Source organism: Rattus norvegicus, chromosome 3 (genome assembly GCF_036323735.1).
Source record: "Rattus norvegicus strain BN/NHsdMcwi chromosome 3, GRCr8, whole genome shotgun sequence".
NCBI lineage: Eukaryota > Metazoa > Chordata > Mammalia > Rodentia > Muridae > Rattus > Rattus norvegicus.
Genome location: NC_086021.1, coordinates 42,830,962 through 42,900,988, shown reverse-complemented (window position 1 = coordinate 42,900,988; position 70,027 = coordinate 42,830,962). Strand labels below are relative to the sequence as shown.

The 70,027-nt window shown below is 51.7% G+C and overlaps 2 protein-coding genes and 2 pseudogenes across 5 annotated transcripts; 1 reads left to right on the top strand and 3 right to left on the bottom strand.

The window, feature by feature from the left end:
- Positions 1-4,879: 4,879 nt before the first annotated feature.
- Nr5a1 (nuclear receptor subfamily 5, group A, member 1) lies at positions 4,880-26,484 on the top strand. Of its 4 annotated transcripts, none has more exons than XM_063284685.1 (7): positions 4,880-5,071; positions 8,597-8,713; positions 8,818-9,067; positions 10,819-11,447; positions 17,100-17,219; positions 18,877-19,024; positions 24,872-26,484. In XM_063284685.1, the coding sequence occupies exons 2-7, from the start codon at positions 8,612-8,614 to the stop codon at positions 25,117-25,119; spliced, it is 1,497 nt and encodes a 498-aa protein (XP_063140755.1). In that variant the 5' UTR covers positions 4,880-5,071; positions 8,597-8,611; the 3' UTR covers positions 25,120-26,484.
- Positions 26,485-30,871: 4,387 nt separating this feature from the next.
- On the bottom strand, positions 30,872-56,656 carry Adgrd2 (adhesion G protein-coupled receptor D2). The gene is given in 30 exon segments (XM_063285142.1): positions 30,872-30,964; positions 35,269-35,389; positions 36,147-36,262; positions 36,347-36,480; positions 36,866-36,931; positions 36,934-36,991; positions 37,248-37,350; positions 37,563-37,671; positions 38,432-38,512; positions 38,515-38,552; positions 39,305-39,360; positions 42,040-42,117; positions 42,119-42,170; positions 42,530-42,579; positions 42,581-42,635; positions 43,079-43,141; positions 43,143-43,188; positions 43,862-43,973; positions 44,947-45,228; positions 45,452-45,537; positions 45,859-45,957; positions 46,282-46,368; positions 46,371-46,450; positions 46,452-46,774; positions 46,851-46,984; positions 47,383-47,566; positions 48,724-48,933; positions 51,296-51,416; positions 56,384-56,489; positions 56,560-56,656. Coding segments are annotated over 30 exon segments (3,240 nt in total).
- On the bottom strand, positions 60,491-61,009 carry Rps20-ps10 (ribosomal protein S20, pseudogene 10; annotated as a pseudogene).
- Positions 61,322-69,290, bottom strand: Alg11-ps3 (ALG11, alpha-1,2-mannosyltransferase, pseudogene 3; annotated as a pseudogene).
- Positions 69,291-70,027: the final 737 nt, after the last annotated feature.

The window sequence follows — 70,027 nt, the reverse complement described above, 5'->3', positions numbered from 1 at the left end:
CACCCAGCACCTGCCTCTGCCTGGAGGGGCTCTACCGGGCTTCATTCTAGAAGGCTCTGAGTCCCTCTGACCCTGCCTTCCTTGGAAGTCATGTAGCTTCTAAGTGCATCTGTTGGAACAGCACCAGCCACCAAGAGGCACTCACCTGGCAGCTCCAGGTCTGGCTGCAGTCTTGGCTCAGGTTTGGAGGGTGGGAAGGGGATGAACAACACTAAGGGTTCTTGCAGAGCGGTAATGCTGGCAGGTTGGGATGCAGAGAGATATTGAGGCAGGCAGTTCAGAATGAACCCCAAATTGTCCCCCATGTGATTATTCTGTTCTCTCTCTCTCTCTCTTCCTCTCTCTCTCTCTCTCTATCTCTATCTCTATCTCCCCCCCTCCGTGTGTATGTGTGCGTGTGTGTGTCTACACACACTTCCTCCACACCTCCACTGTTGGAGCAGGGGTGCAGTGATGTATATATCTACAGTCGCCAGTCCCCAGACACTCCCTCCATAAGTTTCTGGCTCTCAGTCTTGAGAGGTAGCCACTGGAAGTGCTTGGTCTCTCCCACCCCTCTCCAGGTGGTCCAGCCTGTTGAGCCACTGGAGGAGGAAAAGCCAGCAGGTCTAATGAAGCCCCCCCCCACTCCCCACCACCCTCCTCATGATGCAGCTGAGGCTCCCGCTGGCCACGGCCTTGACCCAGCACTATGGACTTCTCTGACATTGGCATCGGATCTGAACATCTGGCAGCAGGCTGATAAGGGGTGCAGCGGAAACAGCCTCTGCTGCTGCCAGCAGGCCCGCCCCCTACACTGCCCAGAGCAGGGTCTCCACAGCTAGTTCCTTCTGTCTCCAGCTCCCTGGGCCCCTTGGCCTTTAGTTCATTTTCTGCCTCCATCTCTCTATATCTCTCCCCCCTCCCTTCCTCTCTCTCCTTCCTGCACAATTCTTTCTCTATCCCTCTTGAAGTTCTCTCATTCTTCCCCTCCACCATCTATGGGTCTTCTTTACCATTAGCAGGTCTCTGTCCCTCTCCTCCTCTCTCCCTAGCTTCTTTTTCTAGCTGTTTCTCCCCACTGTCCCCAAGTCACAACTGTCCCGCCCCCTCCCCTTCCTCTCAGTGTCTAGATCTCTGCTTCTTTTGTCTTTTTTTTTTTTTTCTACCTCCAGGAAACAAGCCTGGCACTTTGGGAAAATCCCTCCTCAGGAGTGAGCTTTGTTTGCCTTGAGGAGGCAGTGCTGAATCAGGGCTGTGACTGCCTCCTTGCAATAGGTCCCCTAGCTGGACGCCCAGCATTGGAGTTGAGCTCACACAGGAACGTGGGCTGCCCAGGACACAGTGGATAGAGTGTAGGCTATGCCTCAGCTCTCTGCTTTCCCACTGCTAAGACTTTAGAGAGATACCTGACATTGCTCACAGCAGGTGAGACAAAGATACTCTACCTACCCCATTCCCAGGATGGTAGCAAGGGTTTGAGACTAAACCTAGTTATGTTATGATTCACAGGGACATAGTGCTTACTCCCATGCTCACAACCTCAGCTCCTTCCTGCTCTGTCTAATCAATGGTGGAGCACTCCTGTGAGTTGAGACCAATGAGTCCAGATAGGGGGTAGCCCCGAAGAAGTGGGTATATCATCTCCAAGGTTGGCTAGAAAAAGGAGCATCTTGCCTAAGCGTTACTGACACCTAACACCTAGAGGAGACAACACAAGAAGCATCAGAGTCTAAGCCCTTCAGACATGCATTCAAACAGTGTTGAGGGCCCAGAGATAAATAAAGAATTCCCCCTAGCTGAGGTGACCACCACCTCTCATACAGCCCTTTTATAAAGGGAGAACACGAGATGTAAACAGGCCACAGAGACAGAAATGGGCCAAGTTGGAATGGAACCCAGTCTCTGCCAGCAACTCTCAAATCTCAAGGACTTATGAGGACACCACAGCTAAGCTGGCTGGTTATTTCCAAAGCACCACGGTACTGAAAGATCCCATTTAACCTTTTTAAAAAGTCAGGTGCTGCCAGGCAGTGGTGGTACACACCTGCAATCCTAGTACTGAGAAGGCAGAGGCATGTAGATCATTGTATGTTCCAGGAAAGTCTGGTCTACACAGTAAGACCTGGTCTTAAAAATAATAAATATGGGGGAGGGGGGCAGTAAGGGGGCTGTATGGGGGAAATACTTGTATTGGTGGGGAAGAGGAAGAGAGCTTATGGACAGGAAACTGGGAAGGGGAATAACATTTGAAATGTAAGTAAAGAAATATATCTAATAAAAAATTTAAAATAATAATAATAAATATATAAAAATAATATTTTTTTTAAAAAAAGAAGGCAGCCTTGGCATTTCTGAAGCCCGAGGTTTGAACCTCAGTAACACCACACACACACACACACACACACACACACACACACACACACACACACACCACACACCAGGAGATATTGAACTTACTTCATGAATTCTCCTACCAAAAGGGGTGCAAAGAATCAGGATTTTGTGGAACTGTATGCAACAGGGTAAAATGGCACTTTCTCCCCTATTTCTTTACTAGACTCAGAGGATGAAGCGCATGCATCCCAAAGTGAGAACGTGCACATGGCAGTCAGAGAATAGTCAGGCATGGCAACTTGTTTGTAGTGGATTTTTTTTTTTTTTCGGAGCTGGGGACCAAACCCAGAGCCTTGCGCTTGCTAGGCAAGCGTTCTACCACTGAGCTAAATCCCCAACCCCAGGCATGGCAACTTGTATCTGCAGTTCCAGCACTCGGGGCTGATGCAGGAGAATCGCTGGCAGTTGGAGGCTAGCCTGGACTACAGAGTGGTAGCTTATCTCGAACAAAAATTAAATCAGACTCAGAAAAACAAAATGTTTAAATGAAACAAAAATAATGAAAAGAAATGAAATGGGGAACTGGGAAATAATAAAAACAAAACAAAAGGGGGTCTGGCTAAGTCCTAGCTCTGTACAAGAAGAATATGACTTTCTAGATTAAAGAGGCATGGCTGAAGCCAGAGAGTTGAGGAAAGTTGCACGTAATGGTATAGACAGAATTCAAATGAGTACATTGAACTTACTCAAATGTTATGTTGGACAGTCGTCAGATCACTGTTGAACTCACTATTGTTTTATTTTTTATTAAAGCTCCCCTCCTACATCTTACATAACCCCTCCTCAACCTCCCCTTCTTCTCCAAGAAGGGGGACCTCCCTCCCCTGTACCCACTCAGCCTGGCCCATCAAGTCACTGCAGGACTGGGTACATCCTCTCCCACTGAGGCCATATAAGGCAGTCCAGTTAGGGGAACAGTATCCACTGACCGGCAACAGAGTCAGGGACAGCTGCAATTCCAGTTGTTGGGGGACCCCATTAAGGGCCAGCTGCACATTTGCTACATATGTTGGGGAGGCCTAGGTCCAGCCAATGCTTGTTCTTTGGTTGGTGGTTCAGTCTTTGAGAGCCCCAGGGGTCCAGGTTACTTGACTCTGTTGGTCTTCCTATGGAGTTCCTATCCACTTCAGGGCCCTCAATCCTTCCCCCACTACAAGACTTCCTGGGCTCCCTCCAATGTTTGACTGTAGGTCTCTGTGTCATTTTCAGCCAGATGCTGGGTGGAACCTCTTAAGGGATGGTTATGCTAGGTGCCTGTCTGCAAGCATAGCAGAGTATCGTTAATAGGAACTCAGTATTTTTTTTTTTAATTTGAAGCAGGCCACAGTGGCTCTTGCTTATGATCCCAGCCCTCACAAGGGAGTAGCTGGAAAGTTAGAGACCAGCCTAAGCTACATAATGAGACACTGTCTCAAACCTAAACAACAGAAACCTAAGTGGTAACATGAGGAGAAGACACTCTGAACTCAAATCTAAATTGGCTCACTTATCCAGAAAAGGCTCTATCATTCAGAGCTACATAAATGAGAAGCTTTGCTTGACTTGCCTGTCTTTCCAAGTGAAGTGGGAGTTCTCAACAGGGTCCCTACTTGGTGGCCTCAGGCCCCTGAACTGTGCCTCAGAACAAATGGTTGCAAAGTCTCTCATGACAGAGGCTCCCAGGTCCTCAGCATGGTGTCCCCTAGTGCCTAGAACTGTGCTTGGCTCACAGAGTTCACAGTCTATAGGAGATGTAGACGGAATGAACAGATGGGTTACTCCAGAGGTGTGGGATGGAGGGCCATGAAGGGCTCAGCGATCAGGATCCAATCCGTCTAGGCCAGTTCAGGAACTGGCTAAGCAGGGATGCCTGGCCTTCTAGGAAAATAAAAAACAAAAACAAACAAACAAACAAACAAAAACTCCTTCCCTACCTGGGTCTACCCACATAGTCCTACCTGAAGTCCCTGTAGCCACACCCTTAGCCCAGCAGTGTTGGCACAGCCTCGGTTTCCCCAAGGAAATGGAGACCATCTCTACAGCTCCCAATGCACAGTAATATTCAGAGAAGCCACCAAAAAGGGCCCAAGAACCCCACCTGATGGAGACACTAGCCATTCTGACTCCTCACTCAGGTCTGGGACAAGCTGGACCACGCAGCCCAGGCCAGAACCCAGGGAGGAAGCCATTCAAGGGGAGAAACTCCCAGCCTGGTGAGGGAGCAGCCCATAAATCAGGTCCCACTCCCACCCAGTCACTAACAAGCCGCTGCCTATCTGCCTACATGGGGTCCCTGCCTCAGGCTCCCACAGCAGCAGCCTGCACAACCAGCTGGCCCAGGCCTCCCCAGTGCCTTGGCCTCTGCCCCCACCCAGGGCCCCCATAAAGATAGGAATATTTTTTTTCTTTTAGAAGAGTGAAAAAAGATATAGACCCAAATGAAGAGAAACACCAATAAAGGAGGAGAAAGGCCTGCAGAGTCACGTGGGGGCAGAGACCAATTGGGCCTCCGGTGGCCCCCCCCACCCATGAGGGGAGGAGGAGAGGACGATCGGACAGGGCCAGTTTGCAGTCCGCCGCTGCCTGCCCGCTGCTGGGGGAAGAAGTTCCTGACAGCCCGATAGCCACTGCCCTACCTGGGGCCTGGGAACCTCCCCACCAGGACCCTGGTGCCCAGTGTCCACCCTTATCCGGCTGAGAATTCTCCTTCCGTTCAGTAAGTGAAGGCCGGGGCCCAGGCCTCTACTGGCCAGCCTCCCTCCTCAGTGCCTTGCTCCGGCCTAGACTGGCCATTGCCTGCTCTACAGAATGACCAGTTCCTACCACTCTGGGCAGGGAAAAGGCCAGGGGTCTCCCCAGGTCCATTTCCCCATTACAACACCCCTCATCTCTTCCTATGGTGTGCTACAGAGGAGTTAGGCCTATGGCGACAGACCCTAGGGTTTGAGGGTGGTTGGTGGTGTCTTAGAGGTGGCCGGGGGTTCCTGAGAGTATGGTGTTCCGTGTCTGTCCTGAGGGTCTTCTGGATTTGGAGTCTTGCTGCCTGAGTGTCTGGCTTGCCTCTGTGTAGGTATCTGAGCCTCCATGTGTGTATGTCTGTGTTTCTACTGTCAGTCAGGGTCAGAGTCTTACTTTGCTTCCCTGGGTAGATGGATGAAAGGGTGTGAGTCACTGTAAGGGTATACAGGGAGAGGGGGCATTCAGTGGAACCCTGGAAGAAAGGGCTGAGATACAGGCAGAAAGAGAGAGAGCAGCTTGGTGCCCATCCCCCATCCCACCAGGGATTTAGCCCAGAGCCCACATCATCCCAGATGCCCCTGGTGGGCTACTCTAGAGATGCCAGTCAGGAGCCCAGCCCCCATTTCTTCGTCCCCGCTGCCTACTGGCCTCTGTGCCTAGGTTCATCTGGGGACTTTTGTTTTGGTTTTGTTTGTGTTTTTGCGACTAGAAATGAAATGGCAGAGCCTCACACTGGGCGTGGTCTGCCATTGAACCCCATTCCCTCCCCAGTTTCACTTTCTGAGGGTTCCTATCTGAAGGGGATTTGTGCAAAAGCCTATATAGCCCCTATCCCTGAGGTGTAAGTGCTCAGTGTGGGGAGAGGGCCTGACACGCCTCTGGCTCTGGCTCTGTCCTTCTACGATTCACCCACGCAATTTCACTCAACACAGCTCTGTAGGACAGGAAGGCAGTGACTTGCCTGAGCTAGGACAGCCAAGTCCGTCAGATTCTGTGGTGCTTCCCTCCATGAATGTCTTGAGAGGCTCGCTGTGCTGGGTCTTCAGCTTTATGCAAGCACCCTAGTCCGGCACTCACAGAAACCCGAGCTACGGGGTGGGATCCATACCGAGTTTTGGATGGGTGGTTCTCGGCCAAGGCATAACTGCTGTACTTCCCCACTGAGGCTTTCTGGAATCCATTTCCAGCCTCCCGAACTGCCTTCCACCCCCTGGTGGCTAAGGGGACTGGGCTGGGTTGAGTAGGCCTCTTCAAAGATCTCTCAACCACAGTTACTTAACTTGAAAAGCTGTGTGGTCTGGTGGACGTTTGCAGCCCAGAACAACTGCTTTGCCACCTCACCCGCAGGACCAGTATTCCAGAGGCTCCCGTTCTCTCCCCCTCCCCCTATGCCCAAGCTAGAGGATAGCTCACAGGGGCGCGTGGGTACAGCTCCACAGCTTAGCTTTTGGGTCTCTGAGCCCATGGAGCTCAGGCTGCTTACCAGACCTTGGGATGTCGCAGAGTGGGATAACCATGCTTCCCATTTCCACACGAGCACCCTGAGGGAGACTCCTGGAAATGGGGTTCGCCCCGAACTCTTGCTGTCCACTCCACCGCATCCATTTTCAGCCACCCTCTGGAAGAGCTGGCTTCGGCAGCCTGAGTAGGCAAATGTGGCAGTGCTAACTCAAAAGTCTAGTTTCTTCCTTGCTTGTGCCTTGCCCACCACCCCACTCATGCCCTTAACCAATTTCACACGGCAAAACGACCAGCGTTCAGGCCTTGGCACCCCTAAACTGGACTAGCAAACCGGAGCTCGCCTCCTCCCTGCGCAGGCGGAGGCCCGAAGCTTCCCCGCGCACGGCACCTGACCGTATTCTGGGGTGCTCAGGGTCCCCAATTCTCTTAGAACTCGCGGGCTTCGGAGGATCGAGCTGGGACTGGAGGGCCAGGAGGTGAGGGTGAAGGCCGAGAGGGGCTGTAGAGAGGGTAGGACACAGGCCGGGTTGTGGGGAGGACAAGGACCGCGCCTCCGCCCCCGGATACCGCACGCGCGCATATAGAGCGGCCACCCCGGCCCCGCGCGGCGGGTTCGCGAAGCGCGCAGTGCGGCGGAGGGGCCCGGGTCCCAGGTGCGCCTCGAGCAGCCCCGCAGGCGGCGGGCGCGGGGAGGCGGGGGCAGAGCGGGACGGTCTCCCCGCCCCCGGCCCGAGTGGCCGTCATTGCGGGCGGGCGGGCGGGCGGGCGGCGCTGAGCCCGGGTGCGGCTTCATCGCGGGCGGCGGCGCGGCCAAAAGGTGCGGGGCTCGGTGCGGGCCGAACGCGGGGTGCTGCTCGCGGGAGCGGCCTGTGTGGGCGCCGCCGTCGTACCGGCCCTCACATTCCCGGCCACGGCTCTCGGGATCTGGACTCCCCGTCTGAGGTCTACCGGAGCCTGTATCCCCTTCTCTGTACCCCGTCTCCGCCGGAGGTCTCCGCCCCGCGCCCTCGACCCCGCTGCGCCCTCCACGCCCGCTCTCGGCCCGACGTCTCGGCTCGCCGGTGGGTGCCGTCGCTGCGTGGCTTTGTCTGCGGACCCAGCGGCCCGGCTCCAGGGTTCTCTGCTTCTCAGGGTCGGCCCCTGTCCCTCCACGGGGCCACGCCTTGGAGCTCTCTGCCCGCGTGTCTCCCCATCTCCGACCCTCTCGCTGGGCACCTTCATCTCTCCAGGTTTTCCGTTTGTGTTTCTGTCACTCTCGCTGCCTCGGTCTTCCCGGGGTGTCTCTCCTTGCTCGGTGTCTCTCACTGTGTCTCTGACTCTGTGTCTCCTTGGTTTTCTCGTTGGGCCTGTCACTCCTAGCCTCTGATTCTGTCTTTTTCGTTGCCCATCATCACTGGTCTTTCATCTTTTTACTACGTACTGTGTATCGATCTTTAGATCATCTATCAGTCACCGTTCATCATCTGTCCATCATGACCTCACCTATCATTTATCTATCTACATAATCTATCAATATCTACCTACCTACCTACCTACCTACCTACCTACCTACCTAACAATCAACCATCTACGAATCTCTCCCAATGTCTTTGACACAGCATTCCTGTCCCCGTCACCCAGGATCCCCTCTCCGTTGAGCAGTGCTGGCTGGGGTCTCTCTGTGTCTCTTCTAGACTCGTCTCTGCCTTAGGTCTCTGTCGGGCCCCCAGACCACTCCAGCTGTGTGCCCTACTTCGCCCTGGTTCCCTGGCGTCTGTCTTCCCCGCGCCTGAGCCTATCTGATTTTCTCAGAATCGGGGTTTTGTTCTCAGACAAACGAATCGGGATGGAAATGCATCGAATCCGAGGGTCCCGAATCGGGCGCGGCAGAGGCGGCAAGGAAGCATCCCTGGAGCGCGGCGGGTGGCTGAGCTGCAGCGCCGGGACGCGGCCCGCAAACCCCCGCACCCGGCCGGTGCTGGGGACCGCCCGGTGTACACAGACCAGGGCAACCCCAGGCCAGTCGCCGTTGGCCCGCGCTGACTCGATCCTCCTTTCACAGGCGGACGCCGCGGGCATGGACTATTCGTACGACGAGGACCTGGACGAGCTGTGTCCAGTGTGTGGTGACAAGGTGTCGGGCTACCACTACGGGCTGCTCACGTGCGAGAGCTGCAAGGTGAGCGCGAAGCGGGAGCAGGGAGGGTGTAGGCTGCGGGTGGCAAGGGTGCGGGCGGCGAACGAAGGTCGAGACCTGGCGCTCATTCCCTTCCTCTGGAGCAGGGCTTCTTCAAGCGCACAGTCCAGAACAACAAGCATTACACGTGCACCGAGAGTCAGAGCTGCAAAATCGACAAGACGCAGCGTAAGCGCTGTCCCTTCTGCCGCTTCCAGAAGTGCCTGACGGTGGGCATGCGCCTGGAAGGTGCGCGTCCTGCACGCCCGGGACCCCTGACTGCTGGCCGCCCCCAGGGAGCCGCGGGCGGGCCTGGGAGAGGGGCTGAGGGGAAAGCCGAGCAGTTTCTGGATCCAGGTGATTGGCCCCTCGGCGTGACGTTGGGGCCCCAGCTCTGCAGGGAACAGAGGCAACTAAGGGAGTCTAGCGCCAGAAGAGTCCGTGCGTGTAGGGCCTGCCTGGGCTCAGTCCCAAAATATCAAAAGTAAGACTTCCGGCATGGTGGTCCATCCCTGCAATCCCAGGACTCGGGAGACTAAGACAAGGCCAGTCATGAGTTGCGTATTGAGATCCAGTATCCCGTCCCTCGAGGGGGTTAAGTCTTTCTCCAGGACAGAGCTGACCCCCAATGACTCACTGTGTGAGAAGCTCCCAGACACCCCCATAGATTCCCCACACCAGCCAAAGCCTCAGCTCTCAATAACTTGACCATGTTCAAATTCCAGCTGTATCACTTGTAGGCTAGGGACTTCGCTGAGCTGCAGATGCCCCCATTTGAATAACGAAGTAAAAAAGTAATGCTTGTCTTGTGTTAGTGGGAGGCCTGGGGGTGGGGTGGGGGCGGCAAGCAAAAGCGGGAGTTGCCTGCTGTGAGGGGAAAGACTCAGTAGAATAGCTGGAACTGTCATTATTATCACCCTTTCTGCTGCTGTTTGTCCATCGCTGTTCAGACTGTGCATCTATCTGTCTGTCCAGGCATCTAAGTTTCACAGGAATTGAGGTTCCTTCCCATGCATTCTGAGTCCAGCCCTGACTCAGGGTTGGGGTGAAGGGAACAATGGCCTATGGCTACCTCTCCCCTCCTGTTCTGGTCCAGAGAAGACAGCAACAGTCCATTAGGTCCAGACTCAGAAAGTGGACAGTCATAGCTTCTACCCTCCTGGCCTCAGTCGGGCTGAGCGCCCAGCCGGCAGCTGTTGGCTAAAGTTTTTGCAGAGAAGGTCCCAGAGGCTGGGGAAAGCTGTGGCCATAGCCTGCTACCTAGAGAGGGACTCGGATTGAAGGAGGTACCCTGTCCTGTGTGGGGAGCCCCCCTAGGTCCAGGTCCTGAGCAGGCGGAGAGCTGGCTATTGTGGGTGGCAGCAGCCTGTGCCGGCAGCCTGAGGGAGCGCAGAATGCTGTTCACCTCCAGGCAAGAAGATCTATGTCGGGCAGGCTCCCAAGTTCTGTGGAACACCACCCCTCTCTCCCTTTTCTTCGAGCTTGGGTGGGGTCCTGTCTGAGCAAGGGCTGGAACCACACTGGAGCTGCAGAAATGCACCTGTTGAGTCTGGCGGGTGACACATTCTTGGCCAGGAGAAAAACATCTGGTCAGCAGAATAAATCCCCTCCTCCAGCACAAATCCAGGCTCACAGCAGAGGGCAGTTGGGGAAGCTTTGTAGAGTCGAGAAGGCACCCCACTGTGAGCAAAGCAGGGCTCCTTTGCTTTCACCATCTCCCTGTCAGACCAAGGTCCAGGCACCCAGGAGCTCTCAGCCTGAGGTATTCATATGGGGTAGGACAGGAAATTCTGCCTGGGGGAATCCGGAGACTTCCTGGAGGTGGCAACGTTGGACTGGGTGTTAAGAAATTGCAAGGGAAAGAAAGGGGTTTCAGGCAGAGGGGAGGGTAGGTGAGTGGGCAGAGGGGAAGTAGATCCGCTCATGAGAATGTGGAGGAAGGCCTGGGATGCCAAGCCAAGGCTGTTGCTCTCACCTGTGGGCAGAGAAGGCCACTGAATACGGCTGGGGGGGGGTGTTATATGCGTGTGTGAGACATACCTTTTTGGGAAGGATCTGTGGCAGACAGTTGGGGAAGGTGAAACCTGACAGACTGCTCCTGCCCACAGCTGTGCGTGCTGATCGAATGCGGGGCGGCCGGAACAAGTTTGGGCCCATGTACAAGAGAGACCGGGCCTTGAAGCAGCAGAAGAAAGCACAGATTCGGGCCAATGGCTTCAAACTGGAGACCGGACCACCGATGGGGGTTCCCCCGCCACCCCCTCCCCCACCGGACTACATGTTACCCCCTAGCCTGCATGCACCGGAGCCCAAGGCCCTGGTCTCTGGCCCACCCAGTGGGCCGCTGGGTGACTTTGGAGCCCCATCTCTGCCCATGGCCGTGCCTGGTCCCCACGGGCCTCTGGCTGGCTACCTCTATCCTGCCTTCTCTAACCGCACCATCAAGTCTGAGTATCCAGAGCCCTACGCCAGCCCCCCTCAACAGCCAGGGCCACCCTACAGCTATCCGGAGCCCTTCTCAGGAGGGCCCAATGTACCAGAGCTCATATTGCAGCTGCTGCAACTAGAGCCAGAGGAGGACCAGGTGCGTGCTCGCATCGTGGGCTGCCTGCAGGAGCCAGCCAAAAGCCGCCCTGACCAGCCAGCGCCCTTCAGCCTCCTCTGCAGGATGGCGGACCAGACCTTTATCTCCATTGTCGACTGGGCACGAAGGTGCATGGTATTTAAGGAGCTGGAGGTGGGTACCTCCTTACAGACCCCCAACCCCTGGCTCTAGCTACTAATCTTGGCTGCCTGGCATCACCCTTTGATGGACAGCCCTGCCCAGTGGCTTCAGGCAGTGTCTGGGGAAGCACAGCTGCATGGAAGGAGGGCATTTCTGAGCTATTGCAGCTTCCTGGTGCCTGCTGCCCCCCTGTCCATCCCTCTCCCTATCTCTTCAGTCTGTCTCTCTTGGCCTTTTCCTCTCTCTGTCCCCTCCCTGGCTTGTGGTCTCTCAGCACCTCCGTGTTCTGCTAGCCTTTGCTTCTCTCCCAGTTGGCATTTCTACAGGCAGCTCCCTCTTTCTTTGAGACCCTGGGTTCTCTCCAACACGTGTCTTGGCCCCCAAATCCCCAGCCTATGTCAGAAGTAGGACCTGCCATCCTATCCTCCCATCTCTTCAGAAAGAACACCAACCCTACCATCCTCAGCTGTCATAGATGTGGCTCTGGGTGTATGACTTTGTGTGTTTGTGAACCTAGTTACTACCTGGCTAATGTGATCTACTACCCTGTGATGGTGATGGTGATGGTGATGGTGATGGTGATGGTGGTGGTGATGGTGATGGTGATGGTGATGGTGATGGTGGTGGTGATGGTGATGGTGATGCTGCTGCTGCCCTCCCTTATCTCAGTGCCCTCTTTCTCCCAGGGTTAGTGCACATGAAGGTAAAGAAAGCATGATCAGAGCAGGAGGGACTGAGGCTAGCAACAGGAAGAACTTTCCAGTCAGTCATTTCATCTATCGGTGTGAAGCCCTGAGATCTGAGAGCTGACTCTGTAGTGCCCTACCTAGCTCCTTGTGTGCACCACCCCCAAGACTCCAGAATCCTGACCAAGACTCACTGCTGCCTGGCATGGATACAACCCAACCTGACCCTCCTAGGTCAAGCCCCCCTGGTTGTTCTGAGGCTAGCTATAAACAGCAGGCCGCTGCCCTCCCTGCGGGAAGCCCTGCAGCCTTGAGCGGCTGTCAGTGCTGACGCCACTCTGCCTGGGCTTCCTTTGGGCATATGGCCAGATGGGCTGGGGGCACTGCCTGCCTGCCTGCCTGGCATCGAGGCGAATAAGGTGTAGCAGGAGCAGCCCGAGCCCCATGGGGGCACCTCAAGCTTTGACCCAGGGCACTCTGAGAGTTAGGGTCTGATGACTGACCGTGACTCTTCATTTCCACTGTGTAAAGCCTGCCGTGACCAAGGACATGCCGTGTCTCTGTCTTGGGTGACTTCTCTCGCTGGCCCTTTCTAGGCCATCTGATATAGGAGGTGAATGTTAGTCAGATGGCGGAGCCTCCCACCTGCCCTGTACTAGGTGCTCAGTACGCTGGAAGATACCCCAGCCCCCACCTCAAGACTGCAAACATCCCCCGAAGTCCCTGAACAGAGAGTAGAAGAAGCTAAGCTTGGATCCAGGGGCAGGGCACTTCCTCTGGCTGCCTTCCTGGTTGGGGAGGTGGGGGGTCACGCAGGATGGGAAGGGCTTTTGTCCTAGCGTTGCTGAGTGTTTTTTCCTGCTTCTGGCTTCTCTGTGGCCCAAACCTTCCTGCTTCCCCTTCCCAGAACCTGTGAAAGGAGCCCAGGAATCTTAGCCATACTCAGTTGCTGCTTGTGAGGGACCTTGCAGATAAGCCCGAGCCCAGTCCTTACGGCCTCTTGAGCAGGCATGCTTTGCCAGGCTGGGGGTCTGTGTCTAGGAGGCCAGGCATGCAGGTTGGAAGAGCTGAGGTTGCCCAGTGAGCTGGTTCCCACCATGCCACATGCAAATCTTAGGCGATGGGAGATGGGAAAGGGGCTCTGTGGCTCTGAGACTAGGTCAGCCCTTGAGGTGAGCACTGGGGACATCAGAATGAACTGGACCAGGAAGCTGTAGGGAGGGCAGGAAGACATACGCAGATTGTCGATAAACAGGTCCCTGGGCTCCTCACCTGGAGGGAAATAGAGGACCCAGGGGGAAAGCATTCCTCCATCTGTGGGAGTCAAAGGTTTCTCTGCAGAGGTGATCAGAAGACAGGTCGGGGCATGCAGCCTGTGGACTTAGCAAGGTTTCTTTGCTCATCTGGCCTCAGTTTCTGCATTTGTAATGTGGGAGGAGCCTAATATTTCTCTGGAGCCTTGTAAAGGCTGGGTGAGCTAGAATAGGTAAAGGATTTGTCATGTAGCTCAGTACACGAGAAGCCTCACTGGTAGAGTTCATTCCTCCTCTCTGGTCTGCCCCTGTTTGTAGCTTAAGAAACTCCATTCTCAGGCCTTCTGGGAAGAGCACAGGGAAGGACACACAAGGCCCACACACCTCTGAGCTCTGTAAAATGGGACCCACTTTGGTGTACCAAATTCTTACTTGAATGGTGATAGTTTCACCTTTACCAAGTGTTCAGCAGAGTCACCAGGAAGGGACAGGCTGGAGGAGGTGATAGGACTCCATCTTGACATCTGTCCCTCCTCAACGTCCCACTCTGCTTCCCCACAGACCCCCTGCTAGCAGCAGATAATTGCTCGGAGAGATGGTTTATTAATTAAGTCTGCCAGTACTGGGCTGATAAACAATTGCTCAGCCAGGAGTGTGCCATGGCCAGCCATGGAGTGTCAGACCCTGAAGAATTACTGAGCTCGTTGGCCTTGGCTGCCAGACCGATCAGACCTCGGGGGCTCCAGAGAGGCCTGCTGAGGGAGAGGTCAGTGCAATACCATCAATATCCTTCTTGGATGCAGGCTCCAGTGTCAAGGCTCCAAGATTTGTGGTGGGCCACGGGAGGGCTCAGCAGACAGGCTGGGCTGGCCAGGGACCCCAAGCCAGGACTGCAGATGACCCTGTTCCCAAGGTAGCAAGAGGAAGGTGAGAGTATCTCTCACACACGCAGTTTCTTGTGGAGAGCACAGGCAGTGCAGCATGTTGGGGTTGGATGTCCATGTGTCCATCTGCCCACCCACAGAAAGAGGTGGGCATGATAGGAACTTTTGCTTGGCCGAGAGGAAGATGTAGCTCAGCGGGTTCTGCAGAACCTTTGGGGCCGGTTCAGGTGCCCCGTGCTCTCTCCGGTGCCCACTGTGCCTGATCGTCTCTCTGCAAAAGAGGGAAGATGGCCTTTCCTATCACAGATCAGGAAATTACGGTTGAGGAGAGTGCATGACCGGCTGAGAGACTGGGACACGGAGTCTGGCGTGCTCAGCGTAGCCTCATGTGGCCTCATGCTGCAGCCTTCTCATCAGTCCTCAAGCCGGGCCACCCAGCCCCACAGCTGAGGTCTGGGTAGAGTCTGCTGCAGGGCCGGGCACCCAGGTCATTATGACCTCCCTGCCTTCTGCCAAGGCTCAGTCTGCTTATCTCCCTAATACTCCTCTTTATCATTTCTCCTGCCCTGCATTTCTCCCATCTGGGCACAAGGGTATCTGCGTCTGTGCCTGAGATGGGGGTAGAGCATGTGCAGCCATGCTGGGCCTCTTTCTGGGTCACCCAAATGGCTCTGTATTTACTTTGTTGCTATTGAGACCGCCCTATAGGCTTTCCACCCAGGGGTCCAGAGGTTCTTGGTGATCCTGTCTGATCATTTGTCCCACGAGTATCTGTCACCTGGGCAGGCATGAGGGGCTCTGGCACTGTGTTTCTGGAGCGTTGGTTTTCTCCTGGGAAAGGGTGATGGAGAGGGAGATGTGAGGAGAGATGGAGTAGCTTGCGGTCAGAGGCTGGGTCTCTCTGTTCTAACAGTGATGGAGCTCAGGACAAGCAGAGGCCTGGGCTGGGGACCCAGAGAGGAGATGGGTAAGGATGGATAGAAGCAGGGCCCTCCTGCTTCCTGCCCTGTGTGTTGGAGCAGGGGTGGGTGGGTGGAGTCCTGAGCCTGCATGACTGTGTGGATGCTCTTTCCTTTTGCCCCTCTGTCTTTGTTAGGATTGCCGTGGCTGTGTTGAAACGCCATGACCAAAAGCAGTTTAGGTGTGAAAGGGTTTCTTTGGCTTACATATCCTGAGTCCATATCCCACAGTCCATTGAGGGAAACCAAGACAGAAGCTCAAAGTGAGCAAGAACCTGGAGGCAGGAGCTGATGCAGAGGGCATGGACGAGTGCTGCTTACTGCCTTGTTCCCCATGGCTTGAGCAGCCTGCCAGTTTATAGAGCCAGGAGCACCAGCTTAGAAGAGTGGTAGGTCCCCACCCCAACCCCCCACACACGCACTAATTAAGAAAATGCACTACAGGCCTGCTTACAGCCCAACCGTATGGAGACATTTTCCCAGATGAGGTTCACTCCTCTCAGATGACTCTATCTGTGTCAAGTTGACATAAAACTAGCCTACACCTGCCCTCTCCTTTCTCCTCACCTGCCCGAGGATGCTCCAGAGGGGAGAGGAAGGCTGTTAGGCTGATAGAAGAGCTGGTTTTTGTGTCTAGTTATCTCTCCTTGGGCCTGGGTTTGAGGGAAAGGTGGATGTTTTGTGGAGCAAATGCCCCTTGATCAGCCTCTTGCTGATGCCTGAACGCCCAACAGTGGCATAGGTGAAAGCCAGTCCTGCCCTCTCATACTCCAAAGTACCAAGAAAGACAGGCATGGATTGGTGCCATCCCAAAGGGCAGCAAAAAAGAGGAGTTGAGCATAGCTTCATGGAGGAGGTGACAGTCTATAGGAGACTCTGAACTCCTGGTGGCAAGGGGGACAGGGGACAGGTTGTCTTCTAAGCCTGGGGGTAAAGAACATGGACCTAGAGCCACACTGAGCTGTACAACCATAGGTAGCTTGCCTGAGCTCACTGCTCAATCTCTTCTCTCTGTAAAGTGATGGTGACTGTCAACACGGTTGACATGTAGCAAGGTTGGTAGTGGTGGCAAGGTGTGGCGCAGGGAGAGCTGGGAGTATCTAGCCAACCTCAGTCCCATTCCTGGAAAACCCATATGGTAGAAGAAGAGAATTGACCTCTACAAGCACATTGTGGTACACACACACACACACACCAAAGGAAAAGCTTTGGGCTGTCTGTGTGGGAAAAGGAGTTGAGTGGGGATGAGGCAGTGAGAGAGGAGAGGGAGATGACGAAGCGTCCCTGGCTGCTGTTCTCATGCTCTGTTGGGAGCATCTGCCTGTTCTGTGGGAGCATGCAATGACCCCAGAGTTGAGGGACACTCAGCAGGGACTGTCCTCTCCTGGACTCCAAGGCCCACTGCACCCTGATGGTTAGGATCTACCTTGTTCATCGTTCTGTCATTGCTGCAGACAGCTGAGGTATCCATGAGTCAAGTAGCTCCTCTTTCTTCCCCAGGAGCCTAGGTACCTCTGCAGCTCCCCTAGGGACCCTTCAGGGGCAGCCATGATCACAGGCCCTCCACGGGGCACAAGGGTTGGTCTTCACAGCGTTAGCTCCTAGTCTTTAGATTTCCTGGGTATGGGATGTGTGACTAGACATCTCCAAGCACTTGAATCACCGAAGGATTGAAAACATGGAGGTCCAGAAAGACTTGGGGACATGTGTGAGGTCGCACACTTAATGAAAGATCGAACTGGGGCCTGAAGGAGGCTCTCACTGGGCCCTAATGAAGCAAACAGGTGGACAGATGGGACCATCCAAGACTTTGAGTAGAGGGTTGAGAGAGGGGCCCGGAGGACAGTCCCCAGCTGGATCTCTGCATCATTCTACCCTACAGGTGGCTGACCAGATGACACTGCTGCAGAACTGCTGGAGTGAGCTGCTGGTGCTGGACCACATCTACCGCCAGGTCCAGTACGGCAAGGAAGACAGCATCTTGCTGGTCACTGGACAGGAGGTGACTGAACTGGTCTCAGGCCTCTCGAGGCTGGCTCGGGATACCCCAAATTCCAAATTCAGGGACATGCACTAGCCAGACTTCTCTGTGTCCTGGGGCCTTTTGAGGAGCCACTGCGTGGAACGGCCAGTGGAGGTTCTTCTAGGAGATAACAGTGGAATTGGACTCCCCAAAATAAGGCAGAGTTGGTCAGCTGGTATTAAAATGGCGGGTGACAGTCTATGCTGTCACACACGTGGAAGCTGCAGGATCAAGGACTCTGAGAAGGGGTTCAGAGTAGGGCCAAGGGACTGTGGGGTAGCAAGTGTGAGAGATGAGATTGCAGGCATTGCTAGGGGCTAGAGAGCAGGCAAGACCCTGTAGGGTCTCCATTTTCATAATGATGAATGAATGAATGAATGAATGAATGAATGAATGAGTGAGTGAACGAATGAACGAGTAAGAGTGGGGGAAAGACCCAGAGAGTTCAGACTCAGAATTTGGCTCCTTTAGATAGGAATGTGTAACATGACAAAGGTGGGAAGCCATGGAGAAGGCCTGGGAACTCCTGAACGCTGCCCCCCACAGGAGGGACATTAGGGTGGCCAGTGGATATGGGTGAGGCAACCTAAAGTGCTGGGGTCTGGAGACCTTTAAAGAGGGCAACGCAGACATGGGGGAGAAGTAGGAGGAAGAAAAGAAAACTCCTGGAGACAACAGTGTGGCCCCAGGAGGGACACGGGTTGAATAGTGGGCACAGTGGGAACAGGAACCAAATGTAGACCAAGTTCCTACTTCTCTACCTCTGCCTCTCAGGACCTGTGTCCTAACCTTGGGTTCATATCTCTCATGTTTCAAGGCCATTGGAAGAAGGAATGGGCATGCTTGGTCCCAAGGGGTTACTCTGGGCCACAGGAGTGCCAGGACAGGATCTGGGGTGTGAGTGAGGACACACTGGCTGCAGGAACATCCTGGGTATAGCCACCCACCTATGTCTGATTGTGTGACTCTGCACACACAGAGATGCGTGGGTGTCCATAAGTGCCTGCACTGTGTAAGCATGAATGCATATGCAGGTGTGTGTCTGTGTCGCTGAGCATGGCCACTGAAGGCCAGGAGTGGGCATGGGTGTGCAGCATGAGTACCATAGCTTCAGGGAACAGGTAACTGTGTGACAGAGTGGAAGAGAGAGAGAGAGAGAGAGAGAGAGAGAGAGAGAGAGAGAGAGAGAGAGAGAGAGACTCACAGAGAGAGAGAGAGAGAGAGAACAAGTAAGGTGGTAATGAACCAGCTCTTGTATGGTGGCCATTTCCTGTGCTCAGCAGAACCACCCACACTGCCTCCTCCCCTGCCCCAGGGAAGGGCACTTGTCAAAGTCAGCTATGCAAGAACAGTCCGCACTACAGGGCTGAAGGCAACCCCTTTTAAAGGAAGTATCCTTCAGCTCCCAGTGCTCCCACTACCTGATGCCTGCCCCACTGCCACTAAAGATGGGGCCAGCCAGCCACGGGTGCTCAGCTTGGTTCAACAAATGGAACAATGCTGGCAAAATGGTGGCCAGAGGCTCAGTGCTTGACCCAAGTCACTGATCAGAACCTTCTGCCCTGTACCCTTTCACCCAAGCCCCTGTCTCCCTCTCTCTCTGCCGGCCTCTCTGACCTGCCCTCTGCCGGTGCAGGTGGAGCTGAGCACGGTGGCTGTGCAGGCTGGCTCCCTGCTGCACAGCCTGGTGCTGCGGGCACAGGAGTTGGTGCTGCAGCTGCATGCCCTGCAACTGGACCGCCAGGAGTTTGTCTGTCTCAAGTTCCTCATCCTCTTCAGCCTCGGTGAGTGGCCTCTGGAGGCTCTGCAGTGGAGGGTGGTAAAGACATTGGGGTAGTACTGTGGTTAGAGAACCCAAGGGACAAGGATCCTCCTTTAGTGAGTGTTATAAGGGCACATGGCCAGGGTCTGGGTGCTCCCTGGAGGGCCATGGTTTCTCAGTGTGAAATCCCAAAGACCGAGATGTTGTCGGTGTTTTGCTTTTTATGGGGTGGAAACCTTTCTGAACATCTGATTTGTTTCTGACCAATCACGACAGAAATTGCTCTTCATACCCAGCACACTTAAATGCCTGCTGCGTTTAGGACTCTTTCTTCCCTGACTCCCATCCTGGGGTCCCTGTTTTCCCTAATTCCCTGAACTACAGGGACCCCCTGTAGTTCTGACGCTAGATCCCTTCTCCTGTACATTCATTCATTCATTCTGCAAACACCCGCTGAACACCTGCCTGGTGCCAGGGACTGGAGGCAACGTAGCCAATGGGAAAGACCCCAACTACTGCCCTCAGAGCCATGCACTTGGGGGAACAGCAAGTGTCTTATAAAGGGAGGAATACATAGATGGGGACTACATAGCAGCTAGATGCCACAGATATGAAGGTATGCCTCAGAGAGCCCAAGTCCTGGGATAGAAAGCTTGGAGGAGCCTTAGTGTATGAGTTGGATGGAAGATTCCGCAGCAGGGAAGCAGTTATGGGATGGGAGGGAAGAGAGAATGGAGACCTGTCTTTGCAGCAGTCTGGCAATGATGCTACCTAGAGTGTAGGAAGTATTTGGAAACAGAGAGAAGAAGGGAGCTGGAGAGAAAGCCCAGTACTCAGGCAGAGTTGGGCTACTTGCCACATCCATGTGGCAAGGGACAAGGGCCTGGGGACTCTCAGCCTGGCTAGTGCTCTAGAGAGTGTTAGGAAATGACCACAATGAAGTAGCCACCTTAGAGTGTAGCACAGCCTTAGGGGCCCTGGTCAGGATTGGGAGAATCTTGGGTGGGGGTGCTCAGCAAAGAGGACCTCTCAGCACCAGTCAGAGCCCCAGCATGACTCCCTTAAGGGAGCCCCACAGTCCCCTTTCTCCTACAGCCAAAGCTACTAGGTCCAGTTGGATGCTGGCCTCCCTATTTCTCTAGGGGCTAGGCTCAGTGGTGCCTTGACTTGGGGCAGTTCAGAGCCACCCTCCCAGCCCATATGCTAACTTCCCCTCCAGTAACTTGGAGAGATCAGTGCTAGAGTGGGGAGCATGGGAAGAGTCTCTGTATAAGTACATGGCTGCCTGGTTTCTACTCTGATCCCTCTGGCTTTGTGCAATTGAGCAAGTCACTCTCCAAGCCTCTATTTCCCCATGTGTGAAATGACATCCGTAAGTGTCCTTGACATACTGCAAGGGTACAATGAGGTAATTCTACCACGATCTTGGCCCTCAGAAGCATGTACTGATGTTCTTTATTAATCATCCTTATTAAGTCCATAACCAGATGAGCCAGAGTGACTGAACTAACCAGGCCACAGGCTCAGTCTTTATTAATGGTTTGTGTCTGGCTGAGGGCTTTATTGTCTCGGGTCTGGCCATGGTGTCTGAGGAGTTCTTAGCTCGGTGGGCCTGAAGTTGAGTTGAGGTTAGGGATGTCAGAGGCACAGGAGACAGTGATTCTGGGACCTCAACCTACTGGAGCCTAGAATGAGGGAACAATGACAGACACACACTGGGGCACAGAGTCCTTGGAAAGAGGCTTCAAGTTGGGATAGGAGGTGAGCAGTCCAGTATGACCAGAGTCGGGGCAACCCTACTGGGTTGGGATGCAGGATGAGGTGCGTACATCTGAGCTGGGCCTTGCAGTGTGAATAGGAGTGTTCTGGTGAAACAAGCAGAAGAAGCAGCCTGTTGGAAGTTATGGGGAGGGGAATGGGTGGAGAGGAGTCCACAAGGTAGACCCAGGATGAACTGTGCATGACCTCGGTTATTGGGCACCTTGAGCCTTCCTCTGGAATGGATCCCACTCTGGGGATAACCTGACCACCTCACATTTGCATATCACCATCTAAGGCCCTTCCGGCTCCAGCCTGGGGTAGGATAGTAGGTTGATAGCTCAGAGCCCTGCAGCAGGCAACTCCTGTATTTGGGTGATGGTGGATGGCCCTCTGACTCTGAAATGCAGGGCTCCTCGTCAGAGCTGAGCTTTCAGGAAAACTAGAACTCAAGGCAGGGCTGGTCACCTGTCCACAGACTTCCAGTCCGCCTGCTCGTGGCACCCTCAGCATCACCGCCCTGGGCTGGGCCGCCTCAAACCCAGGCAGTAACTGTCACCCACCCCCCACCCTGTCCCCCTCTACACACCTCCTTCTCGCCTGTCTCTGCAGAAGGGTGCCATTTGGCGTCTAAATAGCATCTCAGGCAGCTCAGAGGCAGGTAAGGAGGCTTAATTAAAATTAGTGCCTCTCTCCTGGCAATCGCAGTGTTTATGAAGATGGGCCCGGCCGGCATTGTTCCGCCGAGGACTTAATCGAAGCTTAATGGATTGACCTAACATTCGATTTCCTGATTCCCATTGAGGTGCACGGCAGCATTCCCTTAAGCGTTTGCAATTTACCCACCGCTCCAAGCCAACAAAAGACGGACTGAATAGCAGTGCCACTCGAGGGGCCATTGTGAGCGGGGGCGCCTGCCTGAGTCACTGCTATTGGGACAACATTCTTTATGCCTCGCTGGAATGAAAGGATTATTCAAATATTCAATTAAACCGTGAAAAGGGGGCTTTTCTGAGATCCTGGGGGCCCCCAGCTCATGGAGCTAGCGGCTGCTCCCAGGGTGGGGTGCCATCTCCCATCCCCTCCACCTCCAGGGATGTGGGCAGCACTGTCTGTCCTGCAGGCTCAGGCCCCAAGCTGGTACTCGGCAAGGGTCCCAGTCCTGACCTGCCCCATCTTATAAAAGATAGGTTCCGAGGTGGCGTCTGGTTGCAGAGCTGGGGTGTGAACCCCTTGACATGCAAAGGGGGAATCTCCAGGTTGCGGGATGATCCCTGTTCCCGAATCTGAGGGCATGCTCAGTGTTGCATGGCTGTCTTCCGTCCCTTAGACTGAGTGAGCTCAGGAAGTTGGAGAAGAGAGGTAAACTGATCTAAGCTTTCCAGGTGAGGGAAAACTTAGGTTTAAAGTCAGACCCAGGGTGGGATCTTAGAGAAAATCCGGTAGGTTGCAGAGAACCTGGTTCTAAAGCCTTCCAGCTCTGGGAATCCCAGCCCCGCCCTGCCCGCAGCAGGCAGTCCTGCAGCTCCTAGCGTGGGTCTGAATCCTGCCCTGCTGTGTGGGTGGTCTAGGCACACTCGGATGCACTTCTTGCAGTCTAGACATCTCAAGGGATGAACAGGCCTGGTGCCATGAAAAGGATCCCAGCTCTGGTCTATGGCCACTGTGTCTGTCTATCCACCCCATAGCTGCCTCCATGCTCCAGGGCCATGGAGGCCTTAATATGTGGGGACTGAGAGTCCAGAGGCTTTTCTACAGAGGTGCTGACCCTGAAAAGTTGTCCTTGCCCTGCACCCTCCCCCTTTCTACTCCACTGTCATCCTGAGTCCCTGATGCTTGTTGCTGAGAACAGTAAATCCTGGTAAAGCTAGAAGCCTAGGCCCTGGTGTCACCATTCCTTCTATCTGAGCAGCACCCTGGCCCATCCTCCTCCCCCTCATCTCTTTCCTCTGGGCCCCTTTACTGGGTAGCTTTGAGATAGACCCCATCTTTCATCTATTAAGAATGTCAGAATAACCCAGGGATGGGAAAGGGTTGGGGCAAGGACGGATGGGATCAGTAGACCTCTCTTGCTTCCAGGAGGCATTCTTGGTGCAATGACTTCCAGCGATCACCACTGAATGTACCTGGAGCCAGTCAGGCTAGCGAGCTGGGTTGCTCTGTCCAGTTGGGTGGGTTTCGCTGTACAGAGGCAGAGAAGGAAGGACTGGGCTGGAATCTAAGAGTCCCTCTCTAGACAGAAGGAGCTTTTCTTTTCCCCTAAAGGGCATAAAGGTGTCTGTGAGCTGGTGGTCATCCCACAGAAAGAGGAAGAAAATTACCCTAACTCACTTACTGCAGAGTGATGGGAGTCAGGGCAGAAGCTGGCAGCGACCAAATCCTGCCATACGACTCAGGCCCAGCTCCAGTTTCCCTAAATCCATCTTCGGACAACACAGGCCTCGGCGGGTCTGCTGGGGGCGGCTGGGGATCAGGGTTGCCAAGCACCTCAGCTTTCCTGGCGCAGTGGGTGTTAAGAGGGATTAGAGGGCCAGGAGCACATGCTGGCCAAACTCCCCCACAGTGGAAAGACTGGGGGGTACCTACCCCAAGGGAAGAAAGCAGTGAGGGACCCATCTTGTGAACCTCTGGAAGCAACAGAACCCAGAGGAGGCCAGGTTAGGCTTTGAGGGCTGGGGAGCTGATGTTAATTAAACTCCTAGGCAGGGCATGAGCTGTTAGAGGCCGAGGGCTGTGACAGGGGCTTGAGGAAGGGACCCAGACATCCTATTTCCAGCCCGCTTCCCTGAGGGAAGGGACCTTTTAAGCGGGACAGACAGGGACTCTCCCACGGAGTAGCTTCCTCAACCAACTCCGAAGGCCTCTTTTGTGTTAAGGCCCAAGGATGCGCACTGTTCGTGCTCCAGCCCCAGTCGCATTTGGTCCACATGGAGCCACCTGCTCCTCGCCCTCTCACTGGGAGCTGGCCCTCCATGTCTATCTGTAGCTTCGTGGCCCCCATTGTTCTCACACAGCATGTCTGTATGGAGAGAGCTAGTGGGCCAGCCTGCCTGCCTGCTCACCCTCTCGCCTGCCTTCTTCTCACCCTCCCCCAGCCCTCCCTTTTCATGTTTTAATAGTTTAAGGGATAGAACCAGGGCCTGTGTGTGCCAGGCCAACGGTGTGCTCTAAGCCACTCCTGACCTCAGTGCCATTTTAAATTTATGTAAATGGCTTTGCCTTGCAAACCTTTGGTTCTTCCCACTCTCTTACCTCCCACTCTGCCTTGCTTTTCAACATGGCCCCACGGGCTCTGGGTGTATCCATTCCACAACTTCCCAGATGTAACTGACATACACCCACCCAGGCCCCTCTTCCTCACCACGAATAATGCTGCCAAGAGGCTGACCCCAGAGCCCCATGACTGAATTTATGGAGCCTCTTTCCAGGGTGCCCATGCCGAGAGTGCCCATGGGTCTGGCACCCTTAGACGGGTCCTTTGGACAGTGATGCTGATGACGATGTCTATCAGGGCAGGAGTGATGGCCACAGAAAGGCTTTGCTAGGGACCAGTTCACCCCATTTCATAGATGAGAAAATAGAGAGGTGTGAACACCACAGTGGCGATGCATCTGCTGATGTTCCTGATGGTCCTAGTTGTCAAGTATCCACAGTGACAACATCGAGGATGACCGGGCCAGTGATATGGCTTAGTGGTTGGTGAGGGCGGTGGCCATAGTGGTGATTCTATATAGGAATTTTTTAGGTGTGGTGGCACATGCCCTTAATTTACTTAGGAGGTAGAAAGAAGCAGGGGATCTCTGTGAGGTCCAGGCCAGCCAGGGAGACACGGTGAGATCCTGTCTCAAAAAGAAAGAAAACAAACAAACACTAAAACCCCCAAAAGACAAAGAAAGCACAGGGAGAAGCTTGGAGATGGTGTGCAAAGTGATGCCAGTGGTGGTGGCCACAGGGTGCAGATGGGAAGGTTGCCATCGAGAGGCTTATAGCAGTCTCTGCACCTACAGGTTGGTATCCCCTGGGAATGTGGTGTTGGTAATGCGGGTGACTGTGTCAGCCCAACTTTGTGGGTAGATGGTGACAAGAGGGTGATGGGCTGCTCCCGTTGCAGATGTGAAATTCCTGAACAACCACAGCCTGGTAAAGGACGCCCAGGAGAAGGCCAACGCCGCCCTGCTGGATTACACCTTGTGTCACTACCCACACTGCGGGGACAAATTCCAGCAGTTGCTATTGTGCCTGGTGGAGGTGCGGGCACTGAGCATGCAGGCCAAGGAGTATCTGTACCATAAGCATTTGGGCAACGAGATGCCCCGCAACAACCTTCTCATTGAGATGCTGCAGGCCAAGCAGACTTGAGCCTGGGTGCCAGGCAGCGGGCAGTAGGCAGGGATGCCACTGCCTCCAAAAGACTCCTTGCATTAGGTGATCCAGGAGCCCTGTCCCTAAGCCCCTGCCCCTGAGCTCCAGAGCTGTGTGTTTGGGATGATGGGCAAGGATGGGCGGGGACTGCCCGGGACAGGTTGCCTTCGCTAGCCACTGGCATGTGTCTGCCACTTGGAGTGCCCCAGAGGGGTGACTTCTAACCACTCCTTCCTCCGTCTGCCCCCAGCTTTTTTTCCTGGTATCTGAGGTCCCAGGAGGAGGCTTGGGATTCCTTGGTGGGCCTGAATGTCTGTTGGGTCAGAGGTCATCCTTTCCCTCTCTCCTGTGATCAGAGGCAGAGGAAGGTCTGTAGGCATCAATGAAGGCAGGGGAGGGGGGGTCTCCAGACTCCCCTGAAGCAGGGAAGGAAGTCCACTATTGCAAACTGAGTTTGCTAAATTGGGTCTCTAGAGGACACCATGAGAGCGGATAGGGCAAAAAGACCCCCTCCAGCCCCCCCCCCCCATCTAATTCTGATCCACTCCCTGGAAAGGGACTTTGTTGTGATCATCCTTTTCCTGCATCCCAGCTACCCAAGGAGGAGGAGGAGTCTGGCCCTGCCCTCCACCAGCTGGCTGGGCTGGTACTTATCTGCAAGGTTGCAGTCACCAGGATTCTCTTCCTTTTACCTAGACAGTCCTTGGAAAGTGTGTGAGAGAGAAATGGGCAGGAGACAGACTGAGGACTGAACTGGGATGTGGGGATTAGCACCAAAGCTCTTTCTCCTGACATCTCCTTCCTGATCATCTGGTCATCTTCATGTATCTTGCCTCACTCCTGAGAAGAGCTGTTGCTTGCCCTCTGTCCCAGCCCCACTATAGGAGCAACGGGAGGCCTGCAAGGGCTTAGAGTCCTTTCAGGTGGGGATATGGGTAAACCTAGGAGAACTCACGGATCTTTATATGACGACAGTGCTGAGGACTCTCTCATGGCTCTATCCTTTTGGGTCCCTTGTCACAACCCTTGAAGCTGGCGTCAGTCCCCTGGCTGCTGCTTTGCCTCCCAAAAGTCACTCTTCAGGGCCAAGCACTGAGGGGAGAGGCCTAAGCTATCCTCTGTTTCAGACTGGGCATCCACTGTCTTTCCTGCTTTCGTGTCAGATTTACAGCTTACGCTAGGCCTGCCCAACTGGACAAGGCTGTCTCCTGTCTTCAACCACCCTGGCTCAGACCCCACCTCTGCCCCTGAAATGCGTGATCCCACCAAGGCCAGAGACCCACAGCCCCAAGACAAGAAGTGCCCTTATAAACCCCTGCAGCCCTGCAGCCCTGAAATAAATTTTGCAATTAGTTTCCAGTAGCCTTTGTGACTTTGCTTTGTGAAGCAAGGTGTAGTCCCTGGGGTAGGTTGGGGGGGGGGGGGGTAGTGCTGGTCTGCCTGTCACCAAAATAGTGTTCAGCTCTAACCCTCTGGGAAGGAGAGCTACTGAAATGGCTTAGCAGGTAAAGGTGCTTGCAGGCCTGATGACCTGAGGTGAAGGAGAGAACTGACTCCCGTAAATTGTCCTCTGACCTAGGTGCAACACACACACACACACACACACACACACACACACACACTTAGGACCTGCACAAGACCAAGCCACTCAACATTCCAGCATGGCTGGGGGAGGAACTTATGTAGCCCCTACCTCTGGCTGTCAATGGTTTCTGAGGGTGGGAGAGTCAGATTTCCTCAGGGATGTGAGCTTCACCCACATTCCGGTGCTCCTTTGGAAGGCCCTGCACCTATGTCACTAAATGGACTCAGAAGATTATACACACGAATTAAGGAAGTTGGGAGGGGAATGTGGAGAGAGTCCTGGAAACTGGGCAGTGGGGGATGGGTATGATCTAAATACAGTGTATATATGTGTCTACATACATACCATACGCATTGAAGATATTTTTAAAAATGAGACGGGAGGCGGTTGGAGAGCCCAGGGTGTAGAGACAGCAGGTGTTACTAGACTTTGGGACTCAAGTATACGAAAGGCCTGGGAGGTGCGGTGACTTTCAGGGGTCTCACCTCAGCTTCACTGGGTCATGCCAGTTCTGCCCCATACTGAAAGCGTATTCATCTCATGAACACTTTGCAAACGCCCTCCCTCAGCTCCCTGTCCTTGCGTCAACACCAGCAGGGGTGTCACTCGGGGTGGGGACCCAGACGCCAGCCTGGCTTTCCTTTTCTACCCTGCTCGCAGTCCCCACCCTTGCTGATGAGTCCTGCTAGGTGGCAGCACTGAGCTTGACCAACACCTGAGCGCTCCCACACCTCAGGCCCTGTTGGATCTGCTCTTCAGGCCATCTTTGTAGGTTCTCCACAGGAGGGGCTCAGCCACTGCCCCACCCACTTTAATCAATAGGATTAACCTGGGGCCATACTTGCTCCACCCAGGGTCTCCAAAACAACTAGAAAAAGGTACCTCTTTTAGGGGGAGGTAACAAAAAAAGATGTTCCTCTCCTGCTCTGTGCCTGTCCCAGGGCAATGTCCAGGCTTAAAGAAAACAATCTTAACCAAACAGATTATGGGGTGCAATCCCTTATGTAATTGAACCACAAATAAGAAAGTCGTTGATTCAGCTCACAGGAGAAGGCTTCTCAGCTGAGGGGTCATGTGAGTTGAGTTTTTAAGGAGGCCTAGGAATTCACCAGTTTAACAGAAACAAAGACAGTCCAGGAAGAACGGTGTGACAATAAAAAGAGAGGGTGGTGCCAGCTGACCGTGTTTGGCTGGAGCATAGAGGGTGTGGGAAGAAGAAGAGATATCTGGGATGGAAAGGACTGGAAAGAACCCCTTTGTTCTGTCTCTTGATCCCCAAACCTTTATGATTGGAACAGGGGCCTTCTGTGGGGGAAGGGATTCAGAGCGCATGGAAATGCAGATGGTTATGTTTCACCAAGGACCAGTCCCTTCTACCTCCTTGCATGCCCCCTGGGTCCCTAGCCACAGGCAATGGGTTTTGCCAGGGCTGAGCATGTGTTCTGCTGATACTTAGCAAAGCTGACCTGCTCTGGAAGGAATGGCCAACTGGCCCAGCCTTTCATCCTCCTGGGCTTCTTCGGCCTTCCCAGGGGCTCTGCTGGCTTCTCTCCTGTGTGACCTCCCCACACAGAGCCTTCAATGCCTCAAACATGGCTTCCTTTGCCTGCAGCCCTACATGTCTCTGGTCACAGCTGACCTTCTCTGTGTACCTACTGGGTGCAGGGTGGTTGCCATGCCCCAAACTAGCATAGGACTGTATCATAAGGTCTTCCGAGAGAGAGCCTGTTATCCCTCATTCGGCAAATGACAGACAGGGAAGGCTTCAAGTTCTTCCACATCCTAGGTCCCCAGAAATAAATGCCTGGAGACCTGGACTTGCATAGGTGAGCCAATGCTGTCCAGAAACTGTGTTCCAGTTGCAACCCGATTAAGGTTCAGGGAGGAAGCCGCCAAGGCCCAGGGAATGTCTGTGCCTCACTGGCTCTTTGGAGTTTCTCGCTCATCATGTTCTCTCTGCCTCACTTGCCTCACGCACACCCTGACCCAACTCTGTAGCTTGAAGGGAGGCAGTCTGGATGGTGTTGGGGACCTGACTGGTGGCTGCCTAGTGAGAGAGTGCCCTGGCCTGCTCTCAGTTTCCTTCCATTCAGGCTCCTCCTCAGTGAGACAGTCATTCCCTCACTCCCAAGTGAATCCCAGCTCCCTGTGAGCATTGATTGGTGCCTGGCTGAAAACAGGGTCCACAACCATCGCCCATGCACTCAGGCTGCCAGCAGGGAAGCCCGGGGCCTGTGTCTGCAAGTTAGGTGAAGTCAATCTCCAGTCAGAGTGAGGAACTCCAGTCTCAGGCCAGGGACACTGCAGGTGCTGAATGGGCAGAAGCGATGACTCAGGGACTAAAAGCACTTACCACAAACCCTGATGACTTGACCTTTATGCCCAGAGCCTACACGGTGAAAGGGGAGAGCTGACTCATGTAAGCTGTCCCCTCACCTCCACACACGCATCCTGGCACATGTACACACACAAGATAAATGTGTGTGTGTGTGTGTGTGTGTGTGTGTGTGTGTGTGTGACTGCTAACTAGAACTAGCTAGCTGGGTGGCAAGGCAGAATCCCAAAGTCAAACTGGCAGCTTCTCTGCTCCTCCTCCCAGACAGCCCTATCCATCTACCCCTTCCTGGCCAGGAAGACAACCCCTGCCCCGGCGGGGGGCGGGGGGGGGCGTCACAGGCGGAAAGCTTCAACACCTGGTTTATTATCAGACACTGACAGGCACATCTAGGAAGTGGGAGGAACCAAGACAAACAGCAGGACCAGCCAGGCTAGTCCAGAGGCCCCTTTCTCTCACTTGGGTCTGCCAGCTGTGCATTTCAGTCTGGGGTTCCGACGATGAGCTGAGGTCCTCTGGCTGTGGAGCTCCTGAAAGCCTGGGAGGAAAATCCTGCACATGCCTTTTAGTCCCCTGTAAGAAAAGTGTAAGGGCTCTCTTTGGGCAGGGCTGGCAGGAATGGCCAAGATTAGGCAGGGTCTGGGAGCAGAAACTTGGGGTCTGGGGGGAACCCTGCCACCCCAGCCTGCCCCTCATGGTCTCCCTGAGACGGTTTCTCTACAGTTAGAACACCTGCTTGCACCTACTGTCCCCAGAGCTTTCGGAAAGGATGCATGGCTAGCAGCCACCCCTCACCGGGACCCTTGCCCAAGTTGCCTGAGTACGTGGTTGGGAGGAGCTGGGGGCACGAAGCAGGGATCGTCCGGCCAGGGTAGGGGTCGGGAAGGTGGGGCCGAAGTAGAAGCGGCTTCGTTGCTACGAGCAGCCCTAGCAACGCACCCATTCAGCAGAGACAAAGGCACAGAGGCGCTGCAGTGGCTCTTGTTATCGCAGACAGCTATGCCTGTGGTTGGGGGTGGAGTGGAGGGGGGCTGGGCCCATCGGGTGAGGGACGGCTGCGCACTCTGATCTTGCCTAGTCCTGAGCCCCTGATCTGCCTGCAGGGGGCGCTCGGCCCCTTTTAGCAGACCGGAAGCTGAACACTGAAGGCTGCCACAAACCTTGGTCTGTGGATCACACATCTATGACTATAGCTATGCCTCAGTTGCCCCATCTGTGCAGGTGAACTTCGTTCCTACCTTGACACTAGCTGGTCCTTTGTCCTTACCGGTCTCCTGGGTTCTGTAATGGAAGAGAAGGTTAGGGGGATCCTGGGTCCATGGGTCTCTAAGAGGGGGAAATATTCGATGAACTGTGTACAGGTAAGACATTGGGCCTCCACTATCAGACACCCTAAAAATCTACTCAGAACTTTACTCTCAGATTAGTGGTGAGGAAAGTGAGGCCCAAGTACTTAAACCCAGTTCTCGTGTCAGGGGCCCAGTCGCACCGCCCACTTCGCCCCCCACCAGCTAAGAATCCTGGACAGGAGTTCTGGGTAAACCCCACCTCTGGCTGGACACCCAAGGCCTTGATTTCTTTGTCTTTCTAGGAGCTTATAGAGTCTGCCATTGTTCTCCCAACTCTGGTTGATCAATGGAGAAATCAAGGCAGCAGAAAACACTAGGCACAAAGATAGATTGTACCTCTGAGAGCAACAGATCTTCTCAGAGGGGTCCAGGCTGGGGGGTTCTCCTGGGCCATGGCCCAGGGGCATGAAGCCTGTAGGTCAGAAGGGCCAGAGAGTGTCTGTAAGGAGAGGTGGTGTGCTTGGTCCTGCCCATTGGGCCTCAGGGCCTCTCTCCCTTGGCCAGGTGCACCTGCTCTGCCCTGAGCACCTCAGCTGCCTTCTTCTCTGTCATCCTCTGTAACGCATTCTGCACCTGCAGGATAGCACAGATCAAGCCTTTTCCTGCCCTGGAGCCCTACCGGTGGATTCATCCTTGAATCTGTGAGAAGCAGGGCTAGGGACCTGAGTCCACCCTCCCTTGATTTTTCCCCCACAGTCTGCTCACGATACTCACCTCTCCATTGTAAGCAGCGTAGACAAGGAAGATGTATGGGCCCTGTGGACAGGCCTCAGATCATTAAGAAGGAATGGTACCTGCTCTGTGGCCTGGCCTCCCACTTTACTTGGATCAAGAGCCCAGGACCGGGCTGGAGAGATGGCTCAGTGGTTAAGAGCACTGGCTGCTCTTCCAGAGGTCCTGAGTTCAAATCCCAGCAACCACATGGTGGCTCACAACCATCTGTAAAGAGATCCGATGCCCTCTTCTGGTGTATCTGAAGACAGCTACAGTGTACTTATATATAATAAATGAATAAATCTTTAAAAAAAAAAAAAAAGAGCCCAGGACCACAGTAGAGACACCGAGGGACATGGAGAGGCAGAGGACTCAAAGCCTGCCCTGCCCTCTTTCTAGTCCTTTAGTCTACAGTCCACTCACTCCTACTGCAGCCCCACAGGGATGGAGGGGACGCCTTCTTGAAGAACCAAAGCCAAGTTCTTTGCCATATGCCTTGGGAGAGGGGCCTAGTCTCTTATTTCCTTCAGAGACTAGGTGTGAAGGGCTCAGCATTCAGGGCTAGGGCACGCCTGACTCCTCTCCACAGGTGTAGGGACCAGCAGGACTTTGACACTCACAAAGCACCACCATATTTGGGTCTCATGTATCCCCATTTGATGGACAGAGAGTCCAGAGACAGTGTTGACCTAGATCTAGAGACTTACTCAGACACCATGTGACAACATAAAAGGCAGCGACCTGCTCAAGCATGAGGCCAGAAGCAGAGGGCGTTGGACTCCTAGGTCTTCCAGCCTTCAGGCCTCTGGTTCCCAGGAATGACTGAGTTGACAGCACATTCTTTGACTCCTAATACAGGTGACTATACCCAGAGCCAGCCTGTCTCTTCTGCAGCCTCTGCATGGCCTTCTCCCTGTATTTCCTTTTCATCTCAACACCAGCAAACAGAAGTATCTCTCTGGACTCTACCACCCCGTGCATGACATCATCTGTGGCTCACACTCCCTACAATAATACTGCGGTTCCTTATAGCATCTTTAGAGTCAGAACAGTCTGGGCCCATGTCCCCTCCTGACCCATTTCTTACCAGCCCTCCTCATGTCACTCATTCCCCTGGGTCCCACAACAACCCCCCCTCTACATATGGCTTTCACACCTTAACTGAGAACCAGTCCTTCTACATAAGACTTCTTTCTATTCCCATACTGCCTTGACTGTCCTTTGCCCTCTCAGCCTCTGTGGTGCCATACTGTAGGTAGTTAGGTAGAATGAGGTGGGCACTTTGGTCCCATGCACTATGTTCTTTGGGATGTGAACCAGCCAAGCAATTGGCCTGGGGGGAGAGGGGAAGATCCGTAAAGTATGAACGAACTAATGAATGAACGAATGAATGAATGAATGAATGAACGAAGGAGTCCCCATTCACAGAGCTTTAATGTGCATTGGGGATTGTGTTCAACCCTATGTAAAGGTTATCTCAGTTGGATCGCCAGAAGATTTCTTGGGGTACAGAGGACTCGAATCCCCATTAGACAGGTTCCCCCAAGGTAGACGTGAGCTACAGCTGGCTACAGAAGCTGGCATTGCTTTCCTTCCACAAAGCCAGACATAGTGTGGGTCGGAAGAAAACAAGATCATTCCTGAATAACAAAGGAGGCTGGATTCATTCTGGTCTCTCTGGGCCTCATCGCAGTGCTGGGGTAAGTCCTGCCTAATTTATGCCCGAGACAGAAAGCCGGGGCTTTGGGTGGAGTGGAGGAAGAGAGACACAGATACAGGAGACGTGAAGGAAAGGAGAGGAGAAAAAGGCCAGGCTTGGACATGGTCACAAGGCATCCAGGCTCCAAGGACACAGCCTAGAATGAATCAGGGACCTGCCTGACAGCACCACACCCATAGGAACCAGGAGCAGGCCCCAGACTGGGACAGGAGAGAGCTTAGAAGATGGAGAAGAGCCCCGGGGCAATGTCAGGGAAACAAAAATCAACAGAGAAGACAGTGACAGCCTGAGAGACAGATAGAATCGGAGAAAGTTCAGAAACAAAAGAAGCCACAGGTGGGGGGAGAGGGAGATGGGGAGCCTAGGGTGTTCTACTGGTTGCTCCTCTGAGGGCCGCCCCCCCCCCAGCAGGGCTGAAGAGCATTCCTGATCGTGGAGGGGGTACTGTCAGCAAGCTGAAGTAATCACCATGACAACAAGCTTGTTTCACCTTCAGTGTCCTGTTTTGAGCTAGAGAAACCTCACCAGGGTCACTCAGACACACAGGGAGAGCTGGGATAGAGCCTCTGAGTACTGGGGACTTGGAGTTATGTCAGGAAAGGACCCAGCACCCAGGGCGCCGTTGCTTAGGCCAAGAGGGTACTAGAGTCCATGCTTACTCTTTATCATTGCCAGGGGTTGGTGAGGCCCTCTTCTACAGTGAACCCCTATCTTCTTGCTCCCAGCCTGTGTGCACATCTGTGTGGGGGTGTACATATATTTCTGCAAGTGTGTGAGTACATGTATATGCACGCGTGTGGTGGTTACGAGTCGATGTTAGGTCTCAACCTCAACTGCTATCCACTTTGTCTTTTGAGACAGGGTCTCTCACTGGACTTGCAACTCACTCGTTCAGCTAGTCTGGCTGGCGAGTAAGGTCCAGGAATCCTCTTACCTCTACCTCCCTAGGGCTGGGGTCTACATTGCAGTGCCCAACTTCTTTAATGCCCTAGGGATCCAATCCAGGTCCTTGTCCTTACAGCAAGTACTTCAACTACTAAGTTCCTCCCTCCTCTGCCACACACACACACACACACACACACACACACACACACACACCACACACACAGAGATGTACACATCTCTATGCTAATTTAGCAGAGACTAGACAAGTCTCCCAGGTCCAGGGGTAAAGACACCTTGGACCAGGACTTCTTCCATCCTTGCCTTGCCTGCTCACGACTGTGCCGCTCTTTATCTGGATCATGGTTGGCTTCTACTTCCTGAATGTCATCTTCAACCTGACTTTTCTTTGTTGTATCCTAGCACCTCACATCATGGTAGGTAACCATGGGTTGTGACATGAGTTGAAGAGTAGTAGTCAGGGTCCCCTCCTGAGGATTGTGCCAGGATTTCCCTGTAGTCAAAGCTGACTACCCCCAAGAACGAAGAATTCAGACACTGAATATAGGGCCCATCTTACTTCTTCCTGCTTTGAGGCCTCAGGAAAGCAACTGCACAAGGCCTGTTTTCCTGTCAGTAAGCATGTCTTACTGATGATACAACCCTCCTCTCTGAGGGAGGCTAACTGCTCTGAGTCCGCAGGGGCCTAGACAGAGTTTGCCCTTGATTTGGGAAGCATGACTTTGTTCAGCCTTTTTGTTCTTCTTTTTTGTCCCTGAGAGGGAGTGGTGTGGGGAAAACTGGCATGGACAGAGGTCAGTCCTGCAAGGGTTAGGAGAGCAGTGACAGGGACCACTCCTTAGGGCCCTTAATGTCTTGCCACCTAGTCTGAGGCTGGCACATCTGTACCTGTCTGGGTCCCCAAGAGGTCTGTAAATCCTGTAGACAGGAACATTCATTCAGGTGCTTGGATACTTCTCTGTCACCAAGCTGTGATGGATGGCTTCATTGTGTGACTTCAGTATCAGTTCCCTCACTGAACCCTTTCCTAACCCTTTGTTATCCCAGATAGGGTGGCTTGAGCCAACCCCACAGTAAGCTAGAGACACCTAAGGAGAGGGCGCAAGTTCCCTGTGTGCCCTCACTGGCCTCTTGGTGATCCTTGAATTGGCCCAGACACTGTGACCTTGACCATCCCCTTGGTAAGCCTGAGAGACAGAAAGAATCAGAGACAGTTCAGAAACAAAAGAAGCCACAGGTCGGGGGAGGGAGATGGGGAGCCTAGGGTGTTCTACTGGTTACACCTCTGTGCCCCGCCCCAGCAGGACTGGAGAGCCTTCCTCAACTGTCCAGTGAGCCAAAAGTCCTCCATCGTGTCCCACTTGTGGACATAAGGCCACCATTTGCCACGTCTCCTTTATCCCCTCTTTTTGAAGAATGCCACATGTTGCTGTTGAATGCCCTCTTGATGTAGGCTCTTAGTCTTGGCAAACCACAAGCCCTCTCTGAGTTCCAATGTTCCAGAGCCCCCATCCCATGTGGGGTCAGGGCCTAGAAATACCTGGAAGGAATTGAGAAGAACAGCAGCGTAGGCCCAGGTTGGGCTAATGTGTACCAGGAGGCCCAACAGCCAGGTCAGGCCCAGGACAGGTAGCAGGGCCAGCACAGGTTTCACCATGGCCCTGTGGGGAAAGGAGGCAGAGATGAGGGGCCAGTGTGACCCCCTAGTTTCTGATGGGTGATGCGGTACCCAGGAAGTACATGGAGGGGGGCCTGCAACTGTAGATTGGGAGAAAGCTTCTTTGGGTGGACCTTGATTTCTTCTTAGTAGGGGTGGCAGGACGGGGAGATAAGATTTCATTCATTCCCAAGTCTTGCAAAAGGGAGGCAGCTGCCCAGAACTGGGCAGGGAATGAGAACGTGAGTCATGAAGCGTCTGCAGCCCTCTGTGGTGGCCTGGCCTCCCTGTCTTCTCGAGCACTTGCTGGTTTGAGTTGTTCTGCTGCAGCAGGGACTGGTCAAGTGAGGAAGGCTACAGAAGAGGCTGGGCTGTAGGAAGAAGGGCACCCCATTGTGCTCCAGTGGTCATGGTGCTGGGGAGTAGAAAGGGTCCTTGGTAGAGCTGGAGGCCTGAATCCTTACTCCAATCCTGAACCGGGGATGGCCTGACTTTAGGATTCCTCCTGTCTTGTCTCAAGCAGACTCTCACTACCTTCTGCAGACAGTGAGGCCCCAGGACAGTGGGTGGTATCCATAGTGTCTCATACAACATGACAAGCCCAACCATGTAAGTAAAGCCACACAGGTACTCATGACTTAACACAGGCTCACACTTGGCCAACACAGACTCACATGCTCACACTAAACCAGGCTCATGGGAGGTGCCAGCTGGTCCTGCACACCTCCCCCATCTCATCCTACCCCCTAGCTGAGCCTCACCACATCTAAAACCTGATCTTCTGATGTAGGTCAGGCTGAAGGCTCAGCATTCGTGCATGGCGGCGGGTGCTGGATACAATGACCGTAACCACACGGACCAGGATGTAGGTATTGGCCTGGAGGTTGGGTGCCAGTGAGCAAGAGGAATCACCTCTTCCTGACATGCCCCTCCCTTGTGGCACCCACACCTCCCAGCTCACAGTCAGCACCAACAGGACGGGCCCCACAAAGGCCCAGATGGCATCAGTGCAAACACTGAGCCAGCAGTGTCCAGAAGTCACGTAGTCATGAGTGTGCAATGCTAGAGTGATGGCCACGATGACCACAGGAATGCCTAGGGAAGGAAGAAATAGACTCAGGCCATGCCAACACTCGTTGCTGTCCAAGGTCCAGCCCACAACTATCCCCTGGGCCAAGCTAAGAGGTGGAGACTGAGGCCACTGAGTGGAGAGGACTTAAAAACAGACTGGGTACAGCTAGCGTCTGATGCAACTGGAAAAACTGAGCCCACATGAGAGACAAGTTTCAGGTGGTACCGAGTGAAACAGGTATAGGGCAGTATTGAGTGCTGGGTGTTCAATGGTACTGGGTACTGGGTATTAGGGACTGTTGGATGCTGAATGGTGCTAATGGGCCCAAGGATGGGTCTGGGTGGTACTGGTATGGGGCAGTATTGGGCAGCAATGGAAAGAATAAGAGTGGGGATCAGGGGTCCTCACCCCAGCATGCAGCACAGTACAGCCTCATCCTGGGGCCTGGGTGCATGCTCACAGCTACACCTTGCTCCAGGAGAAGGCAACCAGAAAGAGAAGATGCATGGCTGCTGTGACAGCCACACAGGTCACCTGGGGGAGGATGGAGGTCATTATCGAGCTCAGCTTTGGGCACAACTTACCCCAATCCTAAGGTAAGGCTTGGCATGCTCATCCAAAGAAGAGTCAGGGAGAAGGGCTCCGTCATTTGTATCATTTGGATCTTTCTCTGGGATTCACTCTCCACTAGGGCAAGGAAGCCACTAGCAGGTAACAGGGGAGGAGACCTCAAAAGGATTTTCAGGCTTTCCTGGTCCCAGAGCTTACAAGTCACTAGCTGGTTGCCTACCTTGTTGGTCTTCACCCACTCACTGGTCATGAGGAAGCCCTCAGCAGAGGCCAGGGAAAGAATAAGATTCTTGTGGATCGTGGTCCGCTTGGAAGTGGGAGCCCTGTATAGGCAGAAGGGTTGGCTGATGATGACAGCCCCACCAGCCCCACACACTTTCAGTCAGACCTTGGGGTGTAGGGGGTTCTGGACGGCTGGGCTCCTGTAGGTAGCAAGGGGCCTAGTTCACTGTAAGGGATGCCCCAGACCAAAGTCTCGTGGGGATGGCTGTGGAATCTAAGAGGAAACAAGCCCTAGTGTGGGACACTTCCTCACCCAGCCGCCACGAAGAGCAAGAAGGTGGTAGCAAGGGCACAGAGGGACACGCCACAGCCCACGAATGACAGAGTCCTCAGCAGCGACTCCTCTCCAGGACCTCCCTGCAGGGAAGGACAGTGAGGAGCCCATCCTCATTCTGATTTGCACAAGACTCGCCCTGCCTGCTGGCTTCAAGTCTACCTAGGGAATCAAGGATGGCAGTAGTACTAACCACCGGGGATTAGGCCCGCACACAGTAGGTGCTTAGTAAACGAATGTATCTCTCTCTTGCTGGATCTCCCTAGAAGCTGCCTTTCTTGACAAACTTCTACTGACTCAACAGAGTCCTGAATTGGAGTTGACTGACAAGTCCTTGGGGATGGTCCTGGGAGGTAGGCAGCACTCAGAAGGAGCACAGGCTGCTACTGACGATGAAGCCGCTGATGGGTTATATGTGACATTTACAGGAAATAAATGTGTAAGCTTTCCTGGGGACTCTTCCAGACCCAGAGTCTTTCTAAGGCAGCAGCTCTGTCTAACTTGACATTTTAGCAAATGACTACCGGGTTCCTTTCTATCTCCATGGAGCCCTTCTCTTAGTCTCATGGAGTCTCCTCTTCATCTCAAACCCACTTGGGTTCATGATTTATCTACAGGTTCTTCACAGCCATCAGGACACCCTCCTGAAGCCCACCCAGTCCTAGACCTAATAGCTCCACACAGTCCTGCCTGACACCTCACCATTTCCCCACCTGGGTCCTCTCCAAGCCCCACGTCCAGTTGGGCCATGGTCTCTGACCCACCCTCCAGGCATCCAGTGCAAGGCGTCAGGATGAATTGGCCTCATGCAGAATCTCCCTCTGCAGACGCGGCTGCCCTATGTCTCCCTTCATACACCTGCAGCAGGATGGCGAGGCTGGTGCTGTGGTTGCAGGGGCAGGTGGTCGAGTCTGGGTGTACAGGAGCCCTAAGCAGCCCGTGGTGGCCCAGGAGCCCCCTGCATCTGAGCTTGGGGTTAGGAGGGAGCAGAAGGGCTCTTGAGATGTGGTGGACACGGGGGAAGACAAGGCAGACAGAGGTCCTTCTTCCTGAAACCTGAAACCTGAGGGCTGCTTTGCTGATATTTCCTTGGCCAGTACCTAACCCTCTGGGCCCCAGTTTCCCATCTGACAAATGTGCTTAATTTTCTCAGTGATGGTAAGACCGGAGGAGGCCAGAAGTGATGGCCTCCATTTCTTTTGCCTGTACTGGTTGCTAAACATTTGTGGGTGATGTCATTCATTCTGCCGAAGACCCAGGAGGAGACTCTGACAATGCTCAGGGCCACAGCCTCCCAGGAAGCCCTCTTAGCAGCCATTGGATAGTTGAGTCTCCTTCAGGGCACCTCCCAGTGTCAGTGCTGCCTCCTTCATAAGCATCCTAGGGTGAAGCTCAATATCCTGGGGGTAACACATCCTCCTTGTCCAGCTTCTCCTGGAGCCATATGGGGTCTGGAGTTACCCTGAAAAACAGTTTTTTGGGGGACCCCAAACACCTCCAAGCCCTAGTTCCTCTGCAACCAGAGGGGACATAATTTTTTAAATTGTCCAATTTAGAGTTGGGTAAGATGGTTTAACAGGCAAAGGCCCTTGCTGCCGGGCAAACCTCACAGTCTGAGTTTAATCCCCTGAGTTTAATGATAGAAAGAAGTGACTCTTGTGAGTTGTCCCCTGACTCCCATACACACGCAAAGACACAAATAGATAAATGTGGAAACTTACCTGACACTGAAGTCCCAAAAAGCACAGACAGGCTCTAGAATCTTCTGAGGAAAAACCTAGGGGTAGGCCATGAGGAAAGAGGAGGTGTATGAGTGTGTATGGGGACATGGGGCAGGTGTGCTTATGAGTGTGTGTGTGTGTGTGTGTGTGTGTGTGTGTGTATGAGTGTGATTCTCAACAAAACTACCACAAACATGAATTGTAGAGAAGACGGTCTTTTCTACAGGCAGTGCTGAGAAATCTTGATATCCATTTGTAGAAAAATGAAACTAGATCCCCTAATTCTCACTTTGTTCAGCTGGTGAAGGTACTTGCTACTGGTGACTGAGTTCACTCTCTGGGGCACACCTTGTAGGAGAGAACTAATTCTGCAAGTTGTTCTCTGACACACACGGACACACACACACACACACACACACACACACTATGGCTCATGTGCATGTATGTACATGCATGTGCACATATACATGAATAAATATAAAGTGTAAATCTTATATAACACATGAAGCTTTGAATGGGGGCTGGATATGGTGGTGCATGCCTTTAATCCCAGCTCTCTAGAGGCAGAGGTAGTTGGAACTCTGTAAATTTGATGCCTGCCTTGTTTACATAGCAAGTTCCAGGTCAGCCAGGACTATACAGTGAGACCTCGTCTCAATTAAAATAAAATAAGAATTGACAAATAGGATTGTGTGGAGTTAAAAAGCTTCTGCACAAAAGGAGGAGACAGTCAAGTGAAGAGACAGGCTTCAGAATGGGAAAATATGTACTTATACATATGACCAGAAATTAATATTTAGAATCTATAAAGACCTCTAAAAATTAAACACCACCCTCCTCCAAACAAATGATTCAATCTATAAATGGTCTCAAAGGGCTGATTTATCAGCAAATGGCTGATAAATATATGATAAAATGTTCAACATCCTTAGTCACCAGGGAACTGCGAATCAAAACAGCTTCGAGATTCCTCTCACCCACTGCATCATCAAGAAAACAAACAATGGAGCCTGGAGAGATGGCTCAGCGGTTAAGAGCACTGACTGCTCTTCCAGAGGTCCTGAGTTCAGTTCCCAGCAACCACATGGTGGCTCACAACCATCTGTAATGGGATCTGATGCCCTCTTCTGGGACGCACCATATATACACACAGAACACACACACACACACACACACACACACACACACACACACACACACACAAACATCCCCATATATGCAGGAGAAAGGAGGACACAGGAGGGAGAGAGTAATGAAGGTAATAGATGGGTGGAGTAAAGGGATATACAGACAGTGATACACGGGCATGAAAATGTAATAATAAAGTCTATTATTTAAATGATAGCTAAAATCTTAACTGAAAACATTTTATGTAGCACACTAAACTGCCTATTTACTCACTCTTTCCTCTGTATTCTTGGGTTCTGCCTCCATGTACTCAACAACCCACAGATCAAAAATATTTTTTTTAAACAGAAAGAAAATATTAAAACAAAAAATATTGCCTCGGTCCTAAACATATAGAGACTTCTTCTGGTCACGATTCCCTACGCCAGACCTTAGTGTATAGCTGTTCACTGGCATTGTCCTGGATACCATGAGTGAGCTAAAGGGAACTGGGAGCATCTAGAAAAGTGTAACTTACAAGTCGTTCTGAATAGGGGATTTGAACATCTATCTCTGGGCTAGAACCACCCACTCAAGGATGAGGAGCGTTGAGGGTACACTGCACCCAAGCTGACTGAGACTTTCGGGAGGATGTGCAGACTAACTGATACAGAAGCCATACTGAGTGCACCCGTCCATCCACAATGACTCCCTGTGAGCAACAGATCCCTTAGCTTTCTTTAAAATGTCCCAAGGATTAAAAAAAAAACAAACCTAGGACTTTGGACATTGCATACCATGGTATAAAAGCCAGTGTATAGAGAATCCCCTTCCTCTTCATACAACCACAGTGACCAGTCCATCCCTCGAGTGTGCAGCTCTCCAGGGCTTTCTGAGTATTGCCCTAACTCTGTCACCGAGGTTGCGTGTTCTTATTTTAAATCCTGGGGACAAAACCCAGGGCCTCATGGCTAGGCAAATGCACTGGTCCTGAGATGCACCTCTATCCCAGGCTAGCTTCCATTCCCCTCAAGTCCAACTTGGAGAAGACTTCTTGAATATCAACCTGCACGCATACTCCTACATACAGTGGGGGCCAGTGTGATTGTATGTGCCTGTGTGTGTATGTATCATATATTCATATATATATATGTATATATATATATATCTTTGATCTAGCCACTTAAAGATAGCGCCAATCACATAGTCTTTCTGAGCATCACGGGCATTGGAGGGCTCAAATTTGCTTAAATTATTTATGGAGCTACTGTGAAAAGTGCACATTACCCACCTCTAGTCCCTTGAGAATGGAGGAGATCATTGGAGATGAATATGACTGGACATGTGTGTGTGTGTGTGTGTGTGTGTGTGTGTGTGTGTGTGTGTCTGTGCATCACATATGTGCAGTGCCTCAGAGGTCAAAAGAGGACATTGTATCCCCTGGGACTGGAGTTCCAAACAGCTGTGGGCTGCCATGTAAATGCTGGGGATTGAATCTTGGTCTTCAGGAAGACCAGTTTTTAACTACTGAGCCATCACTCCAGCCCAAATATGCTCTTTAGTATATTTCCAGTAAACTAATATTGGCAAGCATGGGGCAGGGGGGCAGGGACAGGGGTTAGTCAGACAAGTGCTGCACCACCCAGTGCTTGGGCCTGGTGCTGCAGGTGAAAGGTCACAGCTGTGTCCAGCTCCCCAGCAGTGTTTGTCCCACACCTCTGAGGAGAGTAGAGCTGACCCCACTTGGGTGCTTAGAGACCTGTGGGAACAAATGGAGTTTTTAAGAGTGGTTGTGGATACGGGGAATGAAAGGATGAGATATGCATGCCCTGGGTCATTTCAGTCAAGGGGAGACCACTATACCATGACTCGGAGCTTTGAGGTCCAGCCTCAGGGACTTGTTAGAAAGCCCTGTTTCCTCTCAGAGTCTCATCTCCAAAACCAGACTCCAGAGGAGAAGGGAGTAGGGCTCCACCAGGTTCTGTTCTGCAGACCCAGCACACTGATAAACATTGATCTGCCCACCATGACGGGGGTCTGGGAAGAGATAGAGGCCTAGCCTCCTGGGGTGTGAGGGAGAGACAGGTCTCTGCAATCCACTGGGAGGGGTTTGCTCACCTCTGCACTCTTATATCCTTTGAGCCATTATCGGCCTGGAACTCTAGGCCAACTGCCCCCCAGGGTATGCTGGAAGATTCTTGAGGTGATGGTGTGATGACCATGACTTCAGCAAGGCCTGGGAGGGTGGGAGACACTAGCTGCATCTGAAGGCATTGGTCTTTCCATTTCACAGGGACTTTTCTAAGATCACATAATAGAAAAGTGACGAATGCAGAATTCCAACCAGCCACGGCTCACACATCCCAACCTGTAGTTCCAAGTCCCTTCGTCTGTCCTGTACACTGATTCCCAACCCCTGAGTGGTCAGGGCTGGGGCTTTTCACCTAGTCACCTCTGAGGAAATCATGTGGACTCACTGGAGGAGACTAAGTAGATGCTGTATGTGGTGAGAGCTACGGTGATAGCCATCTACCAGTCAAGAGCTGATAGCCCATCTCACACATAAAGAAACAGAGGCTCTGCATGTGATGGTAGCCCCTGTCTAAGGAGCACAGCAGACATCTATCCTGAAACACAGCATGGCTCTGGCCAACTCTCCTTACTCACCTTTCCCGGGGAGCTGCAGGGATGCGGATGTGGCCTGGTCCATCTGGATGCTCGCCAGGAATGAATGCCCTCCAGCGCTGACCTCAGGTGCAGGCTTCGCACCTCCAGGCCTGGGGTCAGATGGAGCAGTTGCAGGATCTCAGGAGGGAGGGCTTTCTCTTGGGGTGTCAGGTTGCAAGGCTGACTTGTCCTTTCCCTCCTATAGGACTTGGGGCCCACCATTCAAGACCAGAGAGGTTGAGCCACTAGCCCAGGGTAAAATGACTCTCTGGATTCCTGAGTGAAGGGTGTTATTATGGGGGTAGGAGGGTCCTGTGGCTAAAGATCACTGTGAGAGTCCCCAAACAGATCTACAAGCACTTAATCAATGTGAACTTGGGTCCAGCTCTGGGCAGATACTGTTCAAATAGCCCTGGAACCCCAGGGGCGTCAGGAAGAGGAGAGGCAGTGCTATACGCAGGGACATGTTCAAGATAGATGTTAGAGTAACTGAGAAGGAAAGGTCAACCTATCGAGAGAGAACTTGCAAGCGTTCCTGAATGAGTGCGTGTGTGCGTGTGTGTGCGTGCATGCCTGCGTGTTGGGGGGAGTTGGTACTCAAGCAGGGCTCCAAGGGGAGGAATTTGCTAGGAGATCAAGGGAGAAAGAGCATCGTGGGCAGAAGATACATCCTGGGTAAAGGGAGGAAATGTTGAAGGGCAGGGAAGTACAGACAGTGACCTCTAGGGGACCACACTGAGGAAGGATGGCTGAAATCAGCTGTGGAAATGGATGGTTGCTCACTAGCAAGATGATGCTTGATGCCGATTCGGGGTTGTGCAGAGGTCAGCATGGAGCTCAGCAGGGATGCCAGGCGCTGCACACTCATCACCAGGGCCACAGGCCCACCAACCACCTGGGAGGAAGCTGTAATTCTGCTCCTGCTCCCACTCCAGGCTCAGACGCCATGGGCCCTGACCCGGGGGGGCCACAGACACTTGGGGTTCTGGATCCAAACCCTCAATGGCCTCAAGATCAAGGCCTGAGCTCCCTGTCTGCCTCAGCCTCCTCTGACCTCTCCAACTCTGTCAGGTCAAGCAGCAGGTCTCCTAGCATGCCACGTAGCTGCTGGTCTGTTGTTTGCCAACAACACTCTGGCTGGGCCACCTCTCTCTTCACACTGATTCAGAGTCAAACTCATAATATACGTGTTGAGGTTTCACATTCAAACAAACAAAGAAGCAAATTCACTGGGCGATTAGCCACTTTCTGCTGTGAATATCGCCCTGTTTACTTTGCTGTTGCCTCAGCAAAGCAAGTGTGAGAATCCCACTTTCTAGGTAAGAAAACAGGTCCACAGCCCTGGATTTCCTCATCTGCTACAGTGCCCCAGATCTGTAGTTACAGGCGGACTTCACACACGTGGGAGGGGAACTCCCTACCTGTCCAGGTAAGTACCATACCACCAGCTTCATCGGTTGTTCCATTCCTGTTCACTTTTCTACCCGGTCTGTTCCTAATCCTGTTCACTAGTAACTTGCAAGGATGAATTTTCTAATAGCCTCTCCCTCCAGGGCAACTTCCTGTCCTCCAGAGCACCTGCCCGTGTATTTAGGCGGACATGATGGGTGGACCACTCCACATAGAGGAAGCCCCACTTGAGACAGTTGGCAGATTCTTGGCTGTGGGGAGGGCCCTTATCACCAGTGGCTCTTAATACCATTCTTAACTATGTGCTGCGCTCAAGTGGACTTTCCACTCACAGTGACAAAAGGAGCCTCTCCGATGGGATGGAGAGATGCAGCCCTCAGAAATAGGTGTGGACTCACCCACAGTTACACAATAAGGGGGCTGCAAGACCATATCCCATCCAGCCCTGCCTGCCTCACCTCATTGACAGCCAGCCACACACTGGCTGATTGCTCCTCCAGGGTCAGGCTGGCCACAGACACAAATCCTCTGTCAAGCTCCTCCCAGGGCTGGGTCAGCAGCTCTGGCTGCTCAACTCTGAGAGCAGTCACCCTCCTAAGGAAGTGCAGCATGGCCAGCAGGGTAACAGGTCCCAGGGGACCTGGCTTCTCTGCCATGACTCTCTCCAGGAGACACAGGAAGCTGGAAGCTTTGTCCAAGGACAGGATCCTGGGGGCTTCAGACAGGGGGCTTGGGACAAGCTGTGGGTAAAGGGATAACTGACAGGAGGGAACTCTCCAGATAACACAGTTAGGCACTGCCAGGGTCTTCTTAGTGGATCATATTTGTCAAGAGCTCCCAGCTGTCAGGGGTTCTAAAACAAAAGCAGGAACAAATGGTGGTCCTGTAGATATTTTAGATAGGAAAGGTAAGGAAAATAAGGCACAGTTCCAGACACTTTCCAGGCTCCAGGGATGGGCTCACCACAGTGGCACTGGCCAAAGCATTGACTCTGCTGAGAATGTTCTGATCCGGCCATGTCTGGAAATCCTGAAGCTGCTGATAGGTCTCTGCAAAAGGTGGAGGCCAGGTTGGACCCTGGGCAAAGGAGGGGCCAGCCTGCTCCATGACCACCCTCAAAGTACTGTTCTGGGGAGAAAAGCATTATCTGTGGCAGTATCTGAAATATTAAACAATGTAGTAGATGGGGAAACTGAGGCATAACGTGCATGGCAAAAATCACTTTTTCAAAGTCACACAGCTGAGATTTGTCCCCAAGCCTGTCTGGACAGACTGCCCTGTTGTCTAGACCTATGGAGTCCTCAAACTGAAGATTATAAATGCCCTAACTACTCTACTATTCAGCAGAGCTCTGGCACAGCTAGGCGCACCTTTTGGATAGCAGCAGAGAGAGGGCTGTGGGTACAAGCAGAATTCAGAGCCTTTGGTGCCAGGTCCTGGGTTCTACCTGGGGCACTGCTCTGAGGGTACTGGCCAGAGTAGCAAAGTGTCAAGAGCACAACTTGGCTATTTACCCAAGCAGGCCCAAAAGGCGCATGCGCACAGCATGCAAGATCGCCACACCATGGGGCATGTGGAGATCAGGGATGAGGCCCTGAAGCTAGCACTGAGCAAGCCCACACTAAGTAAGCTTCTGGGCAGGAACTGTTAGCCTGAAGAGGGAGTGGCCAGAATTGGTCGAGATCAAATTGGCAAGGGCTGAACTGGAGAGTGCTAGACAGGGGCGGGGCCAGATTCAATGGGCCAGCCAGGGGAAGGACATAGCATCTGGGCAGTCGGAGCTGATGTCCTACCAGGACAAAGAAGGCTCAGAAGCACAGTGGGCAACAGCGTGGGCGTGACGTTCAGGGCCTCTGGGTCCCACTGAAAGAGCAGGCCCCCGGGGGTGGCGCTCAGGCATGAGCTCTGCGCACTTGCTGGAGGCTCAGTACCGGGTCCCACAGGTGGAAGTCGGTGAGGGTCACGGGCTGAGAACCCGCCACCCAGGGAGTCCTGATCCTGACCCAGCACAAGCACACCGTCTGGTGGTACGGGCTGGCCCACACTGAGTCCTTGAGCCCCAGCGCATCGCCTCCTATTGGTGAACAGCGCCCAGCGCCCGCTGTACTACTCCCACGTGGCGCACACGTGGTGCCAGCAGCTGTCAGAGCGGAAGACAGCGTTGAAGGGCGCTTGGTGGCCTCACACCACTAGCACTGCGTGCACGGAGCCTCTGGGCTCCGCGAAGGCGCGCAGCTGCAGAGCGTTGGCGACAGCAGGTGTGGCCAGGGAGAAGAGAGTGGCCACCTCCGTTGCTGCCATGTCCCACTGAACATGCGCGCAAGCCGTGAGCAGGTGTGGCCAGGGAGAAGAGAGTGGCCACCTCCGTTGCTGCCATGTCCCACTGAACATGCGCGCAAGCCGTGAGCGCCGCCAGTGCAGGCAGAACCTCCAGCAACCGCGCGGCCCTGCCAGCAGTCATCTCCTGGAAGACCAGAGCAGCTGTGGTGTGATCACCTGTAGGGACATACAGCAGAGCCTCAGTTTCCCTAGCTGCCGCAGGGCCTGCCTCTCACTGGCATAGCTGCGGAGCCTGTCATGGATTCCGGGGTTCCTCTAGTCTGGAGAAGAAAAAATGTGGGTTCCAGGCCCCCTGCTCAGGGTTAACCCACACTTCCAGAATGGGCATACACTGTTAACTCCAGCTCAGTCTTCACTCTTGTCTTAGTGAGACCCCATCTCTGGAGGTCCAGACACCACACTCCTCACCCCCCACGCCCTCCTCACCCACCACACCCTCCTCACCCACCACACCCTCCTCACCCACCGCACCCACCTCACCCCCCACTCCCTCTTCACCCCCACCTGCCCACCCTTCCACTCCCGCTTACATCAGATTCTGAGTCCATACTCACGCCTCTGGGGCTGACTTTGTAGCGGGTCCTCTCTTTGTCCTACCCAGACCGAGTTAGGCAGATGTGAAGTGAGAGTCCTATCTGGGGGCCCCAGTGCCAGGTGACCAAACCTCTGGTCACAGGACTCTTGGGCTTGCCACCAGTTCAGCCGCTGTCCTGTGAATTCACACAACTCTTCTGCAGTCTGGGAACCAGTAACCCTGGTGAGTTTCAAGGGCTACCGAAATCCACTCTCCAGGGAGAGGTGGACACTGCCCAGGAGCTCAGGACCATGTGGTCTTCTGGGAGCTCTCAGCTTGGGAGTCAAGGCTCTGCCTTGTCTGTCCTACATTCCCCCATGCGACCACCAGTGTTTGTTTTCTTAGGTATTTGTTTGAGTCAGGGTCAGCCATGTTGCTATGCTGGGCTTTGGTCCACTACAATTGTGGACTGCCACATGCACCCATTTAAGCACCATCCATTTCCATACCCCACCCCATTTCTTTAAAACTTTTGCTGACACTGTCCCCTCTACCTGGATCAGCTTTCCCTTCTTCGGGATAGATTCTCAGCCCCCCACCCACTAACATTAGTGGTAAGCCTATCATTGCCCAGATGTACAAACTGGGGATACATGTAGTCATGGGTGATTTGGAGGCCGCTCCTGGCAAGGTACAGGGATCTGCCTCCTGGGTCTCTGTCCCAGCCCTGGCATCCACAAATGACTTAGACAACACACTATCCTGGCCTCATGCCACTTGGGAGTCTGGCCCCTCACAATAATGATACATGCCCTTTCTTTATATAAGAGTAAGTCCTGGGTTCAAGAGAACTCAGATGTGCACATTTTGGGACTCTGAAAATCACCAATTTCTTGTAATTTTGCCACTTTTTTAAAAAAAGATTTATTTTATTTATGCGCTGTAGCTGTCTTCAGACACACCAGAAGAGGGCATCAGATCCCATTACAGATGGTTGTGAGCCACCATGTGGTTGCTGGGATTTTTGAACTCAGGACCTCTGGAAGAGCAGTCGGAGCTCTTAACCACTGAGCCATCTCTCCAGCCCATTTTGCCACTTTTAAAGTAACACCTGTTTTTATCTGTGTCATCCCAACAAAAGTGGGTAGGAAATAGTAGCTGGGAGCTGAGGTCCAATTATCATTGTAGCATCACAGTAGTGTTCAGTGGGTGCTGTGTCCCTTGTTCCTGCCTGTACCCTCCAACCCCTTTGGGCCCACCTCTCTTGCTCAAATAAATTTGTTGCCATCACGGGTCTTCTCTCTACTAGGCAGATGAGGCCTAGGACGGGAGCCTCCCTTCACTGCTGGTCCCTCTCCTCTTTCCAGTCCCTGGTTCCCACCAGCTTTTCTGGTGCTGTCCTCCACTGGTCCACAAGTCCACAGCTCAGTTTCTGGAGCGGGCTCTCTGCTAGGCAGCCTAGCCAGTCTCCTGAAGGATAGGGGCGGGACTCTGTGACTCCTCCCTGAGACCTGCCCTCTTGTGTCTGGGAGGAAACTTTAGCGGCTGCACAGAACGTGGCAGTTCTTCCACTAGCACAGGTAAAGGCTCCCTATAGAAAGAGTGGAGTTGTGATAGATGCTTGGATTAAAGAATGAACTTGGGGAAGCGAAAGGGTCCTTGAAATAATGAAAACCTTAGGAGACCAAGCTAGTGAGACCAGAGGGGACCAGCCCTCAGCATATTGCTAGCTTGAGTTGCTCCCCGCGGCCTGTGTCCCGTAACATCTACCCCATCATGAGGACAGTTGGCATATTCTGTTTTGCAGGCAAACTGTGGGCAGTTAGTTTTGTCCAGAGACATTTGCTTGGAAGATAGGAGGGCGGGGCGATAGGAGGGGCGGGGCATCGCCAAGAATACAGTGGAAGGCTGAGGGCTGGCGTGTTGGAGGCCCCACCCCACCTTCCTCAGTGGTCTTAACATTCCTACTTGGGTGTGAACTCTGGCTTGATGACCTGCCACCAAGGCCTCGGGTCCACACTGCCATGTTCTCACTGCCTCCTGGACGACTATTACCTGTCATGGATCCTCAGCTTCCGCATGTGTAAGCCGAACAGTACAGAGGTGGGGTGCTAGCTCCATGTCTTTTAAACTGCGCTAGTTTATTTTTAATCTCATTGTTTTTTGTTTGTTTGTTTTTGAGATGGGATCTCATTTTGTAGCTTTGGCTGGCCACATAGACCAGGGTGGTCTTGAACTCACAGATATCAGCCTGTCTTTCACCCCCTGAATGCTGTGATCAAAGGCATGGGCAGCCATACGTAGCCAAGGGTCGCCTAAAACCTGTGGTTTTCCTGCCTCAGCCTCCACACGCCAGTGTTATTATTTATGTGCCACGCTGGGCTTTCTTTTAGAAGAGAGGGAAATTGAGGCAAATGACACACTGGTTCTCATTTCCCAACTTCTCTCTGGGCTTGAAAGTTAAAAAAAAAAATCAGAACTGAGCATTGCTGCACATATGTAAATTTCAGGATCGATTCACAGGCAGGATGGAGGATTGGGAGTTCAAGGCCAGCATCAGCCACATTGTGAGTCTGAGGTCAGCCTGTGCTACAGAAGACCCTGTCTGAAAACCAAACAGGCTGGGTATAGTGTAGCATACCTTTTATTCCAGCACTCAGGAGGCAGAGGCAGGGGGATCTCTGTGACTAAGACGCCAACATGTCCTACAAAGGGAGTCTAGGACAGCCAGGACTCTGTTACACTGAAAACCCTGCCTCAGAAACCAAATATTGCAAATACCGCCCCCCACCCCCAAGTCCAAAGAAACAAAAATATCCAGATAAACATCTGGGGCAGAGTTCAGTGTGTTTGGGGGCCAACAGAGTATAGGTAGGACACGGTTATCCTATTTTTGGCTTCCCTCACCTTATCCAGCCCAAGCGTCCAGAGCCAGTGAAAAAGCAGGAAAAGAAACCCTCTTCTGCCTGGTTGTCAGGGCCCTTTCCCTATCCTTGGCTTTGGTTTCAGTGTGTCCGCCTAGGCTTCCTGCGCTGATATTTAATTTCCACTGTGTAGCATTTAGGGAATGGGCATTTAATGTGGCTCTGCTATCGGGGAATGGAGACTTGGGAAGGTGATTAGGCTGGGTGTGCTCAGGCTTAAATCCTTGTGGCTTTAAGGAAAGGTGGGGGTGGGGAGTGGGAAGGCACTCTGACATCTCTCCACGCACTCCTCTCCACTGTCAGCAAGAAAGCCGATACCACATGCAGCCCCTTAACCTTGGGTCTCCATAACCTTGAGCCAAAATGAGCTTATTTTCTTTATATGCCTCAGTTGCCTTGTTATAGCACTGCAAAACAGACTAACTCAACACAGGAGCCCATTTTACACATGCGCAAGTTGATCCCCGAGAGAAAATAGGTTCTTCAAAGAAGGTGTGGACTCCCTGTCTGTCACCTAGCTGTGATCTTTCTCTGCATGCCGTTACACCAGTCTCTTTCATGTGCATGCTGGCCTCACTCTTACTGACACAGAAAAGCTGTAGCCTGATACAACTTTGTCTTCTCCACAGGGCCCTTGCCTAGGCTCCCTTCCAACCCTCTTCCCCCTTCAGTGACCGCATCTGCAGGGGTCAGTCCTGAAGATGGCCAAGCAGCACTGGAGTGATCTATAGGCCCCGACCCAGGCCCTGTCCAGCAAGCAGATCTACCCAGTCTGTTCTTCCCAGACACTGGGTGATTCCCTGCTGCCAGTGAGCGTCATCCATCAAATCTGCGTCGGTCATGGCATGCCCATTGTCTCTGGCTATGGTTCCAGAGGCTGAAGGGACTGATAGTCATCAGGCATCTCAGGCCCGTTGTTTAGGGGGAAATGGGAAGGGTACAAACAGCCAGGGGCACCTCAGGGGTGACCTGAGGACACTGGCCCTTCTCTGGACCTGAGCCTGGCCCAGTCTCAGACCTTCAGCTGACCCAGAAGGCAGCAGGACACATGGACCTTTTCACCTCAAGGTCACCAGGAATGAGGTTGGACGTCACCAACTCTCTCGTGACTTTGACAGTCTCTCCATCTGAGGCGGAGTCACCTCTTTCTCTGAGGGTAGAAGAGGTTTTTGATTGTCAGGATCACGGATTTTCTCTGAGGAGATTGGCTTCCACACTAGACACATCCTGTTGGCCTTGGCACATGAGGTCCATAGTGTCTGTCTCAAGTTTCTTCCCTTCCTTAAACTCTCCTGTGGCCCCTAGCACTTCCAGGAGAAAGTCCTGCAACCCTCCCATGGTTACCATGACCCATCCAGGTCTGTCCCTCTCCTTCTCCTGCCTTTGTTCCCTCAGTTTCTGACCAAGATGAACCTAGGAGGAGGCAGAAACCTCTGGGTCTTTTCTGGTTCATATTTCCTCGTCCTCTACATCTCAGCTAAGACCTCTCTAGGTTGTCTTCATGCCCCCACCATGTTGAGCCGTTTTAGGAGCTACTGGTCCCTACAAACACCAAGTAGTTTGCCTACCGCACATCTGCTCCAGTACCTGGGCTGAGCTGGACAGAATGGGCACTTCGGATCCACAGAGCTGAGCGGACTCAGGTGGAAACCTTGTGACTCAGGTCTGATCTGTGTCTTTCGGTGGGGGCTGATGTGACTCTGCCTAATGGGCCCTCTAAGGCCTGACACCTGTCCCACTGACAAGTATTTAGTATTACCCCCCACCCCGTGTGTGTGTGTGTGTGTGTGTGTGTGTGTGTATGTGTGCTGCCTGTCCCCACCTGCTTCTAGGATATTTCTGGAGGCAGATGCAATGGTCTTTCCTGCACATTAGGACATTCTTCATCCAGTCCTTGCCATTCCATAGTGGGACAAGTCTTTGCTCTTGGTCTATCTGTGACATCTACATCTTGGTGCCCAGCACACAGCAAGTGCACAATACATGATCATTTGAAATTGGGTATAACATAGGTCTGAAATCCCAGTACTTAAAGGACTGAAATGAGAGGATTGCTACAAGTTTGGGGCTAGCCTAGAGCTACACAGGGAGTCCAAGGCCAGCCTGTACTACATAGTTTCATTAAGTTGTGCTGAGGGTGAACCTTAATGGGTAGAGTGCTTTCCTGGCAGGCATAAAGGCCAGGACTCCATCTCCAGCATTGCATAAACCAGGCCAGCAGGGGTTGCAGCACTTGGGAAGTGCAGACAGAAGATCAGAACTTTAAGGTCATTCTAAACTACTTAGTGTTGAGGGTAGCCTGGGATACATGAGACAAAGAGACAAATGAAAAGCTAACCATGCTTATTTGTATTAGAAGGCAGACAGCAAGTCCATGGCACCTCTTTTCTCTAAGCTTAAAGAGATTTTTACTTTCACTGGGCTGGTGGCTCTGAACACTAGGCATAATGTTTCTTTGTGTGGTGACAAGAATGTTCGTAAATGGACTGTGATAAGTTTGAACAACTGCGAATTCACCAAAGAGCACCGAGTTGTGTATTCTGACGGGGTGGGTGGGATGCTATGCAAGCTTCAGCACATAAAATCTGCTTTTCTGGGGATGAGAAGACTTTTCTGGGGATGGAACTTGGACCCAGAGAACCTGCTTTCAACATCTGCATGAACTTCATGAGCCCAGACCACCCCCCCCATCTGGGACCTGGGGTCCTGGCCTCCACCCAGGAGCTCACAAGACCCAATGAGACAGTGAAAAGCGGTGGGTGCAGAGAGGTGGCCCATCATCATGCTGGGAAAAATGAGTCTCTCACCTCAAAAGATGAGCAAAGACTTCACCAAAGAAAGAGGACAAGTACTGAGTAAGTTTAACCCCAAGCATGGGGCTGGGGAGCCGGCTCAGGGGTAAGAATGCTCGACGTCCAACATGAAGACCTGAGCTCAGATTCACAGTATCTACTAGAAGCTAGGCTTATTGGTGTGTATGAGGACCTCAGTCCTCAGGGGGCAAAGGCGGGGATCCCAACCAAGCTGAAATGGAAATGTCAAAGTTTAGTGAGGGACACTGTCTCAAAAAACCAAGCCATAAAGGAACATGCCTGACAACACTGACTTCTGCATTCCATATCTTCGGACATGTATGTTGTATATATAAAAAGAGAAAAGTAAAAACTGCTGGACATCAGGGTGATATTTAGTGGAAGAACATTTGCATGGTGTATATGATACCCTTTGTTCTATTGCTAGCCATGAGAAGGAAGGAAGGAAGGAAGGAAGGAAGGAAGGAAGGAAGGAAGGAAGGAAGGGAAGGAGGGAAGGAAGGACAAAAATGCCACTGGGAAGGTGGGTATGGTAGTGCACCCCTTTAGTCCCAGCCCTGAGGAGGAAGAAGGAGGCAGATCTCTGAGTTCATGGACAGCCTGATCTATAGAGTACCAAGTTCTAGACCACCCTGTGCTAAATATAATAATAATAATAATAATAATAATAATAATAATAATAATAATAAACAAATACTGTAAGAGAAATTTTCCTCTTCAGTTTTGATTAAAGGAATAAAACCACAGCAATTTACATCATTTCATGATACTAATTTAACCAAAAAAGTCTCTTAAAATCATAAAATTCTGTGCTGGCAAAGTAATGATGAAATCAGTGAATATACTTAGGTACCGCTACAGTGTAAAACAGCACAGCCCTCTTGGAGATCGATGGAATAGTGTTGTAGCACTAAAGATGCTGCAGTCTTAGATGCTGGGGAGTTCACTCAATGGTGAATGCTTTGTGCAGAAAAGTAGTGATAATGGGGCTGGAGAGATGCTCACTGGTTAAGAGCCCTTGCTGCTCCTAAAAGGACCCAGGTCCCAGAATCTACATGGTTCCTCACAACCATCTGCAACTCCAGTTCCAGAGGACCTGATGCCTTCTTCTGGTCTTACAGAGTATTACATGCACATGGTATACTACATACATGCAGGCAAACATAAAATATCCATACCCATAGGATAAGAATAAATAATAAAATATTTTCTAAAAGTAGTATTCAGAATATTCTCTACAATCCTAAAAAAGTATGGTAGGCTCAAAGCCTGGAGGAATTTCTCAGTTGGTATAGTATTTGTTGCGAGCACAGAGACCTGCATTTGCTCTCTAGGGACCACTTGAAACACCCAGGCAAGCCAGATGGTGATGGCGCATGCCTTTAATTCCATGTTAACACCGGAGACAGGCACGCAGTGAGTCTCTGGTCTACAGAGTGAGTTCCGAGATAGACAGGGCTACACAGAGAAACCCTGCCTCAAAAAATCAACAACAAGAACAAGCAATATCTGGGCATATATTTGTAATCCTAGTACTGGGGAGACAGGGAAAGAAATCCCCTGGGAGTCACTGGCCAGCTAGCCTTGTCTAACTGGTACCTGCAGATTTATGAGAGAGCCGGCTCAAAAGAAGTGGGTTCTTTTCTTGACGATGACACTCCAGTTTGCTTTCCAACTTCTGTATGTACACACATGTGCACTTGCACACACACACACACACACAGGTGCGTTGAAAAAATGTATCTCTTTAAATGCCCTATAAATACCCTGTGATATATTCACTTGAAGAAATAAGTAAGCCATTAAAAATGGAAATTATTGGGGTTGGGGATTTAGCTCAGTGGTAGAGCGCTTGCCTAGCAAGCACAAGGCCCTGGGTTCGGTCCCCAGCTCCGAAAAAAAGAAAAGAAAAGAAAAGAAAAATGGAAATTATCAAGATGACATAGTGCGGAGGATTGTAATGCATCTCCATCGTCCCAGCACTTTTGAGGGAGACACAGGAGGATTGCCGTAACTCGGAGGCTATCCTGATCTACAAGGGAATTCTAGACCAGCCAGAGCTACACAGTGAGACTTGTCTCAAAAAGCCCCAAACCAAAACACCATGATAAGGCAACTGCAAGTGGCCACACAGTAAAAGAACAGAGTAGGAAGCAAGAATTAAACCTCTGTGTGATAGAATTGCAACTAAATACAACTTCACGTGGGTTGGGGCAGATACTGCGGCTGCTGACCCAGCAACTGTTGTTACTTCCCTCCTCCTTATCCGAGAAATGTTGATTTTTCTCAGCCTCCCTCACAGTTTTGGGTAGTCATGTTACCACTGAGATGGAACCCACAGGGTTTGTGTGTGTGTGTGTGTGTGTGTGTGTGTGTGTGTGTGTAGGGGGTAGAAAATAGGGAAAATACTTCGATTTCCTGATAAAGGGGGTTATCATAACCTCAAACATCACCTCCTCCTACCCTCTACCCCCACCCTGAATTCTGGTGAGATGCCCAGAGTTTCAGTAGCTCTTGTGAACTAGAAGCATGTCCAAAGATGATCTCTCTGGGCAGACAGAGCAGCAACAGTGATGCTGTAGACTCTGAGTTCCTGGCACTGTGGAGTGGCTCCCCACCTCACCTACCAACGAGGAAAGCAAGTCCCCGCTCACTAAAAGCACTGTGACAGATACAAATGGGTGGTGCCAAGATTTAGAGCCAGGTAGACTGTGATTCAAATATCATTTTTCCTAATCTCGCGTGGTTCTAGGCAAGCCCCTTCCTTCCACCTGTGTATTGACACCGTGTCAGGTTTTTCCCTCCTTACATTTACTTTTATCTTTTATGTGTACGTATGTGTCTGTGTGAGTGAACGCCACATGGGGGCAGGTATCTGAGGAGGTCAGAAGAGGGCATCACATCCCTTGGAACAGTGTCACAGGCTGGCTGTAAGGCAAAAGATGTGTGTGCTGGGAACCCAAGCCCGGAAGAGCAGCAAGGGTTTGTAACCACTGAGCCCTCTCGAACCCCAATGTACCTAGCTTTTGACGGTGGACTCTACAGATGTGGATGTGTTGTGATAACTGTAAAATAATACTTAGGGTCAGCCTCTGGACTGAAACCATATTTGTGGCCAGGTCTAGTGACATGGCTGTGACCCAGAATCAGTAGAGTAGGAAGTCCAGTGTCAGCCTGGGCTACAAAGCAAGTCTGTCTCTCAAACAACAACGACAATGACCCAAAACCAAAAGAGAAGGGATGGGAGGAGTGAGGAGGAGAGTACAGAGGCCAGTGGCCAGCAATGGTCTGAGGGCTTGGGTACCCTCTCTGCGGCTGCACGAGGTGGCGGCAGGTGGCGCTGGTGGCGCGCGGCTGAGAGGGGCGCGCGGCGGCGGGCGCTGGGGGAGCCTCGGCAGCTACGGCTGTGACTCCGGGTAAAAATAATCAGGGAAGGCCAGCTGCTTCCTTGTCAGCAACCAAGAGGGAAATAAAGCTCACGTCCCCTCCAGCGAAAACCTGCTCTCCCGTCCCCTGGCTCCTGCCACCAACTGCTCGACGGCCGCGTGCCAATCCGGTCTGAAAGCCTGCAAGCCATCCCGGAGAGGCTGGTTCCAACTTCATCACTGCTTCTTGGACAGCAGGAAGGCGGAGGGGAGTGAGGAGACCAGGGGAGGGTGGGGGTAGGGGTGGGGGAGTGAGGACTGGGCGGCCCCCGGCCACTAGCCAAGGCTTTTTTTTTTTTCCCCCTTTCTCTACTAAGGCTAGGGCTCCGTCTGAGTGTCTCCAGAAATAGGCAAAGTACCTCTCTTTGTCCCCAAGTCCCTCCTTTCGGCTTTGCCTATTCTCAGTATATCCTACGTTTGCTTTTATCTCCCTGCGTGGAGGTCCTGGTGCTCATGGTTCTGGAATCTAGACTTAGGGCTTGTTGATCCTCCCAGTGCCCTCCAAAAAGAAATACTGGTCTCTGTGAGGTCCAGCGAAGTCTGGTAAGAGTAGTGTCCCCTCCCCTTCTCCCACCATCCTTCCAATCCTCTCCAACACACTGGACCCCCTCCTGCCCACTAGGTCCTGAGCTGGTACCTGGAGCCCCTGATTCCCAGCACATAAACCTGCCATGGTAGCCCATGCCCATAATCTCGATCTACAAGAGATAAAGACAGGATGATCAGACGTTCAAGATTAACCTCTATATAGTGAGTTCGAAGCCAGTCTGGGCTATATGACAATCCTTTAAAAAAAAAAAGTTGTCATTTGTTTGTTTTTGTTGTCGTTGTTGTTGTTAAGAAAATAATGGGAGTTGAAAATGATGACTTAGTGGTTAAAAGCACTGGCTTTTCTTCCAGAGGACCCAGGTTCAGTTCCCAGCACCTACAGCTCAGAACTGTTTTTAACTCCTATTCTAGGGATTCAACACCCTCATGCAGGCATACACTCAGGCAAAACACCAAAGTACATTTAAAACTATACACAATTTCATTACATCACAATTACTCTCAGCATTCAGTACATAATTTTGCTGTCTGGACCTCAGAGCAGAGAGGTACAGGCTAACGGAACTGGGCTTGTGTCTGAGTACTGTGGTGTCTACCCAAAGACAGGACCTCCAAAATGATGTGTTTCTCAGAACATGCTGGTTTTCCATGCTGAGCAACAAATGTGACTATACTCACGGGATGCAAACACAATTTTAACGAATACGTATTAAATAAATGAAAAGTAAATAACAGAAATTAAAAGTTTGTTTTTCTTGCCTTAGTCTTTCAGGGACACTAGCCCTGTCCTGATCTGGGGAAAGTTGTTTGTAATCTACAGAGAAGCTAATTCTGGGCTCATGGCCCCAGACAGGAACCCAGAGGGTGGTTTACTGATGGACACGTCACTGGGTAGGTACTGGAGTGAGGAAGGCACGCAGGGTGGAGCTCTGAGCTGGAGGGAGGCTTCTATTTCACCAGTTCAAATCTGATCCATTTGTTTCTGATCTTTTTTTTTTTTTTAAACATTGCCCCAGGGGAAGTTTGTCACCAGGATGCAAGGAGTGATACCTTCATCCCTGGCTGAGTGTGGTGGGAGCTGTTGAGGTGGGCTAAGTAAGTGGAAGGAGAGGGCAGGGAAGGTTTAGGGAAAGAGCCAAGGCAGTGGTGAAGGAGGTGCAGATCAAAGAGAAACCAAGTGGTCACAGCTGGGGTTGAGGAGGCAGACTTTGACCCCAGTGTAACTCTGGGTCACATGACCTCTAAGAGTGCCTGGAGGTGTTGGCTTCAATGTACTCCCAGGAGGTGGCCTTGGAGTCCCTGGTCCTTGTCCTCTTGACCCACACCTGTTGAGTCCAGTGGCCTTCCCTAGAAAAGTCAGACTCATACCAGAGTGCTCCTTCATGGTCTTGGCTTTTGAGAAATGGCTCAGGAGCCCTTCTCCAAGACAGACTATCAAACAGGGAGAGTGTGGGTGTGTGAGCCGGAAAAACTAATCACAATAAATACTGAAGGTATCCATCACTCCCCACGAAGACAACCCACTTACACAGACCTACCTGTAGGGAGTTCCCCTTCACTCTAACGCCTGGCCTTGACAGCAAACAGGTTACACAGAATTCATCCGATAGGGCCTGCACCACAGCGTGTGAAGCTATCTGGGCCTTTCAGAGCTCTCGCTGGGATGCCCTTTTGGTGAGAAGAGCAGCTCTCCTAACTTTAGGGTTTCAGAGTCGAAAAGTTGTGAAGATGTGGGTCACGTGATCACATCATAAAAAACTCGACATGCAAATGGGACTTAACAAATACACATGCACACATGCTTTTTTTTAAAAAAGATTTATTTTATTTATTATATATAAGTACACTGTGGCTGTCTTCAGACACACCAGAAGAGGGCATCAGATCTCATTACAGATGGTTGTGAGCCACCATGTGGTTGCTGGGATTTGAACTCAGGACCTCCAGAAGAGTAGTCAGTGCTCATAACCACTGGGCCACCTCTCCAGCCCCACGCACACACGTTTTAAGGATTAAAAACATCTGATGATGGTCAGTCTAAAGCACAAGTGGCTCATAGAGGTATCAGGGCCTTTGGCCACGCGCGGGCTGGTAAGGAGTCCTGCCTAAAGCAGCCATAAAGTGCTGGTAGCCTGCTCCTCCTGCGTCACCTCCTCTCAGGATCCCACTCTACGATTGCTGAGGACTTCTGTGGATCCCGTTTTATGCCAATCCCAGGGAAATGGGCAGGCTTAGGGAATTTCTGGATATTTGAGTACAGCCATGCAAATGAACAAGACAGACTGTGGAGGTCTGGTGAGATAGCTCAGTGGGTAAGGTGCTTGCTGCCAAGCCCGAAGACCTCAGTTTCATTTCTGAGTCTTAGATAGTGGGGGGATGGGGGGGATTTGATGCTGGAATTTTTCTCTAATTTCCCTATGTGGGCCCTGGCACAGACACAGACACATACAGACACACCGACACATGCATGCACGTGCGTGTGCACACACAGAACACACACATACACACACACCACAAAATAATAAGTGTGATAAAATTATCTTTAAAAACCATAATATGCAGGGTGGAGTGTAGGGAGCTATAGTGTGTCCCGAGTATGGGAACCACCTATCACACCACTGCTGGGCTTGGCCATGGCCCAGGAGAAAGCAATTCTGGCTGACAGCCTGGCACGTAAAGGTGGGTTCTGAGGATGCCGCTGGTCCCTTTCCTGCCTTTAGACACTCCTCCATGAGGAGTTACAATGACCGTGAATAGCCTTGAGTCACATACATGACGACTTTGAGGTCTGGTGGGTAGGAGCCTAGCATGACTCTGCTGTGTCCTCTGCTCTGGGTGCTGTCTGCCTTCCCTAGGAACCTGGAGCATGTATATATAAGCACATTTAGAATGCTGGCCAGGTTCTGTCTCCAAGTGGTGGGACCAAGGACCCCTGCCACTTGTAACCAGAAATTGGGCCTCACACTGAAAAGGGTCCAGTTCCTTCTTATGCTTTTCATGGGCCCCTGCCAGGAAGGCAGGCCAATACACTCCCAGGGTCACCCCTTCTACCACAGGATTTTTGTTTTTTCTGTTTGGTTTTTGTTTTTGTTTTTGTTTTTTGTTTTTGTTTTTTGTTTTGCCTTTTCTACATGTCTATGTCACACTTTTTTGTTTGTTTGCTTGCTTTTGTTTACTTTTTGTTTTTGGTTTTTGGAGACAAGGTTTCTCTGTGTAGCCCTGGCTGTCCTGGAATTCACTCTGTAGACCAGGCTAGCCTCAAACTCAGATATCCTCCTGCCTCTGCCTCTGCCTCTGCTTCCTGAGTGCTAGAATTAAAGATATGTACCACCATGACAACTTCTGTTGTACATTTTAAATTCTGCTTCTTTTGATTGTGCTTCTATTCTAAAGACTCATGATTTCACTGGGGCCTCCCAAATACTCCATATTAATCGCATTTTTTTTTAAACAATTAAGTCAATTTATTTAAACAGTTGACTTAGGCATCTGCAATGGTGACTTCAACCTCCACTCCAGGCTCAATACTGATGGAAGTAATCTGCTTAACAATCTCTGAAGGACTGTGTAAGTCAATGAGTCGCTTGTGGATTCTCATCTGGAAACGATCCCACGTCTTGGAACCTTCACCGCAAGGGGTTTTTCTGGTAGTGATTCTCAGTGTCTTGGTAGGCATGCGCACTGGTCCTTTCACTTTCAGATTCTTCTCCTTTGCGCCTCTGATCAAGTCCGCACAAACCTTTTCCAGCGACTTCACGTTGCGGCTGGTGAGCGTGATTCGAATCCGGTGAATCGCCACTTCGGGCTCCACGGGAGTCTTCCCGGTATCTTTAAATGCCATGGCTGAGGCGTAGCTTCCTGACCGACTTGTTCCTCAGCAGGAGCGAACAGCGGTGAGTCAGGACAGAGCAGACTTGACAAGGCTCCACAGCACGCACCACAGGTCTCGGAAAGGATATTAATCGCATGTAAGTTATTATTTCATGTATGTATTCATGGAATAAAGAGGGAGCATATGTGCCAAGTGTAGAGGTCAGGACAACTTTGTAGAGTCATTTCTCTACTTCTGCATTTGTGTGGATCCAGGGGTTGAACTCAAGTTGCCAGGATGGCACAGCAAGCCCTTTACTAGCTATGCCATTCCGTTGGTTCTTATACTAATCTTGGCTTACAACTTCAAATATTATAGAAGCACACCAGTGTGGTTAATCTTTTTTTTAATTGTTCAGGGTGCTTTTATTACAATAAAGAATAAAGTTAGAAAATATTTACATGTGAAGGTATTTCCTTTTACTTTTGGTGCTGGAGATGAACTGGGGACTGCACACACCAAGCCCAGCTCTCCCACTGTCTCCAGCTCTACGTTGTATGAAACATGGAGAACGTGCAGACCGGGCATTAAGTAAGCAGCTTCCCATGGAACACGGGAATGCTACTTCAAACTCCTGGTCGGAAAACCTGCTCAGAGATGCTCTAGCAGTTTTCCTGACTGAAGTCTCTTTTCTGGGGACAGAGAGAGAATATGGGCCATGGTTTCAGCATAGCCTTCTTCACTCTCAGTCAGAAATGCAGTTATTGGTCCTTCATGAGGAATGACAATGTCAAGCTTTGGGCCTCCGGGATTGTGTGCGAGGATAATTGTACCAGCCGCCATACACTCGACAACTCCAATCCCCAAATGCTCGTTCCACACGGTATGCAGACCAATTGTTGCTTCAGTCAAGTAATCCTTCAATTCATGTTTATTTTAAATTCCACATTTTCTTGAACTCCCAAATTCTCAGACAGTCTTCTCAGTCGGTTTACTTTAAACTCGTCATCTTTGTTGCGACACCCTCCAATAAGGACAAGTTTTAGAGAACGGCGGGACTCAGCTGCCTTCTCATTTAGCAACCTAGCAAAGGCTTTGATCCACAAAAGCACGATTCTTTTCCGGCCTGAACTGGCCAATGGAAACCAGTAAATGCCCTGGGGTCACCTTTTTCTCATGTAAAGGGATGTCCAGAAATGTCTGCACGTCACAAGGTGGATAAACAATGCTAGTGCAAGCCCAACTTTCCACAGTGAGAGACTATGGTTTAGTGTCCAAGAAGAATTAACTATGTCAATGTCACTGCACGATCCAACAAGGCCACAAATAAAAGCAAATAAATAGTAATAGATGAGCCTTGCTTTGCTGAGGAGAGCGTTTCTGCTAATGAAAGCAGCGTTATTAAACCCAGGATTTTGATTCTTCATGACAGACAGCAAGTCGGTGCTGACAGTGGGATAGTGAATGTAGCTCCCAACTTGGCAACCTCCCACATATTTAAACAGAGGGAGTGTGAAGGCGTATCCCATCGAATCAATGTACACATCGGGAACACACTGCATCAGAGCTTCCCAGCCAAGAAGAATGGATCCAAGACTTTGGCCTAGCCATGGGAAGGGAGGATAGCGAGACTCTTCCACAAGGTAGCATTTCCTTAAGAAAACACACTGCACTGGGTGAACCGACTTGATGTTAAGCCTTCTGAAAGCGCCTTCTAGTATCTGTTGACCACTAACATTAATGTCACCAGTGTACACAACATAAACCACATCAGGATACCTACTTCTTTCTGCAGGGCTCTCAGAGCACACCACAGAACTCTCTCGCCTCCTCCGCCTGCATTGCAGTATGGGTGGGAAAATGCAACCACCATTTGATCTTTTCCGTTTTTGCTGGTCGAGGCTGACTTTTTCTTTTTCTGTAGATGTCTCCTGATAACCCAAAGGCCAGTGACCAAATATATGCACAGAACTCCACATATAACTAGTCCAGGAAAGAAGAGTGAATAAAAAAAAAAAATCGCAGCACTGTGTACACGCACCAGCTCCCTGTGTCCGCCGCCATCTTAACCCACCCTTCCCCTCCCAGTGTGGTTAATCTTAATGGTCTAAATTTGTTGGAAGTTAGAATCACCATGGAAACAAATCTCTGGGCCTGTCTGAGATTTTTTTCTAGATTAGGTTGACTGATGTAGAAAGGCCCTTTCTAAATGCAGGCAGGAGCATCCCATGAACTGGAGTCCAGGATTGTATAAAAAGAAACTGGGCTGAGTGGAAACATTTATCTCCCTCTGCTTCCTGACTGTGACTGGAATGTGTTTAGCTGACTCATAATTTCCTGCTATCATGCCCCACCCCTACCGTGGTGGACTGTATCCCCTTAAACCATGAGCCATGAGCCAAAATAACCCTTACTGCCTTACTACAAATAGCAAGGAGAAAAGTAATACACTCTCCCAGGGCCTCATTATTCAGCTGACTGCATGTAGCTGCAACATAGCTGTCCACCCCCACTTTGCTCATGCACCCGGTGGTGTCTCTGACTCAGTCCGAGATGAGCTTTCCCCCAGGGAGAACTAGAAACTGCCATGACCTACCCCCACGATCCCTCCAACTGAAACCCCACCTTGGTTCTAGCTCATGGCTCAGCCACTGCCCTCGATTAGGATGTGAACATAGTGGGTCACTCGCTCTCAGCCAGAAAAGAAAATATATACAATCCATTCTGACCTGCAGAGAGTCTGCCATGGACCTGCTGTGCACATGAACTTGCCTTGTGTCAGTCAAAGGCTGGGGATTTTTATTTCCTTGAAAAGCATGTGGACTTGGAGAGGCTAAGTTGTTCTCTTGAGGCCACATAGAATGGCATGGAAAATGGAACCAAGCGAGGGACAAAGGTCCTGTGTCCCCCACCTTCATGAAGCCACAAACAGGCCCCAAGGACAGTGGTCTGTGTGTAGCTCTGAGTCATTTTTTCCTTGGCCCCAAAAGTTAGACTTAACTCAGTGTCCTCTGAGCCAGTCGGTTCAGCAGGAGATGACTTGTGGCCCTTAGGGATCGAAAGCATTAGGCTTCATGTGCTGGGGACCACCTGTCCCCAGACGGCTGTCACCTCTTAATAGATTTCTCAGGGAATGAGTAATTTGTTCCTGATGCTGGCTCTGCGCTGGGCAGGAAGTCCCTACAGGCCTGGAAGGCCAGTGTGAAATCACTCAAAGGCAACTGCTAGAGGAAGGTGGTGGGTCAGCATTGGCCATTTAGCTCGACCAGCCCGCCAATTACTGCCTGGCCGGCTTCCTGCCGCAGACATGCCCAGGGCCAGAGCTTTGAACCCTTGCAGGGAGGCCAGCTTCCAGTAAACAACCCTGGGCAGTGGGCAGATTGACAGCAAGGTTCAGCATGAGGGCTGGTGCTTCGATGCTGTGCCATTCTAGCTGGCAGGTGGACAGCACTCCAATCCCCAGGGGTCCTCCCAATCAAGGTCTCAGGGACTGCCTGAGCCAAGAGTGTCACTCCTGGTTAGACAGTTCCCGCCAAGGCCAGCCGGTTTCTGAGCCCTGGAAGATCATTCCTCCAGACTGCACACGAGCCTGGGAAGGATCCTCTTCTGAGCCAGCAGCCTGGGAGCAGGGTGTGGAAAGGCCATAGCCCTGTGCCTTCCTTCTCTCTTAGGAAGATATGCCCAGGGCAATACACACTGTGGGTTGACTACTACGATTAGGTCGGAGGATAGGGTATGTCTTTCCTAAAGTGTATTCCAGAGGTCTGGGGCTTCTGGGTGCCTGGGGATGGTTGCCTTATGGAAATTGGTTAAGAGGGGCATGAGGGAGCTTTCTGGAGGAGGTGAAAGGTTCTAGATCTCAGCTGGTGTTGAACATGCATCTGCACAAGCTCATCATACTAGGTTCTTTATTTACACATTTCCCACTAGGACCACCCACATCTCTCCATTAAAAAAGTTAGGGAAGCAAGAAAGATGGGGGACCTGGGACAGACACCCACTCACACACAGAGACATGTGCTCCCATGCACGCATACACATACACACACAGGTGTGAATGCATGCATACACACATACATACGCATGCACATACATGCACACACATGCACACACACAAACACACACACACACACACACACACACACACACTCTCACACTCTCACACTCTCGTAATGCTGGTTCTCAAACTTTCATACTCCACACTCACAGACCTAACACATACCACCTCCCCTTTCCTCTCCCCATTGTCACAGGCAGTCGTAAACATTTTCCTTCTAAAGTCAGGGCTTGCTTTCAACTTTTTTCTTTCCTCAGGGAAACTGTAAAAGAATGCAGTTCTCTTCATGTTTGGTCTCTGATTAATTTATTTCTCTGTTCAGGAAGTCAATGGCAAGATATGAAAGCCAGGAAGGGGCTGCCTAAGCAAGCTGGTGCCTTGGGCCTATGCAGCACATGCTGGCAGCTAGCTCTGTCCTCAGGGAGAAGCCTTAGTGAATGCTGGGCTGTCTGCCTAGTGTCCCTACACTGCTGCCACGCTCTGCCTGTCCACCTCTTCTGTGGTTCACATGGCAGGAAGGACATAGTGGACTCTTAAACTCTTTCCTGGACCAGGAGACAAAGAACTCACACTGGTGAGACCCTATTGGGCTCCATGGGTTAAGTCTGGGATAGTTGAAGATAAAGCAACAATGACTACCCAAGAACAGACAATGGGGGCTGGTGAGATGCTGGCTAGAATGCCTGCTGCATCAGCATAAGGACCTGTCTGCAGCATCCACATAAAGAAATTAAGGGAAAGCACATATGTCTATAACCCTAGCGCTGTGCAGAGCAGAGAGACAGGACAATCACTAGGCTTCCTGGCCAGCAGCCTAGCTCCAGGTTCAATGACAGACTCTGTCTCAAAGGAATAGGATAGTGAGTAAAAGAAACCTAATGTCTTCCTCTGGCCTCTGCGTGTATATACACAGGCATGTGCACCCCCAACCCCAAGACGTATACACATATAGCATGTTCACACACACACACACACACACACACACACACACACACACACACACACAGATGAGAACGTGCACAGAGCACACATAGTCGGAAAAAAATAGTGTGAGCTCTTATCAGTTTCAAGGTAGCAAGTTCTGTATTTGCTGAGTATTCTGGAGGGTTGGAAGCTTCAAAAATGCATGGGGAAAGTAATAAACGTTTGCAGCATTTGAAAAGAATACAGAGAGCTGCAAGGAGAAAAAAAAATTAAGAGCAACTTGAGGTCTCTCCAGTGAGGAATCTTACCTGGTGACACAGGACACTTTCAACACATTAAGGGACAGACAGACAGACACACACACACACACACACACACACACACTGCACACATCTCTTGTTTCTTCTGTTGCTGAAAATGCAACTTTTAATGTTCTCATATATTTCACTATGTTATTTAACTATTCTCCCATTGTTTGATAGTAAATTCATTTCTGGAGCTTCATTACAGTATTGTTATATACTATCGATAATCCATCCTAATAACAAACATGTGATCTATTACCCAATATATAATCCCTGGTAAATCCTAGCAATATGCTACCATAAATAATGCTGCAACGGGCATCTTTATTTTATTAAATTTACTGAGTGTGTGTGAAGTGTGGTTGTGTGAGCTCACGTGAGTGCATACAGAGTCCAGAGGGGACATGGGGCATCTTCCTCTAGAGCATACAGAGTCCAGGGAGGACATGGGGCATCTTCCTCTAGAGCATACAGAGTCCAGGGAGGACATGGGGCATCTTCCTCTAGAGCATACAGAGTCCAAGGAGGACATGGGGCATCTTCCTCTAGAGCATACAGAGTCCAGAGGGGACATGGGGCATCTTCCTCTAGAACATACAGAGTCCAGGGAGGACATGGGGCATCCTCCTCTAGAGCATACAGAGTCCAGGGAGGACATGGGGCATCTTCCTCTAGAACATACAGAGTCCAGGGAGGACATGGGGCATCCTCCTCTAGTGCATACAGAGTCCAGGGAGGACATGGGGCATCTTCCTCTAGTGCATACAGAGTCCAGAGGAGGACATGGGGCATCTTCCTCTAGAGCATACAGAGTCCAGAGGAGGACATGGGGCATCTTCCTCTAGTACTCCTCTATGTTGAGACAAGGTCTCTGGCTGACCTAGAACTTTTGCATTTGTGATAGTCTGGCCAGCCAGTGTGCTCCTGAGGGTGTCGCTGCACACTCTGCTGGTGTCACAGGCATGCAGAGCTTTTTATGTGGGTGCTAGGGGTTCAAACTTAGGTCTTTATGCTTAAAGAAGACTTGTTTTTACCTGCTGAGCCATGTCCCCAGCCCCTACAATAGCATATCTTTAAACATCTGTCTTTGCTGAGAATAGATCTCTTGTAAGAGGTTGTGGGATCCAAATGTTCAAACCTTTCCTGAAGATCTTGAATCATTTGACCAATGGCTTTGCAGAAGGCCTGCTCTGCTCTGCTCACCCAACAGCAGTTAGAAAAGTCCTCCTGTTGGATATCATTGTGATTTCTGAGTATTGTCATTAGAGAAGAAGTGGGCTCCTGGCACCTGCTCACTCTTCCTGTTCCCACTGTCAGCCATCAAACCTCTGTCACCTACTAGAACAGTTCAAAAAACACATGACTTCTCACAAGGCTTTAGGCCTCTGTCCCCTGTCCCCATCACAGACTGGTTTTCAATTCCAGTGATGTGACCCAATGGTGCTCACGTGAACTTTTGAGCTACCGTCAGCATCACCACCCCAGGTTGGACTCTGAAAGGACAACAGGGACTCTTCTCTCTGTCCCCACCCCCAACTTTCATCTTTGCCTGGTCTGTCTGGCGCCTTGTACTACCTCTAGTGACTGTCCCCGCCACTGTCCTTCCTGCTACCAGTCTGGTCTAGGCCTCCTTCATCGCTCTTTCCTGCACTCCTTCACAGCCTTTATCGTTCCTGCTCCCCACCATGCCCACTGCCAAAGCGAACATATTCCATGCTGCTGAGGTGGCCACATCCAGCTTGCCCAGGTTTGTACTTGTCCTCATCCTAGAAATTGTTCTAGTATTTGCTACCCTCAAGGCCTAGCAATTCCACAGTTTTATGCACAGGATTGCTGAAACCACTCTCTTACTTCCTCACTATAGCCCCAGCTATTGAGGCCCTACTCAGTGCTGTGACTTTGTCTGTGGTAGCAAACCTGTCTAAGCACTTGCTGAGAGAAAGTTGCGTTCCCTCTCCCTGGAGGCTCTGTGGATTTTTGGAGTCCTTATTGGAAGCCTCTGACCCTTTCGTTTTCTCTTTTATTTACAGGACTGGAGTCCGAGAGGCAGTGGCAGAATAAATAAATGATTGAAGAGCCAGGAAGTTCTTAACCATGTAGAAGATAATGGGTGTTCCTTAGAGTCAGGGGCACTGTCAAGACAGGCCCTGCAAAACTGATAAAGAAGCCAGGGACTAGGGATGTGTCTCGGCTTGTAGAGTGCTTGCCTAGCATACACAAAGTTCTGAGTTTGAGCCTCAGCACCACATAAAACAGATCGTCTTAGTTAGTGTTCTCCTGCTGTGAAGAAACATCATGACAATTTCAGAGATTTGATCCATTGTCATCATGGGAGGGAGGGTGGAGGGGAATATGGCACCAGGCAAGCAGATGTTGTTCTGGAGAAGTAGCTGAGAGTTCTACATCCAGATCCACAGACAACAGGAAGAGAGAGACTGGGCCTGGCTTCTGCTTTTGAAACTTCAAAGGCCGCCCTCAGTGGTACACTTCCTCCAAGAAGGCCTCACCGAGCTACACCTCCTAATCCTTTTCAAGTAGTGCCACTCCCAGATGACTAAGCATTCAGACATGTGAGCCTATGGGGACCATCCTTATTCAAATCACCACAGAGGTGTAGTGGCTCCCCATTTGTAAATTCAGCATTTGGGAGGTAGAGGCAGGAGGATCAGAAGTTCAAGGTCGCTCCTGGCTACATAGAAAGTTTGAGGGCAGCCTGGGCTACGTAAGACCCTGCCTCAAACAAACAAACAAACAAACAAGCAGAAAAGTGGCCTTCAGGGGGTCTTGTCTCTTGGTGATTCTCTACTTAAATGACATGTGTTCCATTTCTGTTTAAATACCTTCCATAGTTCTCCAGTGCTCTCATGAGGGGACCAGGCTTTGTCCTGCTTTTGTCCATACATGGCTCTGGAGTCTGCACTGACTGACTGCCTCATTGTGTGACTATAAGTTAGTCCCTGGCCCTTCTAAGCTCCTGACTTAAAGGGCTCATTTGTTTTCTCTCTCCTGGTTAGGGAGAGCAAATCAGGTTTCTGACCCAAATGACTTGGGGTTAAGAACAAACCCTGTGGACAAGCCAGGCTTGCGTTTGTATTACTGTTCTCTTTCGAATCAGCTGCGTGTTGTGAGCCGAGTACCTCTTTTTTTACAGGTGGAGAGTTCATCGCCTACAAGTCAGTAACGAGAAATGAATGGGCGATGTAACCTGGGAGGTACTTAACACAGCCTCTGGCATATCTAAAGATTTCAACAAATATCAACCAGGATGACTCAACCAGGATTGTAGGTTGGTAAATCCTCCCACACTAGGGAAGTGGGGGCTATGCTGATAATTCCATCGAGGTTTGCAAGGGCTGGACCAGAAGCAGGAAGGGAGTCTCTGTTTTTGCTCACCATCAGCCAGGGCTGGCAAACACGGGACCCACCTAACCTAGCCTGTGCTTATGTGTCTATAGTTCTGTGGGTCTCAGGTGGAGGGAATCTACACTTGGAGACATTGTCATGTGTCTGACTGCACCCCTCCCACTGGAGCTGGGCTTCTGTGGGCCATGCGGGGCGGCTTGGCACCTGGGTGCTGGGCCAAGGGCCCTGGAGCCTGGAGCAGCTGCGCTAATTCATGCAAAGGAAGGCACACAGGTTACCCTGTCTATTTATAGCTTATTTATGAAGGAGGAAAAACAAGGGCCCAGTTGCCATGGTAACCAGGAGCATCATGGACCGCTCTCCCTGCAATGGGAAGAGGGCCAAGTCAGCTCTTGTGGGGAGCCCTCTACTGTGCATATCCTGATGGAGGCTGGGGTGGGCCTTCTCCACCTGTCCTGCACTGGGTTCCCAGGCAGTCTGTAGACTTGATAGGTGGGGGCTGCTGTTTTATTGG

Bases quoted from the DNA above. Each gene is read 5' to 3' on its own strand.
- Nr5a1 (XM_063284685.1), top strand. From the start codon at position 8,612: ATGGACTATTCGTACGACGAGGACCTGGACGAGCTGTGTCCAGTGTGT. The intron at 9,068-10,818 runs GTGATTGGCCCC...TCCTGCCCACAG, and splicing joins CGAGCAGTTTCTGGATCCAG to CTGTGCGTGCTGATCGAATG. The intron at 17,220-18,876 runs GTGACTGAACTG...CTGCCGGTGCAG, and splicing joins TGCTGGTCACTGGACAGGAG to GTGGAGCTGAGCACGGTGGC.